Source organism: Carya illinoinensis, chromosome 8 (assembly GCF_018687715.1).
Source record: "Carya illinoinensis cultivar Pawnee chromosome 8, C.illinoinensisPawnee_v1, whole genome shotgun sequence".
Classification (NCBI taxonomy): domain Eukaryota; kingdom Viridiplantae; phylum Streptophyta; class Magnoliopsida; order Fagales; family Juglandaceae; genus Carya; species Carya illinoinensis.
In genome coordinates this window covers 37096275-37168363 of record NC_056759.1, presented here as the reverse complement: position 1 = coordinate 37168363, position 72089 = coordinate 37096275, and the positions used below count along the sequence as shown (strand labels likewise).

The 72089-nt window shown below is 33.8% G+C and overlaps 2 protein-coding genes and 2 long non-coding RNA genes across 11 annotated transcripts in view; all 4 read left to right on the top strand.

Annotated features, from left to right (window-relative positions):
- Positions 1–29835: 29835 nt before the first annotated feature.
- Positions 29836–32453, top strand: LOC122318510. Its single transcript, XR_006244853.1, has 4 exons — positions 29836–29890; positions 31501–31549; positions 31925–31981; positions 32244–32453. It is a non-coding gene; the product is annotated as an uncharacterized LOC122318510 (long non-coding RNA).
- A 12-nt stretch (positions 32454–32465) lies between these two features.
- On the top strand, positions 32466–37537 carry LOC122274705 (protein BONZAI 3-like). Its single transcript, XM_043083719.1, has 11 exons — positions 32466–32471; positions 32520–32654; positions 32758–32819; positions 32931–33024; positions 33118–33232; positions 33402–33478; positions 34004–34141; positions 34809–34973; positions 35062–35175; positions 35251–35347; positions 36698–37537. Exons 1-11 carry the CDS (start codon positions 32466–32468, stop codon positions 36892–36894), a joined length of 1200 nt encoding a protein of 399 aa, XP_042939653.1. The 3' UTR covers positions 36895–37537.
- A 15237-nt stretch (positions 37538–52774) lies between these two features.
- Positions 52775–55522, top strand: LOC122318509. Of its 3 annotated transcripts, none has more exons than XR_006244851.1 (3): positions 52775–53260; positions 54135–54381; positions 55222–55522. It is a non-coding gene; the product is annotated as an uncharacterized LOC122318509 (long non-coding RNA). The 3 variants fall into 3 exon arrangements; XR_006244852.1 differs by having other exon boundaries at positions 54118–54381; XR_006244850.1 differs by having other exon boundaries at positions 52775–54381.
- Positions 55523–60332: 4810 nt separating this feature from the next.
- Positions 60333–72089, top strand: part of LOC122318507 — a 12460-nt gene continuing 703 nt past the window's right edge. Inside the window, exons 1-8 of one of the 6 annotated variants that reach the window (XM_043135928.1) lie at positions 60333–60534; positions 60933–60944; positions 61056–61169; positions 63849–67110; positions 68592–69014; positions 69608–69769; positions 70425–70976; positions 71269–72072. In XM_043135928.1, coding sequence (XP_042991862.1) covers positions 64180–67110; positions 68592–69014; positions 69608–69769; positions 70425–70976; positions 71269–72072 — 4872 coding nt within the window. In that variant the 5' untranslated portion in view covers positions 60333–60534; positions 60933–60944; positions 61056–61169; positions 63849–64179. Of the gene's footprint in view, positions 60535–60932; positions 60945–61036; positions 61170–63816; positions 67111–68591; positions 69015–69607; positions 69770–70424; positions 70977–71268; positions 72073–72089 lie in introns of all 6 variants that reach the window. The other 5 variants (XM_043135924.1, XM_043135925.1, XM_043135922.1 and 2 more) reach the window with 5 other exon arrangements.

Below are 72089 nucleotides of genomic sequence, written 5' to 3'. Positions count from 1 at the left end.
CCATCCAAAAGAAGTCTTCTGCCTATGCGTGGTTGTCAAAAGCCATTTGCAACACATGTAACAATTACCACATGCATGCTACCCGTTTGGTATTGATTTTGGCCTTTTTTTAACGCCACTCTCTTATAGTTGGCCGCTGGTTGGCTTACTAGCATTTTTTTCCTTATTTTCTTGATTTTTTTTCTTTTATTTCAAAAACTTTGATCTTCAAATCTAGGCTCCAATTGCAGCCATGCATGCACCACCCAAATGTCTCCTCATTCAGTTTACGACTCACTCTTCTACTGTTTTGATTAATGCGCGCATGAGCCATACGTGCCATTGTCTGTACTTGCATGGTCCTCATGTACCGCCATACCGCCACAGCATACTCTCCTCTTCACAGCCCTACCTGATCTATACCAACAATTCTTTAACTTTTATCTCCTCATTGGTTTTACCAACAATTCTTTAACTTTTATCTCCTCATTGGTTTACTTCAACTATGGGACCAGACTAATTATCTTATACCAATTTTCGAGTTGTGTTTATTTTATTGTTTTATAAGTTTTTTTAGGGTGATTGAGGGGATATCACATCCCCTCAAGTTGTATTCATGTTTTCTTCACTAATGTAACAATTTCTTCCCGAAAAAGGGAGCATATATTCAAAGAAACTAGTAAGTGTATCAATATTATTCGACTGCGAGCTTTTACACCAAGTTTTTCTCTTATTACATATAATTGTACACATGGCTTTTTTATTTTGGTGGTAAGAATCCCAATCTAGAGTTCAAAGAGCTAAGCTCAAATAAAAGATTTATGATTTCTTTTTTCTTATTTTAGACGTAAGACTAGTTGATCATCAATCTACCCTAAAGTTTTTGGGAGAAAGAAAATTAGGATGTTATAAATTAAAGGTCCTAGTTTGTTAAAGTGCCTACTTGAAATTTGAATACCTATTTTCCTTTAATATATGATGATTTTGGGACTCTATTTTTGAAAGACTATAAACCTATGAGACAGCATAATCTAAATAATTAAACTATTTATCCAAAACAACATACTAAAACACATCAATCTCATCCATGTTGGAGTACGTGCATCTACAACAACAACAGAAGGTCATCTTTAATTAGCACGAGATTCAGTTCTGCTAGGTGCAAGCAATTTTGCGTGCCGAATGCACACTGAAAGATGACAAACATGGCTTCTTCAAAGATCTAAACAGGTACTTGAGGTTGATTATAATTTATCACCTTTTCAATTAGATTATACCCTTTTCTTTTCAATTACTTCTTGGATAATGATGTTGATTTGTTTTTCTTTGTATTGTGGATCAGGTCTTTGCATTGGGTATAACCTAATTGAAAAAAACACGCAAGAATTCATTAGGGGGAAAGAAACTAGATACAACTTGGAAGAGAAATTTTGAAAAAGGAAATTATATAGAAAAACGAAAATACTTGGATTGCATCTGCATCATACCCCATAATCATATCAATCAATGGGGTCATCCACGGTTTGTTATGATAAACAGCTTGTTGGTAGCCAAGCCACCATCTATATTTTGAAAGGATCAGCCTTTATTTGTAAAACAAACACTGAAAATCTTCAGAAATAGAATTTGCCTTCTGTCTGAGAACAAAAGTGAAAACTAAACTTCTTACTCTCCAAACAAAAGTGGACCATTTGTACTTCCTTCACTCCTTTTATAGTTCGCTCCATCCTCACTTCATTCTAACATAACTTTTATTTATGGATCTTTGGTGCTTGGACGTGTAGAATAGAAGAAATAACCGGATGCATGAAAAAAACACTAAGTTTTTACATGAAGATTTTAAAAATAAAGAAACCCAAAAAGGCAGATCTACAAATACAGAAATTCAGGTCTACAAACATAGAAAATTAGATCTACAAACACAGATACTCATATCTACAAATACAAAAACTCAGATATAGCCAAAGTGGGCAATGACCAACGAGAGAGGAAAGTGATATACAAACATAGAAACTCATATCTAGCCAAAGTGGACAAGAGAGAGGAAAGTGATATACAAACTGTGAGCGAGAGAGAGAGAGAGAGAGAGAGAGAGAGATAAGAAAGTGACGTTAATAGATGGCAACCACTGCTAGTTATTGGCGGTGATGAATTGATTTTAAGGATGCTAAGGTTTTGGGGAGAGAGAGAGAGAGAGAGAGAGTGAGTGATAAATCGAGTCTGAGAGGAAATTCATTTTGTTGTCTCTGACATTTGGGGAAGGGAAATTAATCCTGGAACCTCGCATCTGCCTAATTGCCTACTTAAAATTCATTTCAGTTAAAGTCGGTTATGAATATATGGGTCAATAACCAATATCCAGCGCATAGAATAATATTCTACTTGCCCGGGTCTAATCCGGGTAGATAACTGCCCAAATTTTTCGATTCCAGACCAGACCAGAAAAAGAAGAAAAAAAATGCCTATCCAGATTTGTAACCTTATCAACAACCAAGAAATTCCACTATAGGATATGTGTGAGTTTGAGGTATATATAAGCATTAGATTGAAGCTATTTGGTTCTAGATGGGAAAAAGATGTTCACGAGAGTGAAGGATCAGGAGATGGAGGGACACCATCCAGTCGCATGGGAGGAGAAAAAGAGAATGATAGAGATTTTCCGGAGAGACAACGCTTTTGTAGACAGGGGGAGGACATGGCCTAAGTAGAACAGGAATGGAGAGGGTTTTTATATCTGTATTGGCATGGCATAATATTCCAAATGAAAGAAGAACAAAACCAACCTACAAAGACTGTACGTGCGTAGCACACCCTGATCTTTGGCGACTTCGGAAATTAACAAGTCTACCCCATATTCGACTGCCAACTCTTACTCAATTTGTAGTGCAAGATAGTCTTGATTCTCAGATATTAAAAGATGTTTCATCGTTTAACTTTATATTTATTTGATTGTGGCATTGTGCAATGTCTCGATTTGCACAATCAAATTACGAACCAGTTTTGGAGTACAAGTTATGTTTTATATATATAAATAAATAAATATATATATATATATATATATATTAGGTTTGGTGGGCTTTTCGTGTTAATAAGTTGATCAAACTTGCTTACTGAAAAAATAAAATAAAAATAAAAATAAAAAAAGGTAGAGCAAAAAAATTAGAATCAATCACACGACATAAAGTTTACGTGGTTCGACAATATGCTTATATCCACATCTACGAAACTGCAAAAAATTTTATTTAGATGATAATAAAAAAAATACAGTGTAATGATTGTACAATGTTTAATATAATATATAGTAAGCCTTAATTAGTGGGTTGGATTGAATTAAGAGCCAAAAAAGGGTCAAAAATTTTTAGGTGCCTTTTTTAAGATATAAAATGTATATTTATCCCTTCAGAAACGATGAATTGATGCATATTTGAGTTTGAGTTTGGTAATTGGACACATGGTCCTTCACAACATAAAAAATTTCAAAGAAATTTGTGCATTGAGTTACTGCCTTCTTCTTGTATCACAAATCTTTCACTTGTTCTACCCTTTTCAAATTCACTACCTAAGAGAAAATTAGAAGGAAAAAAATGTAAATGGAGCTTGAATTCCTCAACCTCCACTTCAACCCAGTTGAAGCTGGATGTCGGAATCGTCTATGGTCTCCTCTATAATGCCAATGCAAGTTCCTACAGACTTTCCCATGGACATGGCCTTTGCAAGCTTAGCTCGTGCTAATTCATGGCGCCGCAAAAGTAGGACTGTATTCAATACAGACCATCTGACTTGGGAATCCGCTTTCTTCTGTGTGAAGGCCAAGCTTTTGAGTAGCATGTCCAACTTTTCCATCATTGACGATCAAGTTCAATTAATAATATGTATAATTTGCTTACTATGTCAAATAAGTAAGAACTAGTACAAACCTTGTTAATGTCAGCAAGGCCTCCCTCAACAATTCCTTATAAAAGATACTCAGCTGCCAGACCCGCCAGTGCTATACATGAGAATCTGTTCCGTGTCTGAAAAACAAAGGATTTGTTTCCAAGGAGATAAAACTCATTATTTTCAATCAAAAAGACTAAATATTTTTTAAGAGTAACATTAAGCTGTAAGAATGCTGTGACATCTTGTAGCAGACACTTTTCCTGCATTAACCTGAATGACATGGAAGGGAAGGTAACATTCAGTAACAAGAAGGCAAAACACTGTTTATGTGTTGAAATCAACCCAAGTGTGAATTGCCCAAGTGTGAATTGGTTGTGGATTTACAGCCACCAACCCCATCCACCAACCACTCACCCACCCACTCACCATTGGAGGCTCACTTGGTCAAGAAGTGTGGCTATTTGTCCCCCATGGTTCTCCTATAAAAGGAGATGAATTCTGAAGATGAAAATCATCCTCACTGAGGTGAGAGTTCGGGCAGAGGGCTGAGGGCGAAATTTGGGTTCTGGGGAAACCCAGAACGGAGGCCATTTGAGAGAGATAGAGAGATATTGTGAGTGTTTGTAAAATTGTACAAACATATTGAAAAATTGAATTTCCACTTCAGTGGACGTAGGCAAGTTGCCGAACCACTTAAATATTGTCTCTATCTATTGTGGGTGTGATTTCTGGGCGGCCGGAGACGCAACAAATGGTATCAGAGCTTCGGTTCGTGCTACCCAGAAAATTACAGTTTATCAAAATCAACTTTTGATCACACCACAATGTTCCTCTCATCAAGACGGATCCGTAGCCGCAAACGGCGTCGAAAAAGGATGTCGGAGGAGCCCATACGCGCCCCTGGAAGTCGGAGAGTGCGATGCACGCGCCTCAGTCGCACTGGAGGAAGAAGACGAAGTGGGATACACGCGCCACACGCCCCCACGCGCGGCTGGAGGAAGAAGACGCGTGGACCACACGGCCTCACGCACCCCCACGCGCGGCAGAGGTTGAAGACTCGTGCGGGGCACGCGCTCACGCGCCCCCACGCGCACTCAGAAGACTCTGGCGCGTGTTGTCCACGCGCCAGACGCGCCTGAGACGCCCTGCTGCGGCACGTGAAAGCCACGCGCCAGCTGATCTGGACCGTCCATTTTTCAGATCTTTGTTGGGCTAGATCTAAGCCATTCGGAGTCCGATTTCAACGATCAAATAGTGCTTTCCAACTATTTGGATCAATCCAGACTCATCCGTATGGTGGGAATATTGAGATTCGCCATCGGTACTATCGATCTGAACTGTCAATGTGTTGTAGATCATTTTGGGCTAGATCTACGCCAGTTGGAGTCTAATTGCAATGATCAAATGGTGATGTCAAACTATTTGGATCATTTGAGACTCATCCGTACGGTGGGAATGTCGAGATTCGCCATCGGTACTGTCGATCTGAACTGTCGATGTGTTGCAGATCATTTTGGGCTAGATCTACGCCAGTTGGAGTCTAATTGCGATGATCAAATGATGATGTCAAACTATTTGGATCATTCGGGACTCATTGGTACGGTGGGAATGTCGAGACTCGCCATCGGTACTATCGATCTGAATTGTCGATGCGTTGCAGATCATTTTGGGCTAGATCTACGCCAGTTGGAGTTCCATTATGATGATCAAATAGTGATGTCAAACTATTTGGATCATTCCGGACTCATTCGTACGGTGGGAATGTTGAGCTTCGCCATCGGTACTGTCGATCTGAACTGTCGATGTGTTGGAGATCATTTTGGGCTAGATGTACGCCAGTTGGAGTCTAATTACGATGATCAAATGGTGATGTCAAACTATTTGGATCATTCCGGACTCATCGGTACGGTGGGAATGTTGAGATTCGCCATTGGTACTTTCGATCTGAACTGTTCATAGTTGCAAATCAGTTGTGGGCTTGATCGTAGCCAGTCGGAGTCATGACGGACTCATTTGCTGTGGGCTTGATCGTAGCCAGTTGGAGTCAAGATAGACTCAGTTCGTTTGGGCTTGATTTAAGCCAGTTGGGTTCGTGAAATTTGATGGAGCAAATTTCAGATCATTGGACTATGCTGATTAACTTGTTATATCAGCAGATTTTGGCAGTCATACAACTCATGGAGCATATTGTTATTAAGAGGAGAACCGCATCGGATCTCATTGTGGATTTCTTTGAAAAGCCAGTTGCAAATAACAAAGTGCAGATGAAGCTTTGGTGTGGTAGTGTGGATATGTACAGTCTAAGAAGGTTCTGTCTAGGAGATTGGAAATTTTAAGTGTGTCCATTGTGACCCTCCAATCTTTCCTGGGAACTGACTTAGTGAGGTACTATTTATTTCTACGGTAAATTCATTAAAGCAATGTCAGGAAGTAAGGCTTCAAATCTTGTCAGATTTGAGGTGGAGAAACGGTTCAATTTCAGATAAGGCAAAAGGTACTATTGTTGCCCAATAGCATTTGGCGTTGTGGTCAAAAGGTTGGGAGGTCATGAGAATGGCTATGAGTAATTCTGCAAAGAGGTCGAAGTTGAAGTTTCTCAATGTAAGAGATCTTATCCTGGATGAGGAGGTGCGCAGAAGAGATTCTGGCAAGATCTCGAGGTGTTGGTCTTGAATGTTGATTGTAAGGACAGAGGCAAGTCAAGATCTGGACAACAGATGACTCGCTAGAAATTGTGGCAAGACAGGCCACAAGAGACTGCTAAAATCAGGAGAAAATTGAGAATGATGCTGTGAATATGGTGACTGAAGAAATACATGGCGTTGCATTTCTTGCAGTGCACAATGCTGTTAAAGACAGCTTGAAGACAGCAGTTGACTCACTCAAAAATGAGTAGCACTAATGATATCCCAAGTGCAGGAGGATGTCGTGTAATAATTAGGAATAAATTTCTAGATCGTCTCCTCAGGGAAAGTTGCTTAAAATTAAACTTGTTGAAAAAATGTGAAAAACTTCACAAAGAGAAAATAAAATGATGGTATATGCAATGGATGGAAAAGGGTACTAGTCATGGACTAGATTCATGTCTTTTGATTTTGATTATCGGATTGGAATGTAAAGGACTAATAAATTAAACTCAGAAATTAATAAAACTAAATTAAGAATTAAACTAAATTAGAAAGTAATTGACAAAACATGAACTGAAAATTGAAAATGCCCAAAACCAAGATTCTAGAATTCATCTTTGTAATTAAATCACAAATTCTCAAAATAACACATAACAATTGTAATCACTATTAATGAAAACAAGAAATGAGAAAAATAAATAACACGAAATAAGTAAACAGAAAATAAATTGACCAAACTTCTAAGTAAAAAATATCTCAAAAGTATTCTATAAACTTTAAACTGAAGTTAAATAAAATAGGGAACGAAAAGTCTAAACGAAAACTTCCTTTCACTATTCAATTGAAATTCAAAACAAAAATGAAACAACTTCTCACGTATCACTCTTGAAAATTAATCTCTAAACCTTTAATGAAAACTTTAGAACAATTCCTCTACTCCCCACGTATGATGTTTCAGAAAAATTAAAAACAAAAACAAAAGCTTAAAACCAAACCTTTCTTGCAATAAATTAAGGTAACACAATTAATTAGAACTTCTAAAACAATTCTTTATGAAACAAACTGGCACACTTGATTAAAACTTCTAAAACAATTTCTTTTTGTTACATGAAACAAACTAGTAATGAAACAAACTAGCACACTTAATATTAAGGTATTACTCTTAATGAAATAAAAGTCTAGAACAAATCTTAATACACTTAATAAAAATGCTAAAACAACAAAGTATTGAAACTAAAAGGAGAAACAAAAATCCGAATACAAGAAAGAGCCAACTCTTTCAAGAACATAACAAAGAAATAACAAAAGCAGAAAATTGTAGTTGTGTGTTGTAAGTTGTAGATGTCTAAGTTTGAGTTGGCTTAGTTGTTTTTTTTTTTGTAAGCTTCGGACTGCACCCTCTTATAGCCAAACATCTTGGCTAGTTGCATCTCCATTCAATTGGTTTCACACTTCAATCTTGCATTCACACCTTAATTCAGCCACCTTTTGCATTCACACCTTAATTGGTTTCACACTTCAATCTTGCATTCACACCTTAATTTCTGCTATTGCATTCCTCTTTAATTGCCGCCTCTTGCATTCCTCCTCTCTCATTTTATTCAATTGGTTTCTTAATTCAAACCAAACAACCAAGTCCAACACGGTTCTTCATGCCTAACTTCATGCCTAACTTGTTGAAAATTCATTCAATCTGTTTTTTTTTTTCAATTTCAGCACACAACACTCACCCACCTACTGCTCCCCTTTCTCTCTTATTTACGTACACTAATCCCAGCCGACCTCAACTCCTCTCTATCCAGCACACAATTCTCTCTAAGCATGCACCCACCGACTTTTCACATCATAAGCAGCCAACTCTCCTTAATACTTTTCACAAATCAACAACCTCAGCCGACTACTTCCCTCTACAATCAACCAAAACAAATCCCAACCAATTAAATTTCTCCAGCACTTTCTTTCACTCACCCTCTCTATGGTTCTCAGCACAAAACTCCAGCACGTCTCTTTCTATTTCTCTACAACCGACTACTTCCCCACAAAGCAAGATAAAACAAGTGACTCTCTTTTTTTTAATAAATCAAGCACAGCTCACTTCCTAAGTACCTACTGCACCGAATTCTTGCCAAAAGTTTCCCTTAAACCCAGCTGACCGACTCACCTATTAAGACTTCTCACTCAAACCTCACTCAAGTCAAACACGGCAGTGCATCTCTTCCTTCATTGCGGTGGACAGCAGTTGGTGGACAGCAGCTGCCTTTTTCTTCCTTCATTTCGGTGGATAGCAGTAGTTGGTGGACAGCAGCAGCCTTTGATGACTCTCTTCCTTCATTTCATCACATGTTCCTCACACGTCTACTTCAAATACTTCCGTATCATAACATCTTCTCACACTCTTGATACAAGGATGTTTGGGTGGTAGATAGGGGCTGCTTCCAAAGAGAGAATTTGTTCTATATTTTCACAACCAATTATGAGTAACTTTTGGAGTTGAACCAAACTACTTGCTATGGGCACTGAAGATACATGCTTTAAACTCCTGCATGCAAATAATATGAAATATTATTTTGATGCTTTTAATCAATTAAAATCACAACTTTGATTTATCCTTATTAACCATTTTTCCATTTAAAACCAATAATAATGTCATGATGAATTTAAAATACATTGGTTTTAAATAGCTAAAATGTGCAATATTTTAGCTCAATCAACAGTCATTCAGTAGTGTTTTCTCAAAGGCGTTGAAGGGCAAATCAATCCCTGAAGTCAACAGTGATACTAGCGACTGGTGAAACAGCTAGTACAAGGAGCAGTTTCGGCAAGTGGCTCCAAGTCAGTAAATGGAGATACTGGTATTGATGCTAATGTTGTGTCTCTCTCCATGAAAAAATAGACATGTATATCCTCATGGCATGCCGCTAATTCCCAGAGTTGCCATGATAGAGGATGTGTTAATGTTAGCAGGTCCACAAGTTTGCACACAGGCATTGGTTTGGCATTAATGCAGGGTGTGTGGTGGAAATTCATGTCGATGGCTGATGAACTTCCAGGAGAGCCAAACGTGGAAGTTACACCATAGTTTTCAGCAAGGTTATTTTCGACATGGGCCGAAGTGAAATGCTTGGAATTGGTTTATTCTGAGTGGATATGTTTTTATGGTGAAGCATGATAGCGGGAGCTATGAAGATCTTCATTGAGGTGGAGATTGTTGCTATTGTTGCCCAATAGCATTTGGCGTTGGAAGGTCACGAATGATTCATTGGTCTTGACTCGTGGTAATGGTCGTGTGAATTAGATGAGAAAGTAAAAGGAACCCAGTTTTACTTTTCTAAAGAAATCTCCCTAGACCACGACATGAAGTACAAGTGTGAGAGATGGGAACAAAACATCAGATGTTCCAGGGATATCTACACCTAAAGAACTACCAAGACGATCAGACCTCCATGGTGGTTACTACCTTAAAATGTATCCTGCTGAATGAAGGTAGTGAACTACGGTATGAAGAAAAAAAAAATCTTGCAAGAAGGGAGATTATGCAAGTCGGAGACTGCACACAAGATGGGCACATGCGACTGAAGATAGCAGCAGGATGAAGGGTCAGTCACCCAGATCAGAGATGGAGACCTCAGCAACAGGTTCTCTGATATGTGTCAAGGTCCGTGCGAGACCATTGATTCCCAGTGCAGTGGGAGATGTGTTGCCCTATATATAGATGTGTTGATTAAGGGCACTGTACGTGATGAACTAAAGTTATGCATCACTTTAGTTAGTCTTCTAAGTTGATGAGCTGTAAAATTGTGTAGATGATAAGGGATCATGCTGGAGATAGAGCTCGGCATGTTGAGAACCAGTCTCCAAGTTGGAGATTGGTGTGATTGTAGGATTATGGAGCCTGGTTTGAAAGCTGTAAAGGCACCAGGCAGATTGTTCGCTCGGATGTGGCTAGAGCGAAGCTCGGTTTGCTCAAGGTGTACATGAGTGCGGACTCATGGACTAGAGCAAAAGAAAGAATCCTAGAGAGTTGAGATTGTGCAGTTAGGCACTTGTAAATCTCCTCTGAAGAAAATCCCTTGCAAGCTCCGTGGATGTAGACGATGCTAATGCATTTGAAGATTCATTTGGAGAGGCATCAGGACATCCATTTGAAGACGTACCTGCAGATGCATTTGATAGCGGATCTCTCATGGCTGACAAGCATTCCAATGAATGAATGCAATCATTTGAAGAATGAATCAATTTGCAAGCAGCCTGGTATGGCACACTTGGGTGGAGGGGGTGATTGTTGAAATCAACCTAAGTGTGAATTGCCTAAGTGTGAATTGGTTGTGGATTTACAGCCACCAACCCCATCCACCAACCACTCACCCACCACTCACCATTGGAGGCTCACTTGGTCAAGAAGTGTGGCTATTTGTCCCCCATGGTTCTCCTATAAAAGGAGATGAATTCTGAAGATGAAAATCATCCTCACTGAGGTGAGAGATCGGGCAGAGGGCTGGGGGCGAAATTTGGGTTCTGGGAAAACCCAGAACGGAGGCCATTTGAGAGAGATAGAGAGATATTGTGAGTGTTTGTAAAATTGTACAAACATATTGAAAAATCGAATTTCCGCTTCAGTGGAGGTAGGCAAGTTGCCGAACCACTTAAATATTATCTCTATCTATTGTGGGTGTGATTTCTAGGCGGCCGGAGGCGCAACATTATGTTGGTAATAAAGATTTATTTTTTATATATTTTTTAAGAATATAGAGCCTATCAAGTTATAAGTCTGTATATATCAGCATTCAACTTGCTCATTAGAACTAACTGAACCCCCTCCAATGAAACCTTTTGAATTCCACTTTTAAATAGACCACTTCCCTTATCAAAGGTTAAGTTGCTATTGTTTAGACATGCTTGATTAAATCTAAGCATCACCAGGTCCTATGCATCAAGTCAATGGATCAGTCCAATCCCAAAGAATTTATTCTAGAAAAAATGCCAAAATCTCTGTATCTAAAGTTCTATTATTTATTGTTTGATCAATGATACCGTGACAGTATCCAACATACTTGTTACTTTTAGGTATACCAATTGGGTAAGGGATACAACTCCATTACCTCGATGGCTACAAGATCTTACCAACGCCCATGAATGATAAATTATATATCAAATTGCCGAAATGGAAAGACTGGATGTTATCATATAACTTTGTGTCGACAAAGTTAATGAGTTGAGTAGCAGACTTGACCTGCTGACAGTTGCCACTGGTTTAACCTGTGACAACAAAGACAATAGACAATAACTCCTCAAGTCGACTTGTGACAAGACCCAAAAGAGCTTTGAGCTCTGCTACGAAGTCAGATCCGATTCATAGCAATTGGTTCTGGATAAAAGTAGCAGAGCCATGGCATCATCAAGTGCCTTTAGTTCTAAAACAATGAATTACAATTCTATTTTCGAATCATAAATCAGACTACATCTTCGCCAATTTGCAGCTAGACTCATCCAAGATTGTAAAGGCAATTTTCCTTTATTTTGCATCAAGAAAATTCAATATTTTTCATTTGAATGTTTTATTTTTACATTTGAACGTGAAGGTTTGTGATTTGATGTTTGAATGTTTCATTTGCATGTTATTGAGTAATTGTTCGAACGTAAAAAATTAAACTTTTAGATGGTTAATATATACGTCAATGCAGAATTGGTGGATCCAATGGTTTGAAGTCGTGGGGGCAGAGGACCCTTCATTCCCATTAATGTTAGTGAAATAAAACGTAGTATAATTATGGTTGCATGTTGTATTATGTCTTCTTTACTTTCAAATCTCTCTTCTATGTATGAGAGAATGCCAAAAAAAAAAAAAAGGATTGACATTGTATTGGTCTGAATTATAATCTTCTGATTATAATTTGACCATTTGATCTCGGCCTTTTGATTATGAGTTTTATAACAGTACTGTGTTTTTCACGATTTTGGTTTGTAAAGGATATAATATAGTTTGTTGTTAAGTCTATTTCTTTTACAAACTACCTGAGGTCATGTTTGAGAAGTGAGGAGGAATTCTCCTGCCTTCACTCTTGAGTGGAAGGTGTAGTTTAGGGAGGCAATGCACCACAAACCTATGGATAGAAATAGTCCACAACCTGTTGCACTACATTGGGAAGCTTCTCCTACCTGGGTGGAGGTTAATTGGGATATGGCCATCAATGATGACTATAATACAATTGGAGTTGGAGGGGTGCTAAGGGATTGTTTAGATTCTGTTTCAGTGAGTTTGATGAAGCCTATGTGTTATTGTGTAGATCCTACAATTGCTGAAGCTAGGGGCTTAATCGCTGTTGTTTTATTTTGTCAAGATCTTGGCTTAGACTAGTTAATATTTGAAGGTGATTCTAGTCAAGTGGTCCAAGGCAGCTTCATCGATGGAAGGGGGCAGGGCAGGGAAGCTAAACTGCTTGAGCTCAGACATCAATATTCTTCTTGTTAGATTTCATTGGATAATTCAGCATGTGAAGAGGGAGTTAAATGGCGTTGCCAATCAACTAGCAAGGAAAGTTGTGCGCAATTGGAACGAGAATTGATAGACGGAGACTGTGTGGTTGATTGTATTCAATCTCGTGTAATGGCTGAAGGTCAACATTGTGATTAATATCAAGTTTACAATTTCTGGTTAAAAAAAAAATAACTTCTCAAGATTTACTTTCCGAACATCACTCAAATATAAAACACTTTTCAGTTTAAAATATTTAACTTTTTTATCTAATATTACCTAATAATTATAATTTTCACACACTTCCAAACAAAATACAAAAGACAATACAATTTGTTCAATTTTTTAAAACAAAAATAACATTAAAAAATGACTTTATAATATTTTTATTCAAAATTTTCTTTTTCCTTTTTCAAAATCTAATAAAACATCTTAATTCAAACTATTTCACTATTATTTACGAACTATTTCATTATTATTCACAAAACTTTCATATTAACTGATTACCTAAACATGCAAGTCTTTTGAAGTGTGACTTTTGGTCGTCCTCCTGCTGTATGTACAATAAATAATTTTGTTTAGAAGGTTTGTGTAAAACCAAGTGCTATTCTTACTATTAAAGATGTATTTGGGGACCTTTAGAAGTTGAAAATTAAGTGAAAATGAGTCAATGACAAATTGTATTTTCCTTTGGGATCGGATATGGCTACCAATTTTATTTTATTTTATTCTTAGTCTACCTTAACAGTTAAAATTGAATGAGATTTTATCAAAAAAAGAGAGTATAAATGGTACAATGTATCAAGAATTCATATGATACACTTTTTTAAACCTTTAAGCATCTTCAAATTCATTGTTCTAATTGAACTTATAATTTTCAAAACTTCTATTTGAAAAATACTGTAAGTTGGTTTTTCAGTTAGATTAAATGATAATTGAAAGCTAAGTAAAAAGGTCTGTTCTAATTTTCCTTATATCTTTTTTATAAATAAGAAATAGAAATGATTTATGTTGTCTTAAAATTTATAAGTCCTATGCACTCTTTTTTTAAAAAGTTTAAGAAATATATGATCCATATAAAAATTCAACTTTTTTTTTTTACATTGAATTTCACTTTTTAAAAAAAACGTGCACAAGACTTATACATCTTATAACTATATTTAGCATCATTAAAAAAATATAAACAAAAAAGTGTGTTACTAATAAAAAAAATATCAAAATATAATTTACTTGAGTTTTAAGTTTTACCTAACTCCTTTCCATGATAAATGGAAAAATTGTAAGTATATTATTATAAGTATTCTATTAACAAAAAAATAATATTTTAATAATTTAATTTTTCAAAAAAAAAAAAGAAAAGATATCATGGATATAGAGTATGGCAATATATTCATTTCATAAATAAAATAATATTGCATAAATATATATATATATAATATTAATTAACACTTCTTCTCTATCCTTAGACTCCGGAAGCTTATGGAAATATTTTTTTATTTAATAATTAAGAAAGTGGTTATTAATGAATTGATTTTTTTTCTATTTTTTAAAAATATTTATGGATGTTTAAAAAGTGGTCGAAAGAAAAACAAAAACAAGAAAAATAAAAATAAAAATGCATTTAGACTTATTGATACAATGCGGAGCACCATTCTCGATCCCCTATCATTCTCTATTGAGAAAAATTGTTTTAGAGCTTGTTTGGAAGAATAGATGGTTTCATCTCATTTCATCACAACTCATTTCATTTTATCTCATTCATTTCTTTTCCAAACATTATTTAAATACAAACATTTTTCAATTACAAATCTTTAATTTTTTTATTTAATTATTACATAATCATTATAATTTTCTCAAACTTCCAAATAAAATATAAAAAATAATTCAAATTTTTTAAATCCAAAAACAAAAATAATATTCTAACAATATTTTAACTTAATAATATTTTTATTTAACTTTTTATCTCTTCTTTCCCAAAATCCCATAAAACATTATAACTTAAACATTTTTACTACTTTTCACAAACCGTTTCACTATTATTCACAAATTTCTCATCTCATTCCATTCCTCAAGCATCTCCTTAAGAGATATTTGAAAACAATTTCTATCTCATTGCATCTCATTTTCTTTCCAAATATCATTCAAATATAAATACTTTTAGGGCCGGAGGTTTGGATAGTAAGTTGAGATGAAATGAAGTTGAATAAAATACTATTATAATATTATTTTTATTTTAAATTTTGAAAAAGTTAAATTGTTTATTGTATTTTGTTTGAAAATTTAGAAAAATTATAATGATAAGATGAGACGAGTTGAGAGGCTTCTTGTATCTAAACAAATAAACAAATTGTTACAATTTTTTCTAATTTACAAACAAAAAACAATTCAACTTTTTCAAATATTAACAAAAAAATTATATTAAAAAATTATATTCTAACAATATTTTAACATTATAATATTCTTTATTCAACTTTTTCTCTCTTTTTTTTAAAATTTAATAAATACTTAATTCAAACTATCTTATTATTATTCATAAATCATCCACTATTTACTAAAGTTCCATCCTATCGCATTCTCCAAACATTCACTTTAATCGGGCGGCGATAACCATCCCGGTCCTGCGAAAGGTGGCGCCCATTCTCAAGCTATTAAGCATTCTCATGGATTTAACACCGTTACAATTTTTTTATAGCTTTTTTTATGGACCTTTTTTTTTTTATCTAAAATCAAAACCTTTCTTTTCATTAAAAGAATCATTACACTGTTTCTCCAAAAGAATACAAGGCATAACTAGTTGAGGACCCTCTTCTATCCAAACTACCTCTTCTTCACAAGAGAGTTAATTTTGCCATTTGATGTGCAGCTCGGTTACCTTCTCTTGAGACATGTTGAATCCTCCAACTTCCTTTGCCTTGAAATGAAGCTTTAATATCCTCTATGATCTGTCCATGCCAATAGAAATCGACTTCACTTTTCTAAGGAACTGAGTGTAAGCAGCATTTTGGTACCCATAAAAAATCTTTGGTGTCACTACAACAAATACCTACAATTTCGGCAAAAACTTTTGGCGGCAATTATTGAAACTTTTGCAACAAATAACCATAAAGCCACATAAAAGTATGGCCACAGGTTTGCGGATAATAAATTGCCAATTTAGCTACTACTTTTGGCAATTTGAACGTTTGACGCAAGTATCTACTTATCTTGACAATTATATGCCGTTGACATAGGTAATTTATATTGTCAGAAATACATCATACATACCCTCTTAATCTCGAACAGGAAACTCAATTCTTAGAATGTAACCTTGCCGCTAATATGCAAAATCATCAAATTATAATTTGGCCACTGATTACTTACTACGCATATATATTGTAGGAAACATATAATATTAGAAACTCATGTCGACACGAAAATACAGCTTTGGCAACTGTTAAGGGTCACAATAACAGTTTTTCTGATGCCCTTCGAGAACTTCAGACTGACACAACTTTGCTTTTGGTAGAACTAAAAATCATGGTAATAGGGATGTATTGGCGACTATGTATTCTGGAAAATACCTTTTAGCAGCAACTTTGGCTCACACCTATATTCTCCAGATCTTGCTTTTTTGGCAATTGACCAAAGCCAAAATAAGATATTAATGGCCATTATAATCGTTGCTATAGCACAGTCTATGCAAATTGCATATACAGCTATATATATATTCCGAATATATATCCCTACAATTTTTTGGCTGAGATTGAAGTGTCCTGATGATGCATTATTGCCAGAAATGCTCATTTTACGCAAAACCCAACAATCTTTGATAAATGCATATCAAGATTCATGCATACCCCGCGCATGTGCAAGTTTAATTAGCATCTCTTTCTCGTACGTACTTTCCTATACCTTACCGTTTTTCCACTACAATATACAACAATTCCATATATCTGTAATTTATAAAATTACATTCACAACGATGATCCCCAAACCAGAATTTGATGCATAAATTAATCCTTCCTGGTATATAAAATTGATCATTGTTAATCCCATGCATGTTGCAACTGATGATAGATCAAAGTGCATATATTTAGGTTACTGCCAGGAGATTGTTCGCCCAGCAGTATAAAACCACAACTGTCAACATGCATGCATTTTGGTTTTATAGATATACATAATGCTTTCCTCCTTAATTTAAAGCTGTACCTGTCCATAATATACAATTCAAATCAATTAATGAGAAAGAAGTGATTCCCATGGCAAAACTCCCAAGCAATTAAAGTGACAGATCGATGATCATCATCTACAATATTATAACTTAGTTCTCCCTTTCACATACAATTTCCATCCAAACAAAAGCCCAGTTCAGTTAGTTAATATCGAGGCAAGTTAAACCACAAACTGCTAATGATCAGATCAACACATTTCACTTAACCATAACTCCTACACTTGCTAATTACATGATGATGCCAAAATGTACATCCTGTTCAATCTGACATTGAAGTAGGTTGTACATTTATGTCATGAAAAATGTAATTATCCAACCTCCTAAATGTTCATTTTTTACAAACTAATGGACAAATATACATGGTATCTAATTTTTGGGAGTTATTTTAACTAAATACGGACTTTGGCTGTCCAAAAGGGCATTCTATGGGAGGTGCTGTTGTTCAGACAAATCAGTCAGAGGGGAAAAAAATTACAAGTTACAGTTGCTTGAAACTATGCAACTTCAGAATTTAAGTTGGCTGATAAAGAATTAAGAGGGGTGCATTATAGTCAGGATTTATTGCCCAATAATGTAAGTGCACTGTCATTGACATATACATTACAAATCTTATATACATCCCCTATTTCGCTACAGCATGCTTATCCAATTTTGCAGTATAAAACCCCAATTACTTGTACCAACAACATGCTGGAAATGCAGTCCATCTAGACAGACCCCATTTTAGGCCACAGCCATGAATGCCACATAATGAACTTTGTTTTGAAATGTCCAGAATCATATAATCTTCTACACAAATACAATAGCTCTATGTGGTTAATATGCAAGCTAGCAAGGTAAAAATATCAACATATGTCATACTATGGGTAAACCACAATAGTATGACATAAATGTGCACTCCCACTACAAATGACCAAACAAAACCAATGGGATCAATAAGGAGAACAGGAAACAAAAAATGGAAAAGGTCACTTTGTGTGGCTCAGAAAATATTTTTTGTGAGCGTTAGGTTCTCAATCATGGTAATCTATAACTATGTCATTTGCTGGTCATCAGATACAGTTTTGCATATTGATTATAGCAACTTCCTATCTAATGCCCAGCATTATTTTTTGGCCAAATAATACAAGATAAAGCCTAAAAGGCATGCAACCTTATCTGCTAAGAAGTAGTAGCCGACAGAAAAAGATATGCATGATTGGATGGTTTCAAAAATCAATTTAAAAAGAGAGAAAAAGACTTAACTACCATTATTGAGCATCAACCAATAATTGGTGTATATATCTTATAACGTTGACCCCTAAGAAATATTAACATTGTTACAAAAGATAACATAATGTGAGTGCATTAAAAGAAGTCGCCGTAAAAAAAAAAAAAAAAACAATAAAAAAATTAGGAATCCAATACTCTGTATGTATTCATAAATAATATGAGGGTTTAGAGATATCATGCATGTTCTTTTCCTGAGATGGATAAAAAAATCATTGAGTTAAACATAATTAAGAAATACTCATCTCGAATGATATTCTTAAACATTGCCGTGTCAAGTTTTGTGAGCGTTAGGTACTGCATTGTCCAATCTATAACTATGTCATTTGCTGGTCAACAATAACAGTTTTGCATATTCAATTCAAACTTTTACAAGTTAAATTCAGTCAAGCAGTCAGATGCTTGAGTTTATTTTTTTTCAAACAGTAGGACTCCGAATATGTTAACAAATAGGCTATAGAACATGGACTTGAACCTAGGCTTTGTCAACATTGGACTACCTATCTTAAAGTGACAATAACAAAGAAATGAGCACAAGTACATCTGCATAATACCAGAAGACGGCATTATATGTTACAAATAGACTTCACGAATTAGATGCCAAAATTTCCCCCATAAATTAGTAGTGCGATTATTTAAAAAAAAATCATGGTCTATCAAACAATGGTTGACATTGTTGCCCTAAAAAGCTTATACATTTTTCCAATTATGTGGCTGTTTGAGTGGGTACCATAAAACATTTTGTAAGATTAATATTCTCCAGAAATTCAGTATATTAACCGAAAAAACATACAATTGTCACAGTCTATGCAAATAGTCCCAAAACAGATATTAAATAGCATGCACTTAATGTTTTGGCAAACAGGGCTCCCCTTTAGTGTGTATGCAGCTGTGAAACCACACACAAACAGGGCTCCCCGTGTCCTAGACTATATAATCTCACTGCATTTCTCACGTATTTCCCACTTTACATGCAAATCCTCTCGGGTGATATAAATCTACTCTTCAACAAGGCTTTATCCATTCATCTTACATCTCAACAATTTAAAGCCAAACAAACAAAAAAATATAGCATAACAGGGGCAGCAATCCACAGCAAAACGAAGGCTTGTTTATACATACCGTAGCTCCATTGCAGTCATTGTTGATAGCTCACAATAAAGGGAGCCAAAACATAGGGCAGATTTTTGTAAGTATAAATTCTGAAGGGAAGGGGCTGACCTGCGTGGTCCAGCTAGGAACCATGGACGTATGCCGATACTGCTGCCAATCGAAACCAGCAAAATCAATCAGTATTGGCTGGAAATATTGTCACCGTCGACGACGATTTGGAGGTTGCTGGTTCATCAAGAAGATGGATAACTTCGGCAACTGCATTATGGCCTCTTTAATCATCTTTGGTTCTGTGATTTTTGGAGCTAGGGCTGTGGGTTTCGCCCAAATTATGGTATGGAAATGATAGAGGGTCGGCTGGCGAGAAGAGAGGGAAAATAAGGCGCTAAGTAGGGCCCTTTTATATAAGTCAGCTATTGTGACGACTTTAGGTTGTCACAAAAGGAATCAGTTATCAACTTAATGTATACGGCCTTCAGTGACGATTCTATGTCGTTATAACAAACACTTGCTGGGCAGAATTTGACTTATTGTGACAATAATATTTTCGGTGTGCATTACTTGCCGAGAATACCCACTTTTTCTGTCAACTTCTGCGGACATTTTTGGGGACTGTATTTTTGTGAAAATACATATGTCTTTCCTGGCAATTTATCTTCTGCCAGAAAAAAAATGGTGGCAACAAGCAGATTTTGTTGTAGTGTGTTCAGAGGGGAAAAAAAAAATCAGAAATTATTTTTGCTGCCCTATAATTTTACAAGTATGATGATAATTTTTTCAGTCAATTGAAAATTATTTTTGTTGTTCAATTGTCGGGGTTTGAGGATATGAGATACCTCAATCCTGTCAAAGACTCGGAAGTGTTCTTTATTGATTTTTTTTATTATTATTTTTATGATAACAGTAACTCTTCTTTTTGATTTTTTTTTATTATTTTTATGATAACAGTAACTCTTTTTTTTTTTTATCGTTGAATTGTCAATTGCGATTACTATCAAACTTGGTCCATTGGTGTTGGAAGTGTTCGACTTACTCCTTAATTGGTCGATGTTCTTGGGCTACCAATTGCACATTGTATGACATGATCTACTCCTGAATTGTGAGGTAGAAACCTTTGCGAGTGCTTTTAACTTCGTCATATACATTTACTCGGAAGTAAAGCCCTCTTGGGCAACCAATTGGATATTCTATGGAATGAGGGAAGAAAGAAAGAATTCAAATTCAAGAGAAGAAAATTCAACCCTTTAAATATCTATTCTATTCATTTGTCACATCGAATTAAAGATAAAAGGACCATTACGTTAATGACTTGGAAGGTACATAGAGATTAGAGAGGATGAGAGTCTTGTTGATTGGTGTTACTTTTTTTTTTTTTTTTAAGTATACATTTGCAGAGGGAAAGAAACACGCACATTCATTGGTTGATTTTCTTTGACAATGAGTATCTGTTGCTTTCGTCCAAATTTTAGTGATGTTGATTCAAAGCAGGAGTTACACACAATCGTTCAACACGCAATCTGATCCAATTACATCACACCCATATACTAAAGTGAAAGTGTAAAATATCAAGATTTTGTATAATTTTTTGACACAATTGTTTATTCAATTTTGAGATATAGGAAATTGAAAGCATACTACAAGTTTTATTTAAGGAAAAAAAAAAAAAAAACTCAACAAGCTTCGTATGAATGGTGATTCAGCAATGTAATAAATATTAATTTGACTTTTTATTAGTGACATATAAGTTTGAAAATAAAATTTGTTGATTGATATGATTGTTATTTATGTGAGGAGGTAAAATACCAAGCCCAAGATCAGCCTAGCCGCTAGGCCTCCACTCGGGGACAATAAGGGGAAAAGGGAGGTAAGGTAAGGAGAGGTCTTAGAAGGCAGGAAGATGAGTCAAAAGGTAGAAAGATGGGTAAAAGTAAAAAATGGAGAGGCGATCAAACACGCAAAGCAGGCTTTGCCTTACCACTATAGGGGGCACACAGAAAAATGAATCAACTTAAAAGGGGAGGTCTAGACAACTTCTAGAGGAGCTTCTTCTTCTTCAACTTCTCCTTCAATCTTTAGAAAGGGAGCTCTAGCAAAAGTGTCTTCTCCAACAAATACATTCGATATTACCATTATACAATGAGAAATGAGAGGCTATGAGATACTATAGCTGTTAGGAGGTTGTGGTACGGGGTATAGAATTACAACTGAAGTAGAAATGAGAAAGAATAAAAGAAATAATAAGGAACTCTAATTGTAAAAGAATTTCACTTATAGCAAAAGGATTACAAGAATTTCTCTCTTGAATAAGGAGAGCACAATTGATAATACCCTCTCTTATAAAATGAGAAAACTCACTCTTTCTTATAAAAGGAGAGACAATATATAGGAGAAACCTCACTATTTTTCTCTCTAAAACTCTCTCTCTTTCTCTAAATTTTTCTTTCAAAATGGGATAGGTTTCTAAAAGCAAAAACATGTATTTATAGGAGTTAAAGGAGGTGGAAGATGGCGGAAGCAAGTGGAAGATGGCAGAAGCAAATGTGAACGCAAGCTTGATGTAGGTTGTCAACTAGCCACTATTTTTGACCCATAAAGAAGATAGCAGAAGCAAGTGGAAGATGGCGGAAGCAAGTGGAAGATGGTAGAAGCAAGTGGAAGATGGCGGAAGCAAATGTGAATGCAAGCTCAACTAGCCACCATTTTTTACCCATAAAAGTTCATAAAAGTGGCTTTACCGCTACATATCTCCCACTTAAAGTCACTTTTGTAATCCTTCTATCTTTTCTACACTTTCCATCTCTATGCCGCTTACATATCTGCTAGGCCTAAGGAGGATCGACACCAGATAAACTTGTCATTATTAATTGGCTTTGTTAATATATCTGCTAGGTTGTCTTTTGTATGGATTTTTTGTATATCCACACTTCCTTCTTCCACCTTCTCACGAACGAAGTGATACTGAACTCGTATGTGCTTTGTCCTTGAATGAAATGCTAGATTCTTTGCCAAATGCAAAGCGCTCTGACTATCACAAAATAAATCAACCTTCTCTTGTACGTGTCCGAGCTCTTCCAGTAGCATTTGCAACCATATTGCCTCTTTGCTAGCTTGTGTAGCTGTGACATATTCTGCCTCCGTTGTAGAAGTAGCCACGATAGACTACAATTTTGAAACCCAGCTTACAGCTCCTCCAGCAAGAGTAAACACATAACCTAAGGTGGACTTGCTCTTGTCAAGATCACCTGCATAATCTGAATCAACATAGCCTCTGACAGTAAAGTCTGATCCTTCATAACATAATGCGACATTTGAGGTACCCTTGACATATCTCAGGATCCTCTTTACAGCACTCCAATGCTCTTTACCAGGATTCGCCATGTATCGACTAACCACTCCCACTGACTGTGCAATGTCTGGTCTTGTACAAACCATAGCGAACATTAAGCTACCCACTGCTGATGCATACGGTACTCGAGACATTTCCATCCTCTCTGCTTCATTGCTAGGACTCATACTTGAGGATAACTTGAAATTAATAGGAAGAGGGGTAGAAATTGGCTTACAATCTTGCATGTTGAAGCGTCGCAAGATTTTCTTCAAATAATTTTTCTGAGAAAGCCATATCTTCCTATTATTTTTATCTCGGTAAATTTGCATCCCTAGAATCTTGTTTGCTGGTCCCAAGTCCTTCATTTCAAACTCCCTAGCCAACTGTGCCTTTAAGTCTGTAATACGATCTTTGTTGGGGCCTGCTACCAACATGTCGTCAACATACAACAACAGAATAATGAAATTACCATCACCAAATCTCTTGTAGTAAACACAAGGATCTGAACTATGTCTGTTGTATCCAAGGCTCATGATAAAGGAATCAAATCTCTTATACCAACATCTCGGCGCCTGTTTGAGACCGTATAGAGATTTGTTCAACCTGCAAACCAAGTTCTCTTTTTCTTTTTCTTCAAAACTTTCTGGTTGGAGCATGTAAATTTCTTCTTCAATTTCTCTATGAAGAAATGCAGTTTTCACGTCCAGTTGTTCTAAGTACAAGTCAAATGTAGCACACATCGCAAGGACTGCTCGAACCGTTGAGAGTTGAACAACAGGAGAGAATATTTCGTTGAAGTCTATGCCTTCTTTCTGAGCGAATCCTTTCACCACCAATCTAGCACGATACCGCTCCACTTGATCATTGTCATTTCGTTTGATCTTGTAAACCCATTTGTTTCCGATGGCCTTCCTTCCTTGTGGTAGTGGTACAAGATCCCATGTTTTGTTTTTATGGAGAGCTTCAATTTCTTCTTGCATTGCAACCATCCACAGAGAAGCTTCTTGACTATTTGTAGCCTCATGGAAATTTGACGGTTTTCCATCTTCTGTTAGTAGACAGTATGCGACATTTCCCTCCATGATGTACTCTGAGTGCCAAGCTGGTTCTCTTCTCTCCCGAGTTGACCGTCGAACTTGTGGAATTGCATACTCAGCTTGTTCTTGTACTTCGTGCTCTGATATTGCTTCAGAAGAATCTGGAACTTCTAATTCTTGTCTTTCTTCAACTTGAACTGTAGTAGTCTCTGGTTTCTCTTTTGAAGCGCTATCATTTTCTTTTTCTTGTACCTTATCTTCTACAAATACAACATCCCTGCTGATTAGCACCTTGCGGGCAGTGGGATCCCACAGGCGATACCCCTTGACTCCATCAGCATACCCTAAGAAAATACATTTTCTAGATTTTGGATCTAGCTTTGATGTTTCTTGGGTGTTGTACATAACATAAACAGGACTTCCAAATGTATGTAAGTGAGAATAATCAGCTAGCTTATCAGTCCACATCTCCATCGGCGTTTTCAGATCAATTGCAGTTGATGGTGACCGATTGATCACATAACAGGCAGTCTTGACTGCTTCTGCCCAAAATGACTTGGCCATTCCCGCAGTTCTCAACATCGCGCTTGTTCATTCTAACAAGGTTCTGTTCATTCGCTCTGCTACTCCATTTTGTTGTGGAGTGTATGCCACCGTGAGCTGCCTTTTGATACGTTCTTGTTGACAGAAGCTATCAAATTCAATACCAGTATATTCTCCTCCATTGTCTGTCCTTAAACACTTGATCTTCTTTTCAGATTCAAGCTCAACCCGCGCTTTGAATATTTTGAAAACTGGAAATACATCTGCTTTATTTTTTATTGGATACACCCAACATCTCCTGGAGTAATCGTCAATAAATGACACAAAGTATTTTGCTCCTCCTAGGGACAAAACTGGTGCTTGCCAAACATCAGAATGGATTAGTTCTAAGATAGCTTTACTTCTAGCAGAGGAACTACTGAATTTCAATCTGTGCTGCTTACTAGTAACACAATGCTCACAAAAGGGTAATGAAACCTTTTTGAGCCCTGGAAGAAGCTTTTGTTCAGCAAGAATCTTCAAACCTCGTTCCAACATGTGGCCAAGCTTACAGTGCCACATCATTGTTAATTCTTCTGCCGAACTTGCCAGCGCAGTGGATGCTTCTCCTTCTTGTTGTGTTTCTCCTTTAAGCATGTACAAATTTGCAGCTATCTTTTCCGCTTTCATCATTACAAGCGCGCCTTTAACTATTTTCATGATCCCATCTTGAATATGGGTTTTACACCAACTATTATCTAATTGTCCTAAAGACAATAAATTTTTCTTCAGACCTTTCACATGTCGTACCTCCTGAATGGTGCGAACTGTACCGTCACACATCTTCAATTTGATGGTACCAATACCAGCAATCTCCAAGGCATGATCATCTCCCATGAACACAGATCCTCCTGAGATAGGTTCATATTGATGGAACCATTCTCTCCGGGGAGTCATATGCCATGTTGCTCCTGAGTCAATAAGCCAGACATCAGCGAATCTTCTTCTACCTTCAGTAACTGTTGTTGCCTCACTGTATAAAATTTCACCATCATCTAAGGTGCTTGCTACACAACCCTGAGCTTTTGACAACTCAGGGCCTTTTCCTTTGGCTTCTTCGTTCTTCTTGAGATGCCAACACTCCCTTTTGTAGTGCCCTTTCTTGCCATAATGATGACACTTGACATTTTTCTTACTTCTGGATTTTGATCTACTCTGATTTTGACTCCCACTGGGGCCACGTTCCGTTGATCCCCCTCTCGTCATTACCAAAGCTTCAGCTTGCTGTGAACCTCCTGGTCTATCTTCTTTGCTTTTGCGCCGACTTTCTTCTTCAAGAACCGCAGCTGCAATATCATCGAAGACTAGAACTTCAATGTTGTTGGTTAAGTTGATGATGAGTTGATCATACAAATCAGGTAGACTTTGAAGTAGAATTTCAGCACGTTCACCCGTCTCTATGTTATGCCCCATTGCTGTGAGCTGTGAAAATAAAGTGTTGAGGGTGTTGATGTGGTCTGTCACCATAGTTGACTCCATCATCCGAAGGGTGTAGAGTTTTCTTCTCAAGAAAATTTTGTTGTGTAGTGATTTGGCCTCGTACAATTTTGTCAGAGTATCCCATATCTCTTTTGCTGTCTTTTTCTCCGTCACACTTGACAATACTCCATCAGCTAGTGCTAGGTGCAGATTAGCAATAGCATTGTCATCCATCTCGTTCCACTTGCCGTTGTCAGTGATCTCATCGGGCCTATCTCCAATTGCCGTCAAGCAATTATCTTTCCTTAAAATTGCTTTTATTCTCATTTTTCATAATGAGAAATTACTCCCATTGAACTTCTCTATTTCGTACTTCGTCGCCATTATTGAAGATGTCTCCTTTCCACTAACTGGATCTAACTGTAGCACGAAAACCGGCTATAAACCTGATGCTCTGATACCACTGTTAGGAGGTTGTGGTACGAGGCATACAATTACAACTGAAGTAGAAATGAGAAAGAATAAAAGAAATAATAAGGAACTCCAATTGTAAAAGAATTTCACTTATAGCAAAAGGATTACAAGAATTTCTCTCTTGAATAAGGAGAGCACAATTGACAATACCCTCTCTTATAAAAGGAGAAAACTCACTCTTTCTTATAAAAGGAGAGACAATATATAGGAGAAACCTCACTATTTTTCTCTCTAAAACTCTCTCTCTTTCTCTAAATTTTTCTTTCAAAATGGGATAGGTTTCTAAAAGCAAAAACATGTATTTATAGGAGTTAAAGGAGGTGGAAGATGGCGGAAGCAAATGTGAACGCAAGCTTGATGTAGGTTGTCAACTAGCCACTATTTTTGACCCATAAAGAAGATAGCGGAAGCAAGTGGAAGATGGCGGAAGCAAATGTGAATGCAAGCTCAACTAGCCACTATTTTTGACCCATAAAAGTTCATAAAAGTGGCTTTACCGCTACAATAGCCAAGAATATTATAGTGGATTTCTCCTCCTTAAATGCTCGTAGACATAGGCATTATGCTGAACCATATAAATCTTTGTATTTATCTCTCTTTAATTTCTCTATATTTCTTTTCTTTTCACTGTCATGGTTGTATGCATCGACACCATACAATTGCACCAAAACTAGACCACACTCATCGAGGCCTGAATCGTCATAATGGACTAGGAATGACTCTTTATCTCTTTTCGATCTATTGTGCAATTTTTTTAATATCAACAATTTATAACTAAGAAAGAAAGAGAAATAATACGCACATAACTAGTTTATAATTTTTTTAATAAAATAATATTTTTTAAATTCAAACACATTAAAGTCAAAACAAAAATGAATGAATTTTTATATAATAGTTTGCTCTAAAAGGTATAATAGTTGTAACTTCGCTTTTTAAGGAAGAAAACCTATGAATAGGCATTTAATATGTTAATTTTATTCTTCCCTCAACAAATCGTTAGGTCACATGTATTAAGAGAAGCTACTCTAATTATGCTGCTTATCTTTTTACTCTGAATAAAAAAATAAAAAGAAAAAAAAATTCATAAACTTGCATAGAAGATACACCCCAAAATGACGTAATAGCATTTAATTAATAAACTTTTTTTATAAATTTAAAATTATTCTATAATATATTTTCTATACCAGCTCCGAAAGTAAAATCACTCAAAACACAATATTCTGGCTAAACAAACGGCAGTAATACATGTTGCACAAACTCTCTGGTATTCGGAAAGTTCAATGCGACGTTGAATTCAACCTGCTATTGTCGGTCAAGCTACTGGCTCTGTTTAGGGATTAAAAATATTTCATCTTAGTATTACAATTTTTTATAATTTTAATAAATAAAAAATATAATAAATAATTAAATTTTTTAAATTTTAAAATAATAATAATAATATTAAAAAATAATATTTTAAAAATATTTTATCTAATTTTTAATCTTAATCTCAATTCATATTGTCTCAGTACAAACGCCTCTTATTTATTTCCTTTCATTCAACTATGTCCAGTGTTTATCCATTCGAAAAGTCTAGACGTTACCATGCATAAGAAAATCACCTTCCGGGTTCGTCAATGCCCATTTTTGCTTTCCTCTGTGTTGGTTTTGACGCGAAATTGCTTAAAGGGAAGAGGAAATCACGCGTTCGTTGATTCCTAAGAAAAGAAAACAACTGTTGTGTTCGTGAAGAAAGCACTGCTACATCGTAAAGATGCTACAATTTCGTAGGTTCTTGCACAGAAGGAAGAAAGGAAACATTTCATCGTCTACGAAGGAAAACAGCCTTTCTCCATTAATATATAGAGCAGAGCTAGACAATCCTCCGCAATCACAATCCTCAGCACACGTTTTCTCCGAAATAGGTTGCGACCAAACACGTAAAAAATCTTCCTTTTTGTATGTTTTGATACAAAGGACACGTTGAGTTTGGAGAGCTCTGAAAATTTTTTAGTGGATAAGTAAATAATTTACCCAGGGTTTTAAATAGAAAAAAAAAACAAAAAAAAAAACAAAATTGGGGTTGAGAGAGAGAGAGATAGGGAACTGCTTTTCGAATGTGCAAGGAGGAAAGCAAGCTGTGGGTGGGGTCCAACAGAGCACCACAGCTACCAACAACAACAATGGCGGCCACAACGACGCCGTTGAGTTCTTCTACAGGTCTTGGGACTCCAGCAACTCTTCACCGAAGTCGAGGTAGTGACAGCCATTCTAACGCCTGTATATATAATTTGTACAAAGAAAAATGTTAAATTTTTACTAATATTATTTCAAGTTTTAATATATATTTATATGAGCTGAGCTGCTCTCTGTTATCTACCCCACGGTGGCTCAGAATCTGTCATTTAAATGTTTGGCTTATTACTAGTTTCTCATAATCGAGAATGGATAGCATGGTCGGGGTTCCATGTGTTTTCGCGCTTAGATAAACGATGATGCTTTGCTTATACTGTGAAAGGATGGATATCTTCCCCATACATTGTACTTGATTCAAAACTATGGCCTATGGCCATGTCTGCTTGTTCTTTGTATGGTTTAGTTGCTACCATGGATCCATTTATGAGCCCACCTCACTTCCTAAGTTGCACTGCCAAATTCTCCTCTTAAGTGTAAACTTTGTAAGATTTCCATTTTGTGGATGTCAATTCAACTTTGGAGTGTCAGACGAGGCCATCGATTCCAAATTCTGTTTTTTCAATAGAAAAATGTATTTCGTTATTGCTCGTATCAGGACCACTACATGCTTTCGTTTTACTTTTCTTACTGATATAGACCACCTATTGTTCTGTTCCCTCTTTCGCTTCCCTCGTTTTTTCAGAAATAATAGTTAAAAGCCATGAAATTTAAGGTTTTGAAACTCATACTCTTCTTAAACACTACAAACCAAGCATCAAACGGGCCAAAAGTGTGAATTGACTAAATTGATACCCCACATGGTAACCAACTTCATAAATTTAAGACTGCAGTCAAAACATTTTCGTCAAGCTAAATATGTTAACGGAATATTAGTAAATTGGAGACTGATGAGGTTGTATGAAGCAACATGCTGCCTTATAGTATTGTGCAGGAGTTGAATATTTCTCATTTTTAAGTGCCAATGGTTGAAGTGCGACCTATATTCTTGAAAAGGGTTACCTGCCATTTCTTTAATCTCCAACAGATGGAAATTGTGCATTTCTGTTGCCCCTTACTAGAAAGAAATGGGGGGGAATAACGGCAAGCTCCAAAGCAGTATATTGCCTTACAAAAACTTTACATGGGATGGGATCAATTAACTGTATTATAGGAGATTGTTATTCTATCTGCGTGTGGCTCTTTTGTTTTTAGTTTGTCTTTTTATCTATTTCTGTACTGTTAACTCATTTGTTTTGCTTTTTCAAAATGTATTCATGTATATTTTAATCTGTGCTGCAGTTATCCCTATCAGCATTTAACTAGCGAGATCGTGACATCATTTCAAAGGTATCCTTCTCTAAAAATGACCATATGTTTCATAGGTGATGTTTACTGAGGGTTTATACTAGATCTTTCCTTTGCCAAATCTTTTGTTCTCTATTGTCCACCTTCATCACCTATATATTTTCTATGCTTAGCATGGACTTGAAATTATGATCCAAACCACACTTCCAATTTGTATTAATTCATGACTGTGGTATAATATTTCTCGAGTTAACATAATTCGATGAATTAATCAATTCTAAATTTTGAGAAAACTATCACAATTTCGGTTCATTATGTTGAAGTACATTTTACTGTGTGAGTTTCACTTCAAGATACAACCAAAACAGAGGGGAGATTGCATGAGAAGGCGGTTTGTCAGGGTTTAAAAGGGCACGTGAGATGATCATTACTTTATGTTAAGCTACTATTTTTATACATTCTATGTACTTGGGCTATGTCTATTTACCTATAAAATAAAATAAAATAAAAAAGGTTAAAGTTACTATTTTGACAGTATTTGTTTACATAAGATACGTGTAGTCATACTCTTGTAATGAGCTGGATTACGATGTATGTGGATCGATGACTGTCTTAGTTAGTTTGGGTAATTAAAACCTGGGTAAGAAAACTACAGTGCTTAGTGATATAATTTAGTTTGTTCTGTTTTTGGTGTTCTTAATGATATATTATGACCTAGAGGAAAGAAAATTACAGTACTGGTATCTTGTGTTTACTGATTAGGAGGATATATGTCTTCCATTAGGACTTTCTCAAACAAGAAATGGATTCTAAATTTGGAGAGTTTCTTGCTTCTTCTGTATCTCTTCAACTTAACCTTTGGATGACTAAATCCTGGACACCATCTTTGTTTGCTTAAAATTGCTAGAAATTGAGCTAACACCCCAAGTTTCTGGTGTTTTTCTTTCTTCTCAAGTTTAAGTGTGTGTTTAGGTGTTGAGAAGTGTTGAGATGTGTTGAGATATGTTGTGAATAGTAGTGAAAAAGTAATAATAAAATATTGAATAGTAGTAAAAAGTTGGTGAAAAGTAATAATAAAGTAATGAATAGTAATGAAGAGTGTTGAGAATGTATCAACATCCAAACCGGCCAAATTTGTGGTCCTGGTAGTGTTCGGTTTACATGTACCATAAGTAGTATTTACACATGTAGCGAGCTGAACTAATACTTCATGTTGACCCTTTCTGGAAAAAGGTGTTTATAGCTTTCAACGTTTGATTTTTTCAATACACAGTAGTTTGTTTATGTGCTCATATGAGATGCATTCATGTTTTGATCAGGATTGTCTTACTGTTGTTTGAGCTAAAATAGATATTGTTCTGTTCAGAGTGATCTCATGGCAGTGGTATATGTGAAGAAAATAGATGGAAAACTAGAGGAGTTAGGCCGCACTGAGGTTATACTAAATAGCTTGAATCCCACGTGGATAGAAAAAGTTACGGTTGCAGTCCAATTCGAGATTGTACAGCCATTGGTGTATGCTTTACAAATTCATTTTAAGTGCTTATATTTTTGTAGATATAGTTCTGTTTTTTTTTTTTTTTACGGGAACTCCTGTTTTGATTTGACTGCTTTTGACTCACTCGCATTTCCCTTCTTTATTTTCGCTCCAGATTTCATGTGTATGATGTTGATACCAAATATCACAATATACCTGTGAAGGTACATTATAGTTTCTGCTCTCAAGTATCTAATGTTATAGTCTTTGTAGGTTATGTTTTTCCAATTATAATTTGTACCAACTATATACAAGAAAAAGTGTACTTGATTTGCAAGTTAGAACTCTTTTACATTGGGGACTAAGAGCTGGGTACTGGTTTTTCTGAGAAAATATGTGTTAGTTAGATGACATTATACTTTCACTAGCTTGTTCGGTTGATTTTTGTTGATACATGGTTAAACACATTGAATTGGCAAAAAAAATAATTCGAGAACAATAATAAACGACTATTAGATGCCAACTATTATGTCAGCGTAAGTTATTTGGTCTATAATTTTTAGAAAATCTGTATGATCCATTTTTCTGTTGTGTTTCAGATGCTGAAATTGGAGGATCAAGATTTTCTTGGAGAGGCCACGTGTGTTCTATCAGAGGTATGCTGCCTTGGGATCAATTAGGCTCGTTGAGAATGCATATGCTTATTCACTAAGCTGGTGCAAATTGAGTATAAAATTAAATCAATTTTCAGAATTCTTATATTAAAAACTTCAATATGGAAAGACTGCTGTGAGAGCTACTTCCCTAATTAAGTGATATATATTATAATATTAAGATATTAGGTTGGAAAGCATGTTGCAATTGCTGCCATTTTTAATCTTACTGAACATCAAATCCTTCCCCCCTCTTCCATGGCAGGTACTTACCAAACAAAATCGGAGTTGAACCCTTAACCTTCATGGTAAAATTGGGCATGTGGGTTTGAGGAAGTTAGGGGTACTCACCATCCATGCAGAGGAAACAGTTGCTTCAAGGAGGGTTGTTGAGATGATACTCCATTGTTCTTACTTGGATAACAAGGACATATTTTCTAAAAGTGTAAGTATTTGCAAAGCAGATACCTCAAGCTTTATGTTATGTATGCATGTATATTCGTTGTTTCTTTCATCCTTAAAATTCATCTCTCTATTCTAGGACTGTTTTCTAAGAATACCTAGAATTGTTGAGAGTGGAAGCTCAATTCCAATATGCAAGACTGAAGTGGTGAACAACAATTTAAATCCAACATGGAAACCCCTATGCCTAAGTATGCAGCAGTTTGGAAGTAAGGTAAACTTGTCACCTTAAGATTTTATCCCATATATTATAGGATATTCTGCTGTTTGGATGACTAAGAAGATGCATGTGGTGCATGAAATTTGACTTGTTGCAGGATAACCCATTGATTATCGAGTGCTTTGATTTTAATAGCAGTGGCAAACATTCGCTTATTGGGTAAGTGGGAATTTAGTTAGTCTGTGGATTCATTTTTGCTCGTTTTCCCTTGCTATCCGAGTTTAGTCTCTGGCTCTAAAGAAGATACTGTTCTTAAATTTACCTCATCAGTAAACTTCAAAAGTCAGTGGCCGACCTGGAAAAACTTCATGAAGGTAAAAGTGGTGCAAATCTTACTATAACATCTCATCATGGTCACAAGAAGGTAATTATTAATACTTGCGGTAGAATTTATTAAAATATTTCAGTTTATTCTTTTTATTTGAATATGCATTTGTTCAATGATTCATCAATATAGGTTTTGAAGGGAGAGCTGTTTGTGGATCTATTTTGTGAGAAGGAACAATATTGCTTTCTTGATTATGTTTCTTGTGGATTTGAGCTCAACTTTATGGTTGCGGTTGACTTTGCATGTAAGTAATTTCTAGAGGACTATTTAGTATACACGTGATAATTGAATTTTTTTTTCTCTTTTTTTCTGGTTGTAAATATTTCGCCTGAATAAGACTCTTATTCATAATTTGAATTCGCCTGAATAAGACTCTTATTCATACTTTGAAAATTCAATTTTAATTTGTCCAGCCTCAAATGGAAATCCTCGAAACCCAGATTCTTTACACTACATTGATCCTTCTGGCCAGTTGAATTATTATCAGAAGGTGAGTCTGTGCATCCTCTGGTGCTTTCAACAGGGTTTTATTTTGACTCCAAAACTAGTATAGGTGTATTCTTTGGAACAGAAGATACAATATTGTTGCCAATGGTTTTTGGATAGATTGGCATGTCCTTCCTCTCCTCCATATCGAGTCACCCTATATGAGTTCATGAGTTGTATTTTCATTATGATATTGACGCTCAAATTTACCTCCCGACATATAACACTGACCTAGGAAACTAGCTGTTATCTTGATTTGGCTCATATATATCTTTTGTTATAAAGTTTGGTCCATAGACATGTTTCTAAATTGCTTTCTTTTATTGCTGTTATAACTCTTTTATTTCTGTTATAACTCAATTTGATCAAGTGGCTTGTTTTCAATATCCAATTTGCTTTCTTGAGCTTTTGAGAAAAACAAGTTTATTTGTTCTGCTTTGTTAAGGGGGCCTTCTGTTAGCATGCATTTAAAGAAATTATTGTTGATGGGCGAAGTTGTTATCTACTTGATAACTGAAATTTTTTTCAGGCTATAATGGAGGTTGGGGAGGTCATTCAGTTTTATGATTTTGATAGGAGCTTTCCTGCATGGGTTTTTGGTGGAAAAACATTTGATGGAACCATCTCACATTGCTTCAACCTGAATGGAAGCGCAGGTAGCTTTGAGGTGAGAGGAGGCCATTTTATAATTATTGCTTTGCTGCTTCGTCTCTGATGCAACATTTTGGTTTGATGTACTGGCATTTCCCGAAAACTTTGGCCATCTTGTTTACCCTCCTGCAATAATGTAGTTAATCCTTGATTTTTATTTTATATTTTGGTTTCAACCTGTGTATCTCATCATTGTTCGTTCTTAAAATTTAATATTTATTTATTTATTTGCTTTATTTGATTTTTTTCTTCCTCTACCACTTTTAGTTATGTTGGTCTTGAATAGAGTGTCATAGTCAGCATCAACCAAGTAAGAAGTTGGTAAAAGCATTAGTTGAAAAAACACCCATAACACATGCAAAACTGTTATATACAATAATTTTAGATATGCAATTAATAGGTTTTAGAAAGTCTTTATAGTCCTAAAAACCTTTAAGTAAATGAAAACGATGAAAATCAAAGGGATCGAGTTATCACCCAATACTCTTCATAATATTATGTGTTACACTCTATGGTGCTTTTTTCTTCCTTGTGCAATTGTTAAGATGATGAAAATGATACTGTTACAAGACTCACATTGAAATCAAGTGATTTGTCATTGTTGTATAGCATACGTATCATCCTTATGAAAACTACATGTTCATACTCCTTAAGTAACGCATTTAGCTTCTGATTTTCAATAGGTTGAAGGAGTCGAAGGCATCATGTCTGCTTATGCAAGTGCTCTACATAATGTTACTCTGGCTAGACCAATGTTGTTTGGCCAAGTGATTAAAACAGCTGCTCAAATTGCAAGCCAATCCGTTTCATACAATAGCAAAAAATACTTCGCTTTGCTCATTATTACGGTAAATAGAATAGTTAACTTCATAATTTGATGCCTCTTTCCACCTTCAATCCTTCGTTTGGTAATCAAATAAATTACACCTTTTCTAGGTTGGAGTCCTTACAGACCTTCAAGAAACGAAAGACGCTTTGGTGAAGGCATTTGATCTTCCACTATCAATTCTTATAGGGGGAGTGGGAGGTGCAAATTTTGGACAAATGGAGGTATGGCATTGTTTTCCTAGAACTTGAACCTCCCCTCATGATTTAATCTGTTATCTAACTTAGTTTTTGTGGCAGGTCCTTGATGCCGATAAAGGACAACGATCAGAGAGCTCTACAGATCGTGTTGCTACACATGACATTGTACAGTTTGTTCCAATGCGAGATATTCATGGTAAGTACATAATGGCACATGCACGTATGGAGCTAAAAATTGGGTCCAGATGCATGTTTCTTTACCAAACTGAGGAGGGGAAACTGTCATAAAAGGTCTTTCTTGGTGCAATTCAACTAAGAGAGTGGTCTTGTGACTGAGAGCCACGATGGTAATGATGCACATAATTAACTGCTTTGGAGTGTTGGGAGAGTCCCCATGCTCACCTCTTCCCCATTCTCAGAATAATAAGCAAGAACGAATGTTTGCTTCCAGCCAAAAAGAAGATTGTTTGTTTCTTGAAAAAGGAAGTAAACTGGCTCATGCACCAATCAGAATATTGATCTTGTGGTGGTGGATGGTAGATCGGCAAGCAGCCAAATCAAAGATAAGGCACATGGTGGTCATAAGTGGATTGACAAAAACGAATTGAGAGTAAATACTTCCAAAAAAAGGGTGCCAGGGTGCCAAAAATGAAGGTGAAAACGAAGTAAAAGTGAAATGAAATGACTGGAAAACACTTTAGGGACTTGAGGTGCAAGCAAAGGAGAGTTAACTGCCAAGAAGAGAGCAGGTGGGGGGTGGAGAATGCCACCGATGCCTGTCTTTGGTGGCGAGTGGCAGTATGTGTGGTTGTTTGGTACCTGAGGGGTGGCTGTGGGTGATCAAATGGTGGGGATCGATTCTGTATATTGTGGGCTTGTGTTGGTTGGAACTAGTCGAACAACAGTAGAAGTAACCTCCAAGACTTAACAAACTAGAGACAAAAGAAGGAAGTAGACGAGGGTGAAAATTTTTAAAACAATGGAGAAATGGAATGAGAAGATCTAGACTAGGGAGAAGAGAAAGGAATGAGGGAAAGGGGAGGGAGAAATTGGGACGTACTTCGTTCCTAGCTTTTTAGAGACAGTTTAGAGCTTTTTTGTGGGGAGAGAGAAAGCAACAAAACCACATTGTTGGTTGCAATGCCTAGTTAGATAATTATTCATTGATGGAGTGAAGAAAGGATTAAAGGGTGGGTTTGAACACCGAAATTGTATTTGACGGAGATGTTGCATGCACTGCTGTTGCCACTGTCTTGGTCCTTTATTTTGGGTGTTTTTATTTTTTTATTTCAACTCTTTATGGGTTAAAAATTGACCGAGCAAAAGTTGACCAACACCAAACAGCTTGGCTCCTTCATTTACAACCCAAAAGTCAGTTCTTCATTTGTCCGTTGACGTTTGTATCGTCTGTTTGGGCCTATCAACTTTTGTATCAACTGGCATGAACAGTTTCCTCTTACTTTTATCTTATTGCAGCTGTTCTGTTTTTGCTTGAACTCCATCATTTTACTTTGACTATAACATAGTCGTTGTGTGGCATGTGCAGGTGGGCAGATTTATGTGGTCCAAGCTCCTTTGGAAGAGCTACCAGGACAATTCTTGACGTACATGCGGTGTAGAGATATCAAGCCACGCCCTCTCCATGAGCCCAAGCGTCTGGTACTCAAGCATATGTACCAACTCCACAAAAGATCTATATATATAAATATGGACACACGTTGGATAGGGTCAAATAAGGTGTGATACTACTGATCAACAGGCTCAACTACCAAGGCTTTTTGAAGTCTGTCCCACTGATAGATTGACCTGCCTGAAAATAGGTGTTTCCTTCTTCCTTCGTGGGTGTGGGCAAGGAGTTACAGTTTTAATGCCAAGAAATAGAAGGGTATATCAGATTGTTCGACGTCCCTCTCTCCTCCTCGAAAGAAACCCCCATCGAGAGCCTTTCCCTCTCCTACTGATGCTTGTCTCTTCCTTTGCTCCAAGTTCTTTTTTAATCCGCGTGAGCCATTGAAGGCCAGATACATTTTGTTTCATCCATTCAAAAATCTCACTTGCACGCCACCAATGGAAGCTTCAGTTCTTGATCATTAGGACAGTTCATCCGGGCCGGTTTTTACCCAGCCCAACCTGGAACCCGGATAACCAGATTTCCGATTGGGGTTTTCGGCCCAGGTCAAATCCAGGCCGGTACCCGCATTCTAATAACATGTTTCATCCAGTCCAGACCCAGTTATGAAACCCGGGTTCCGTATTAACAGCCGGTACCGCCCCGGGTTGGTACATTTACATATATTCTAGCATCCGTAAGGAGTCTGGACCAACCCTCTGCCTCTCTATCTCCTTCTCTCACACACACAAATGAATCCCTAGCTGCCGTTCTCTCTCTCTCTCTCTCTATCTCTCTCTCTGCTCTTTGATGCTGTAGCCCCTCCCATAATGATTCTCTCATCTGCTCTATCTCTCTCTCTGCACTATCGATGGAAGGGCTTGAGGATGGGATCTTTTTGGGTATGTTTTGTTTCTTCTCTTCCTTTGTTTTGTTCTCTCTTTGTTGATTTTGGTTTTTGATGAGAATGTTTGAGGATTATTTTTATGGGTTAGATCTGTTTAGTTTAACAAAGGAGAAATAGACATTTTTCTAAGCACTTGCAGATTAGGTTTGTTGCTATGTGCATAAAAGGAAAAATAACTAATAGATCTGTTTAGATTTGAAGTAGTCATCATCTTTGATAGAGAAACTATATATACATTAATGTTGATGAGATTTGCATGGCCTTTCCGTTTTGCAGATAAATTCCCATTTTGTTTTGCTATTTGTTTCCCATTTTTCTTTTTATTATTTTTAATTATAATCTTCTTAGTTAATACTTAACTATGTTTCTGTGCATGAGAAATGGATGGGGTAATGGTTTGCGTTGTTTTTTAGGTACTTAGGTGTTTTAGAAGCAGATCAGTATTATCTCAAAATCTCAATAACTGTGTATTTTCAGTTTTGAGGTACTTAAGTTTCTAAGTATATTGCTTGTCTCATAAAAAAAACTTGTGTACTTTTTGTCGTTATAGTTCGTGTTAAAAAACAAATACAATTATTGAATATCAAATAGTTATCAGGAAGAAATAGAGAACCCATATCAGAGTCAATTAGTTTGTCTTTTTTAAGCCAATGTTAGTTGCAACGATCGGGTGATTAATTTGATATATCTGCTTATGAATCTATAAACAAAGACTGAAGGCAATGGTTCATTATTTGTAGTTCCAAATATTTCTATATAATATTTTTGTAGAAAATGAAAAGGGGAAGAATCTTTGGTAGATCTGGGTTTCTTTTGTTATTTTGTTAAACATGTATAAAATATATGCTGTTATTTTGATTGATCTAGGTTTCTTTTTTTTTTGTTAAACATGGGTATAAAGTATATCATCTTTAGATATATGTGATGATTTTGTAATAGAGGGGCCGAATGTTGTGTTCTTGTATATGATGTAAATGCAAATAAATCATTTGAAACACTGAACACTTGGCATGAAGAATTCCTTAAACAGATATCATGATGCCTCTCTAGCTACATTTTGTCTCTCCAAGGCGTCATGTGATTTTTAAAAAAATCAGGAGTCCTAAACTGTAAAGTTTGCTACTTGGTGGAAATATGGTAATAGGAAGCTATGAAATTCTGTGACATCAAAATAGGGCACATGCATATGCCGTGGAGAGCCAATGTTATCTGGGGTAAAGTGCATGGATTATCATTATTGGTATCATCTTTAAGCAGAAAAAGATTACATCATTAACCTCTTGTGTAATTTTCTACTACATGATGTGTTTGGAAAACAGATATTATCCAATATATGTTGTAGTTGCTCTGTCTCTGGATATCCTTCTCTTACTCTTTCCTACCAGCATACTTGATTAGGAAATGCACTGATCCTCATCTACAGCATATTGAAAAGGTAAAAATGGCAGCCTACAGGAGCTGGATTTGCTCCCTTTAAGATTCATTTCTGATAGAAAAAGGTCTAATCCCACCAGTAATATTGTTCAACATGATCATACCAATCAGTAATCTTTTTAATGTGATTTCCTTTGTGGTAGTAAATGATCTCTCTTTGCATTTTTACATTATGTGGTTATAACTTTTTAAACCTTTCTGCTAATCATATCAAAAGTGGTGGCTTGTTTATGTTTTTCTTTTGATGAACTGAGGTGGATAGCAAATCAAAATGGGACTATTTTCATGATGATAGCAAATCAAAGTCCTTCTGTGATGATGTAGTAAATTAGTTCATGTTTGTTGTTGTGTATTGAAGTTTAATTAAAGCAATGTATGTGTTTTGTATTGTTCTAAGCAAATTAGTTCAAACAATGTAATATGTAGTGGATTTTTTTTTTTTTTTTACTTGCATTTAGTTATAAAGTTCATTAGTTGTGAATAGTAGCTATTCTTAACATAAATCTAGTTTTTCATTTTGATATTTTTTTATCATTATGGACAATGATAAAAATTAGAGTTTTGTATAATAATTTTATTTTGCTTTTCAACATTATTTCTTGAAAAAGTTGTAATAAAATATTGGATTTTTTATAAACATTTTAACATACTGACTTTTGTTATAATTGAAGAGGGGAAAAAAACAAACAAACAAACAAATAGGTTCAAACCCGGGTTCATCCAGGGTCTGACCCAGGCTAACCAAGTCTAGGTTCCGGTCTGGGTAATACCCGGGTTGGAGTGTGAGCTTTTACACCAAATTATAAGTATACCCGGGTTGGACCGTGAGCTTTTACACCAAATTTTTCTCTTATAACATATAATTGTACACATGGCTTTTTTCTTTTGGCTGTAAGAATCCCAATTTAGAGTTCAAAGAGCTAAGCTCAAATCAAAGATTTATGATTCGTTCTTCTTATTTGAATACCTATTTTCCTTTAATATATGATGGTTTTGGGACTTTACTTAAACATGCTTGTAGTACTATGTCATAGGCCCTACTGTCCGATGGCATGTTAGTATTTGTTCCCTCTCTCAAGAAGGATGTTCAGGAGGGACTGAGTTTAAAAGGGAAAGGGAGAAAAAAACAAGGAAAAAAGAGAAGAAGAAGGATGTTCTGGAATCAAGTCCTCATTTCAATCTCTTTAAAAACTATAAACCTAGATATGAGACAGCATAATCTAAATTAAACTACTTATCCGAAACAAAATATTAAACACATCAATCTCATCCATGTTGGAGTATATAGATCTACAACAGGTCATCTACAGCACCAGATTTGGACAAATATAAATAATTAAATCTTCCTGTATATATTCTTTCCACACTATTTCACTGCACAAATGAGAGGAATTGATAAGGTTACAGAGGTGGTGTCCTTTTTTGAAAAAAAAAAAAAAAGTGATCATTTGCATCGTCGTTTTTGCACACATCTCCTTCTCTTCAAAACAATATGAGATGGCAGAGAAATGATAAGAAAAAACTTCAATATATAACAACATTAATAAAAATAACTCAGAGGAGAGAGGAGGCCAAAAATAAAATAAATAAGGAAAAAGAGGGAATTAGGTCCTCAAAACAAATCACTTTACAATTGATACATGAGGAGTGGATGAAAAATTAAAGGAAAAGTCTAGTTACAAGTATACTTGTGCACTAATATGTGCACCAATTTATTGTGATTGGTCAAAAAGTAGATTTTATTGAAAACAGTACTAATTTAAATTTTAAGTATGAAAGAATCAGTATTAATACGCAGATTAATACGCGACTATGCTTATATATAACAAAACTCAAAATTAAATCAATTAATGATCCGTACTGCTCATGTTCCTTGGAAAAATCAAGAACTTATAACTTATAAGAGATGCGTGTGGTTTTTCTAATGATCTAATGTTGGGCTAAGCAGTCGGGGTTGGAAGCCGCAGATAATAAAAAGGAAAATTATTCGTGCCTCACTACAGTAATATACTCGCTTTTTTCTCTCTCCCTCTTTCTATTTTTTCTTTTTGGTCAAAATGAGGGCAGCATCTCAAGTACTTTATTAATTAATCCTCACATATTTTTTATCATAATCTCAAACATATACTAAAAACATTACGATTGACTTTCTCAATTGGTTTTCATTTCGTTTAAAAAAGAAATTCTTTACTCAAATTTGGAATTTTAAATAAGAATATGATTAAATTATAATAAGGGTAATGCTATTCCTTCAGGGAAAAGTTATTGAAAGTTCGTACCAAACATGCAAATTGTTTTGAAACCTCTTAAACATTTTTAAAAGAAAATTCACAAACTTATTAAAACATACTTATTTAACTATTAAGTAAAAAATATATATAATCAATGAATATTTTCTGTGGCTTTCCTCGGTGGGAATATCATTTTCCAAGTAATAAATTTTATAGAGCAGTTTTTATTTTTTTAAATAAACATATATAGAGAGTAATTGTATCACTATCCTAACTGTTTATCCTATATTTCTTTTAAGAAATTTTCAAAACTGATTTTTCTTATGAATATCATTTCATTAAATTAAGAAGTTACTTCTCATTACGCTAAAATGTATGTACTCATGTTTTTCCATCATTCTTGACCCGAATTTAAAGAGGAATTTTAAAAATTTAGCTAAAGTCAAAATTGCCAATGTGAATAAGGAGTTTAATTTGTAAACAGTAGCAACGATATATTCCACCGATCGACACCATCCAAGTGACAAGTTTAACGTTGTGCATGCAAAATTAGCTTAGTGCTTAAGCATGAAGATGTTCTAATTTTATTTGGAGTACTTAGGAGTCAAATTTTGTGAAACGAATTGTACCATTAGGTTCGTATGATTATTTATTATTTTATGGTGTAATGTTTACTTTTGTATTTTGTGAAGTGAATAGTAACACTCGATGTGGCACCCATTTCAGTCGATTGTCAAATTGCTTTGAAGATTGTCCAAATCATAGGCACATTTGGTGAAAAGTGTAGGATACATGATACTAAGAAGAATAATGAGATAAAAATATGAAGGAATGAAAGAAAAATCAAGTAATGTAATAATGCCACCTAAGTTGAATCTAAATTTGAAGAGATATATATGCAGTGCTAGGTCCAACAAGATTACACTTTGTCGTGATCCATGTACAAGTTAAAATTAATGCATTACTTTTAGTGGGTCTCATGACGTACTAATTTTTATCGTTTGTTATTGATTTTTTCACCCATATGTACTGATTGGCTGTAAGTATGTGTTTTTTCTTCTGAAATTTTCGATCCAGCCCTTTTCAAACAGCGTTATTGTTATCTTTGATTTACTATTGTATGTACGATCAAATTTCATAATTTGTTCGACTCATTTTAATTTAGAAATGACAAACGTCTATTAAGCTCAAAATTAGTTTATATATTTTTTAATAATCTAAGCTTAAATTGACATGTACCTACCCCTTAATTAAAAAAAAAAAAAAAAAAAAAAAAAAAAAAAAAAAAAAAAAGACATATTTCTTATATAATCACAAGACACGTAACAATTTGTCCATATTAGTTTAAGAAGATTTTCCGAACTCACTTATTAAGAGGAAAACCTTTTCCTATTTAAAACAAAAACTTCTAATATAGATGAGCAACATTGAGGAATGCAATGGACAATTAAAATAAGAAAAAATATTATTTTAGCTAATTTCTTCTAAGTTCATAAATTCCGATGTGAGAACTTTGTACAAGGTAGTGATATTTGTCAAATAACACACCCACAACGATGGACATTCCGTACGAATTGTGATAATGAAAAATCAAATCAAAACGCAATTACTTTGGTGGTCCTTATAAATATTATTTAGAAAAATTATAATAATATACAGTTATTTCACGCACTCTACTGATGTGATTAATTGTGAATTAAAAAAATTGATTCAACCAATCATATCAATAGAGTGCATAACCAATTATATCAGTGGAGTGCATAAGTAATAAATAAAAATAACTATATATAATATTACTCTTTATAAAATTTGGATAATTAAAATAAGAAAGAAGAGTAATTATTTTAGTTAATTTGTAAAATATACCGGTGTATTACCAATCTTTGGATTGTTACTGTGTTATATTTTTCTATTTTTTAATCAAGAATCAAGATAGAATGACTGTAAAAGTCTTCTTCAACAGTATAAGCTAGTTAAATGCAGTACACAATAATTTATTTATCAGATTATTTAAAAATCATTTTACGCAGCTTTTTTTAATAAAAAAAATAGGTAGAAGTTATATTTTTTATTTATTTTAGAATAATTATAAGATATTCTCGTCTCAATAAATCTAATATCTTATAAATACTTAATTTATTTTAAATAAAATAAATTTTGTCTAGTAACACACCATAACGATGGACACCCATGTACGGATTGTGACAGTTAAAAATTAAATCAAAACGCGGTTTCTCAGTTTGGTGGGTCTGTTATCATTTATCATCATCATCTGCCATAATGCACAATGCTAGACACCTACGTACAGATTGTGACAGTGAAAAATTAAATCAAAACGCGGGTTTTCAGTTTGGTGGGTCCTTTATCATTTATCATCATTTATATAATGCTTCTTTTTCAGCTTTTATTTTTTTCTTTTTCGCTATGTCTTACTTTTTTGGACTTTGTTATATACAGTCGGCAAATATAGTGGTGTGCAGTCAGCTGTACGGAATAAATAAAAAAAATTATAAATTTTTTTTTTATATTCAGGGGATTTACATGAAAAAAAAAATTATAAAAATAATTTTTTTTTTCATGTAGGTCCCGTATTAATTCACTTTTTTACGACTGATTATACGCCGACTGCATCTGCCGACTGCAAAAAGTATTTCTCTACTTTTTTTCAATCGGCCGTTGTAAGGTTTGCTTTTTCTTCCATTATAAGCCAGTCGTATTTCCGACTTCTGCCGCGCTCTATTATTCATTCGACCGACAGGGATGCCATGCAGCTTACATTGAGGGCATAAGCAGTATTTTCTTTTTAGATGTCAAGAAGAATAACTTCCTGTTTAGATGTCAAAGCTGCTTACATGTTAAATTGAGGTAAATTAAATTATTTATAAATAATAATAATAAATTAAGATAATGAAGTGGGTTTTATGAAATTTATTTAAAATAAATTTAAATAAATTTAGATGTTAAAATAAATTTAAATATATTTATGAAAAGTTAAAAAAATTATGAATCTCACATCTAAAGAGGTATTGAGTTAAAAAAATTATAAATCTTACTTATAAATAGGTTTTGAGTTAAGATAAGTTTAGTAATTTTATAATTAGATATTTGGATATTTGACTCAGTTTAAAATTAGAGTGAATTAAGTTGATTTTAGTCCAGTTCAAGTTTTAAACGGATCTAATTTTTTTATATTACATATTATACATAATTCTTATTCATCATCTTTATATTACATATTATACATAATTTTTTTAATTTTTTAATTTTTACATATAGTGTAAGAATGATAAATAGAAAATTTTATTTAATTTAATAGAAATGAAACACAAAAAATTTTAAAAAGTTATAAAAAAAAATTAAAACAAAAGGACAGTATAATACTCTCGCACATAAAGATCGAGATTTTGCCAAATCAAAGTGAAGATGAAACTTCTATTGTATCTACAATAAAGAATTAGATCTTTTCTTTTCTTTACTCGGATATAAAATTTTAAATAGGTTTACTATTCTTGTATCTATTGATCGAAATTCATATTTTGTTTGACCCATTTTAATTTAAAAATTACAAAAGTCTATTAAGCACGTAATTAGTTTATATATATTTTAATAATCAAAGCTAAAATTAACATGCACCTGCCCGTTAATTTAGAAAAAAAAAGGACATGTTAATTCTTATATGATGACAAGATATGTGACAATTTGTCTATATTAGTTTTAAGAAGATTTTCCCAACCCACGTATTTAGAGGAAAACCTTTTCCTATTTAAAACAAAAACTTCAAATAAGTCCAAATCAGCAATATTGAATGGAATGCAATGGACACTTAAAATAAGAAAGAAGATTATTTTAACTAATTTCATCTAAAGTTCATATATTGCAATGTAAATATTTGTACAAGGTGGTAACATTTGTCAAATAACACACCCACAATTAGTTTGATCGGGTCCTTATAAATATCATTTTTCATCTATCCTGCTTCGTTTTAACTTTTTTTGGTCTCTGTCTTCTTCTTTTTTATTATTATTATTATTATTATTATTATTGTTATTGTTGTTATTGTTGGTTGTAAGTATTTACTTTTTTTCTCGATTATGATGAGTCAGTCACATATCTGACTTTGCAACTATATTATTAATTCGACTGACGGTGACGCTGTAAAAAGTTAAGGCGAGTGAGAACTAGCACATCTCTCTCTTTTATTTAATTAAATTTTTGAACCTCACGAAGATACAGACACAGACACCTACCACCTTTAAATATTGGACCACACGATTAAATTGTTGCCTCTCACTCTCTGTACACATACATATATATATATATATATATATATATATATATAATATCAAAAGGGTTTCCTAAGTACGGACGGAGCTTCAACCCTCTTTTATTTTCTATCCACTAGTTTCTAAGCTCAACATTGAATAAATATAATTCATCTCAAAAGAATTTTTCAATCTCGTGACAGAAGAAAAACATGAGCAAGAAGTTCCAGTTTAACCAACACCAACAAAAAAGAAATTAAAAAAAAATTATAAGATGTTTTCTCTTAATTAGAGAGATCTGAAGAACTTTTTTTTATCAAACGTATTTTGCAAGTGCTGTACTATTTTTACACACATGCATGAAAAGAAAATATACATTTAAAAATCTAGATAATTTTTCTTACCCTAACAACGAATTTTTTATGTGGCTTTGTAATTATGCCTCCACTAAATTAGAACAAATAATATCATATACAGTCGAAAACATAAGATATTTTTAGATGAGATTTAGTTTATCTAATTATCAATTAAAGACTTAGTTTCTAATATCATAGAACTACAATTATTCTTCAATTGATGGAAGCCAACGGAAGGCTTCGAATGGACGATCTCAAAGGGACAATGAAGGTTGACAAGGGTAGGGAGATAATGTTTTGAAGGGAATATTTTTTTCACACAAAGAGACAGAGGAGGAGGGCATTAGGGTTGGGAGAAGGAGAGAGAGATCATGCACTGAACTCATAAAATTAAATTGTGATATGCTGGATGTAGGTATATATTTAATGTTACTTAAAGTCATACGTTACAACTGTTTATTTGGTGGTGTAAAAGACCGCATGATACCCAAGCAGCTGTAAATCTCTCAATGACAAAAAGAAGTCTATCATGAGACCCACCGAAGTAGTCATAAAGTTTGCACATCATGACCAATATAAAATCTTGAATATAGGTTTTAGATCTGCACATGATATATCTTTTCAGAACTCATTGTAGAGTTTGCGTGGAAGACAAGAGTTTCCTGTTGTGGGCCGTGCAGAGTATTTATTTGGACGAATTGACCGCCTACCTAATTTAGATAGCCAAGAGTTGTAGACAAATAATTTAATATTTATATTCAATTTGCCAAAATGGGTTGCATATTAATTACGTATTAATTTATTTATTTATAGACTAGATCTGACAATTCATAACAACTGCATTTCTCTGCGAGAAATGTTAGAGACCATCCGAGTCATGGATTCTTAAAAATTCTTCCTTGTAAAAAATCAGCCAAAAAGCACTATATATATAAATATATCTTTATATATGAAAAATTATAAAAAATAAATTAGATATTACTTTTCTCATGTGTCTTTTTTTATGGATACGAATACATAGGGGTGCTTATTTGCAAATATGTATGTCTTTTTAGTCATTTTTATTATTCCCAACTTTTGGCTAGGGCTGGGCTCCGACTCCGTCGGAGTCGGAAAGCCCAACTCCGACCTCCGACTCCGACTAAAGTCGGAGATCAAGTTGGGCTCCGAATCAGAGTAGATTCCGACTCCGATCGGAGTTGTCGGAGTCGGAGTAGGGGGTCGGAGCTCTAATTGGAGTTGAATGGAAGAACAAAAAAAAAAAAAAAAACAGAACAAACGAAAATCTCAACAAAGAACATTCCCCAATTCACAACTTGTTTTCTCTTTTGCAACCCAATATCAAAATCTCCGAACAAAGAACATTTCACAAAGAATAGATTTTTGCATCCTAACAAATAACAAATAAACAGAAATTATAAAAAATAACATAAATTATAAAAAATAATATAAACAGATTCACAGAAGATTTTCGCATCCTAGGATTTTGGATTGCAACAGACTACAGAGGAAGACAAGCATAGTGAAACAAGTCCACCCTGGAAGCTCTTTAATGCGGTGGAGAAGAGGAGGCTACTGATGGTGAGAAGCGGCGGGAAGAGGTTAGGGATGAAACCCTAACCCACGTGTAGTGGAACTCGAACACGGTTATGAGAAAATGATGGAAGTGAGAAAACGAATTGAGTAATATTAGTTGACTAAGGGAACTTGTGAGAAAACAAAGGAGGAATTTGTGAGAAAACGAATGAGGAAGTGAGAAACATTGGCAAGAGAGAAAAGAGAAACTTTCGGTTCTGAGAAAATGATGGAAGAGGTGAGAAACGGCGTAGGGTTTCGACCTGATTCCTAAAGGCTGAAGAGATAAATATATAGGAGGCCGAAACGACGTCGTTTTGAACTTTTGAGGGTTTTTTTAAAAAAAAAACTTGGCAAAATACACCATTTGTACGTGGGGAGGCTCGAACGCGGGTCAGATTATTGGCAAAACACTGCATCGCACCATTAGGCCACTCAACTACTTGATAATTATGTTACAACATTAAATATATTAAGTCTAAGTGTCGGAATTCGGAGTCGGAGCTCAGAGCCAATATGGACTCCGGACTCCGACTCCAACTCCGACTAAGGGAGTCCGACTCCGACTCCGACTTCCGAAAATTTCGACTCCATCTGAGTCGGAGCCTTGTCGGAATTCAGCCGGAGTTCGGAGCTCGGAAATTTTGCCCACCCCTACTTTTGGCACTTGCAAAAATTTTTGAAAGAACATAATTTTTTTCCAAACTATGCTGAAAGAACAGAATTTAGAAATGATAAAAGTCTATTATATTAAGCAAGTAATAAGTATATATTTTTTTAATAATCAAAGCTAAAATTGACACGTGCCTATCCCTTGATTAAAAATAAAAAAGACATATATTTCTTATATGCTCACAAGAGACGTGACCATTTCTCCATATTAATTTAAGAAGATTTTCCCAACCAGTTGATTTAGAAATTTAATTGTTGAAATCAAAGTACTATATATGGCGGGTTGATGCCAGAACGTATATTCAATTATTATTTTTTTTTCTTTTGTAAAATAAATGGAACATTTTCTGAAGTTTCAATTATTCATCTTTCGAGGCTTCAGATTTTTTTTGGTGTCTCATTCCTTGTCACTTGCATTCAGTTAACTCCCAATTGAATACTCTGGCCGGTGGAACGAAATAAAGGGGAAGATAGATTGACTCCCAAATTAATGAGGAAAATGTTACGATATACCAATTTTTCTGTACAAAACTTCCCTAAAAGTTCTTAAAAAAAAAAAAAACACAATGTACTCATGTTATATTGATCATTATAAAAATTAATCTTATTTAAAATCATTTATAACAAATAAATTATAAATTAGTTTTTTAATCGTTCATTTTTTTTTATCATTTTTTAAATTTATATATGTAAAAAGAAATTGTTTATAAAAAGCGTCCACATCTAATTTTTGCTGCTCTCCTTCTCTTATTTTTCCATCTATCTACTTTGTCTATCAATGTAGTTCTTTTTTTTTTTTAGTTTATTTTATTTCCTTAAAGGCTTAAAAAAACAGATCTTTAATTTCTTTAGTAACTTTCGAGAGACGTGTGCAGTACAAGAAGACTACCAAGTCGCAAATCGTTCGAATGATAGTAATAGTTTTGCAAAAACCACCATGCGTAGTTCTCATGCGCCTCTCATAATTGCGCGTGATCCTCATGTGTTACCTCTTTCGATAGCTTTTCTCGTCACACGCATTAAATCATTAGAATCGCCACTAAAAAATTTTGTAGATCTAATTTTTATAGTTGAAAAGAGACAAATATATTACCTTCACGTGTCATCATAGATTCTAAAGTATATTAAAATTGGTCCAAATTGTAATTTGTTCTTAACTTTTCACACATGCAACAAATTTTAGCTTAACCCGACCTAATGCAACATTTTTTAAAGAATAATATTTTTTCCCAAACTAAGAGGATTTTCTTCTACCAATTTTAAAAAATGACAAAAGCCTATTAATCACGTGACAAAACATTTTGTTAATAATTAAAGCTAAAATAAACATGTGCATCTACGTTAAAAAATAAAAATAAACATGTATTTCTTACATTCTCAATAGGTGCAAGAAAATTTTTTCTCAATTATTTAAACAACTATATTTAAAATGAGAGGTATTTTTATAAAAACATCTTATGATAATAACATCATTATACAAAAATACTCTTATCTTACTACATTATTATGACATATGTTGTGAAAATATATTTTGTGTATATCATTACTCTTAATTTAAATAGATTTTTTTCACCCCAATTTAGAAGAAAACCTTATCTTATTTAAAACAAAAACTTCTAATTAGTCCAGATAAGCAATCCTAACCTCATAAATCCCAATGTGAATACATTGTACAAGTAAAAAAAAAAAAAAAAAGTGATTTTGTATTTGTCAAAGTGACTCTACAGCCACTGCTAGTAGTTCCTAAGAGCTATCACCAGTAGCTTTTGTATGTGCGTGTTTTTTCTTTACTTTTTTCTTACATGTATTTTGTAACATTTTTAAATATATTTTTACAAAAATCATAACATTATTTAAAAAAATACTTAATTATTAAAAAAAAAAAAAAAGTGGTAACCCAGAGCTACCTGCGGGCTCCCAACATCTTAGTACGTCAAATCAAACTGCACTAAGTTAGGTTCCTCCCTTAATATCAGTTCTCAAAACGCGGTTTTTCAGTTTGGTGGGTCCCGTTATCATTTATCATCATCGGTCATAATGCACAATGCTAGGCACCCTACGTACAGATTGTGACAGTGAAAAATTAAATCAAAACGCGGGGTTTTCAGTTTGGTGCCTGGTGGGTCCTTTATCATTTATCATCATCTGTTATAATGCAAAATTCTGAACACTTACGTACGGATTGTGATAGCGAAACATTAAATCAAGAAAAAATATAATTGTAAGTATAATTGTATATTAATCTGTGTATTAATATGATGTAATTGATAAAAAATAAATTTTATTAAAAATAATATTAATTTAAATTTTAAATATGAATAAATCAGTATTGATATATAGATTAATACGCGATTATATTTATATGTAGCAAAACTCTTAAATCAAAGAGGACCACTATTATGCCGTTAGCAGCTGGATAAATAACAATAGTGTAAAATATTTTTTATTTTTATTTAATTTATTTAATATTTTAAATATTTTTTAAAATAAAAAAATAAAAAATATTTATATATTAAAAATTAATTTTTTTAATTATTAAATTAAAAATTAAAAAAAAAATTAAAATGTTAAACAGGACACTTGAGCGGCGGCATTGTATCATTTCTCTAAATGAAAACGCGATTTTTCAGTTTGGGGTATTTTATCATTTATCATCATCTGTCATAATACATAAGGCTGGACACGTATACATACGGATTGTGCTAGTGAAAACTTAAATCAAAACGCAGTTTTTCAGTTGGTGGGTCCTTTATCATTTATCATCATCTGTCAATGCTAGACAATCCCGTACGGATTGTGGCAGTGAAAATTTAAGATTCGACAGTAAACGTGAAATATAAAATTTTTATCTTATTTTATGTTAATATATTAGTTTTTTTAAATTTTTAAATAAAATATAATAAATAATTTAATTTTTTAAAATTTTAAAATAATAATAATATTAAAAAAGATATTTTATTTAAATTTTAATTTTATCTAAAATTAAAAATTCCCATTTCCTCTCACTAAAATCAAAACGCGATTTTTCAGTTTGGTGGGTTCTTTATCGTTTAATTATCATCATCTGTCATAATATACAATGCTGGACACCTACATACGGATTTTGACAGTCATAAATTAAATCAAAATACGGTTTTTCAGTTTGGTGTATCCTTTATAATTTATTATCATCTGTCATAATCTGGACACCTACGTACGAATTGTAACAGTAAAAAATACATATTTTAAAAATAAAATAAAATATTATTAAAATGTATGTTTTAATATCATTTTTATTTTATAATTTAAAAAATTAAATTATTTATTTTATTGATTTAAAATATCAGGAGGAAATTACTGTTCTTCCCATCTTCTAGCAATCTCTTTTCTTATAGAGAAAAAGGTAGTGGTCAAAGTCATGAATTCTTAAAATATAGTCCTTGAAAAACAATCCGCCAAAAAGTAAGTTATACTTGCTTCATAAAAGTAAATGGTAAAAAGAGAGAGAAACGAATAAAATATATATATATATATATATATATATCTTTGTATATGAAAAATTATAAAAAAGAACATTTGATATTATTATATTAACTTGCTATATATAGTAGATACTGTTTATTCTATAATTATTTTTATTATTTAAATTTTATTTACTATCTAATTTTTTTTACTTTGATTTTCACCATGTAAGTAAATTCTTTTTATTGTTTATCATTTAAAACACATATATTTCATTTTCTTCTAACAAATATATTGGACATATTTTTTATCCAATTTTTTCATATTATGATATTATTTTTATTTTTTATTTGGCTTATATATTTTTATTTTGTGTGTATAGAATTGAATTATATTAAATTGTATATAAAAATATATTGCAAATATAAAAAAATCTATGAATTTTGCAAATTTATTAGTAGAAAGCAAATATTTAAAAAGAATAAAAAAATTATTTAAATAATATGAAAAAAATACATAAATTAATATATAATATATTGTAAAAGTTAGTATGTAAAATAAGTGAAGTTTAATTATATATTTAAAAAAATAAGATAAAGAAATCAATATAAATGCTCTTATTACCTTCTTGGAAGAACATAATTTTCCTCCCACTATAGATTTTCTTCAACCAATAAAATAACAAAAGTCCATTAAACACCTGAAAAGCACATATTTTTTTAATAGTCACAGTTAAAATTTACATGCACCCCTTAATTTAAAAAAAAAATGCGTGTGTTTCTAATTACATGCTAGAAGACACATAATCATTTTATTTATATTAATTCGAATAATTTTTCCTCAATCCAGTTTGAAGAAAATCTTATCCTATTTAAATCGAAATCGTAATCAGTTCATATGAACAATACTTATTAACAAAAATAAAAAATATATATATATATATATATTTAAATTAATCATGAAAAGAATAGAGATGTGAATGTATATATATTTTTTTGAAAGTGTGAATACTTCGTTCATGGTAGTAATATCTGTCAAATAGCATGACATCCACAACGATCCCACCGATGGACGCCAACGACTTGTGACAGTGAAATATCAAATCAAAACGCACTTAGTTTGGTGGGTCTTTTTCATTTAGAGTAAAGCTACAGAGAAGCCACTGTAGCAGTGCACACAATGCACTCACTACGTGGCTTCTTCCTAAAATTGTTCTTTTTAAAAAAAAAAAACGTCGTTTTGACCTCGGTTCATTTTCTCTTTCCCCATTTGAAATTTCCCCAGCAAAATACATCCTCCCTCGCCCTCGTCTCGTCACCTTCCTCTGCCCAGAGCCACCCGGCGACACCGTCTCTCTATTCAGCACCACCCCTGAAGCTCATTCGTCTGCCCAGCGCCACCCTTCCCTGCAAACTCATTCCACACAAACCAGGCTCTTCGGTACTTTCGCGAACACGAAGAAAGAAATGGATATGAGAATGGTTCTCCTGTCTCACCCTCAACTCTCTCTAACTCTTTGCCCTCGATTTCTTCGCCTCTACTTTACTTCAATACCCTAATCTCCCTTTATCCGAGTTTCTTATCTTCGTTGTTCGATCCCCAATTTTGAACTGCAATTTCAGGTATAGCGCTTTCTCGATTTCTCTCTCTAACATATTTAAATCCTTTATTTTAAATCGTATTTGATACTCCAACTCCATCTCCGTTTTCAAGTTCTCATTTTCCCTTCTTTTCTTGGCTCCCAAACACGGGTAGTTTTTCATTAAAACTTCCTGTTATTTTTCTGGAGATTCATTGGTCTCTCTAGTATATTTATGCATAACAACCTCTTTAAATGATTTGAGTTATGTACTGTTGATTTTCTTTGCTTTTGTATTTTACCGTTTGATACTTCAGTTGAGTGCTGCATAATTTGGCGCTCTTCAATAATGATAGCTTGGGGATTTTCATCCTTTTGGTTTTTTATTTTTATATTCGTTGAGATAATATGGTATTCTTTCCTTCTTGTTTATCACAATGCTTACGAAAGAAATGAGTTTAATTTGTTTTGTTTTTTTTGTGCTTTTAATCTACCATGTTATCATAGAATCCCTGTCTGTGTATTTTCTACTCACTGGCATAGATTTAGGACACCAGCTGAGACATTATTTTCCATATGGTAGTGGGAAATGTTTATAAATGCCTGGAAATGTGAGATGATCAAGTGGTTTAAAGAGCCAATTTAAGGGTTTAAAGACTCTTCTATTAATTTGTAAGCAATATGGGGCTAATGCGTGCTCTTTGGGTGTTGATGGGTTAATATAAACTGGCTAGTGCATGGGTGTTGTGGGCGAGTTCTTTGAAATTTTTTTCAATACAATTCGAGTTCTTGCATGCAAAAGCTGTGAATGTTCCATGTACTTGTGCATCTAGGAAGCTAAACGCATCTGACAATTTATCATGGCATTCACAATATTTGAGGTGCTTATAATACTTTCAGCCTGTTTTATTGATTAGCTCTTTGAAATTGGAGCTGGGGTCTGTGGCATGATGATGGTTGGTGCTTGATTGACTTGCCTGGATGTTGTTGCTTGGTTGGGTTTCTCTGGGCAATGGGAGCCGTCTATAGAAACAACAGGATGATAGAAGTAGTGGCCCTGTTCAGCTTTCTAAGGTTCTCATCAGACTGTAATACTTGTGTTTGCTGTCACAAGCTAACATGCAAATGTTAGCTTAAGAAGTGCATGACACAAATTCATTAGCGGTAACTTTTTTTTACTTGTCATCATTTCTTTTCTTTTACATTTCTTTTTTCCTTTTTTGACTTAAAGCCTTCTTTTTAGATATTTGTATTTCTCATTGATCTGACTTTATATCCTCTAACATTGTATGATTGGCAATCTACTGTAGCAGGAAAGTAGTTCTATTTTGCAAGTAACTTTAGAAGAAAAGTTTCTAGGCAAACATTAGTGAATCAAGAATGCTACAATTGTAATTGGTAAATGATATTGTGTATGTTTTGTCTTGTATAGACTTCAAATTTGAGCACTCATGTTACAAAGAACTTGGAATACTTACATTATTCTTTTACAGGTTCCTATTTATATTGTAGAAATTACACTGAAGAATGTCAGGGGAGGTTTTACATCACTTTCTCTGATAGATTTTCTTATACTAGATTTGATAATAAAGTTAACTCTGTAGGATTTCCCTGCATAACCAAAGTTCCCTCAAACTTTGGTTATTTTGCATAGGAAAGAGCAATTCTGAAAAGACTATATATATCTGGTTACCAAATTCGCGTTTTGTCTCATAGACTCATCACAAGTAGACTCATCTAGTTTATAAAATGTTTTGTGTGTTTCCATGTCTTTACTCTTTTGTTTTTTTCCTGTTCATTTTCCACTTGACAATCTAATATGCAAACATATTACTCATTTTTTAGCTTCATTTGATTTTGAATTTTTCTCAAATAATTTGCTGGGTGTTGCAGCCTTGCTTCACTTGTGCTTCATTGAGCTTTGTAAAATTGTTTGTCTGCAAAATTGTTTTTACCATGTTTTGATCAAATGCCTTACTAATGAAATGCATGTCTTTTGTGCAGACTTCCATAGGAAGTGAATCACAATACAAAGAGGCCCCTACTGATATGCATGGTGGACACAGAATAGAAGGGACTCAACCTAGTACAAACAAATTGTGATCTTTTGTGTAGTGTATGAACAAGTGAACAAGTTCTGATGCGTGTAATTCTTTGTGATGGAATGCTCTCTTGTAATAAGTATTCTGACACAATGTTATTTGTGATGGAATCTTATCTTGTAATAAGTATTCGATACAATATTATTTGTGATGAAATGCTTTCTTGTGATCCTTTCGTGTAATGCTGATGTGTAATTTTTTTTTGTGGTGGAATGAGTTTACCATTTTGAGTACTATCTTTAGTGTAATATTTTTTTTGTGATGGAATCAGTTTACCATTTCCTACAATTTTCTATAATAAATGAATGATAGGTAGTTGCTTCGTTAGTGGCTTTTTTTTAACTAAGGGCAATTCACCACGCACTTACCATTTTGATGGATACAAATCAAAACTGGACATATTCATCTAAGGAAAGATAAAAATGCCACTTTGCAAAGCTGCCACATGAAGATAAAATGCAAAATTGAAACTGATTATTCATTCTCAAGTACAGAATATTTACAACCAAGAGAGTAATGTTTACAACCAAGCATTCTCATGCCTTTACATTTATTCACCACAACTCTTGGTTCCGAATCCTATATTATGGCAGAAGGCTCTTTTGAGAAATCCCCCTTAATGTTGCCAAATAAGTTGTAAATGACTATCGTAGTCAATCTCCACACCATTTTCTGAACTTCAAACTCTCTTTTGAAGACTAAGATCCCATTCAGCTTTCAGAGAAGATATTTGTATCCATGAAATCCAATGCTCCATGTGGTCATCAGTTTTCATTTTTATCAGCCCATCCTCCCTTTTTTGAAGCTGATACTCATTTCTCAATACTTCATTCCTCCTTTTTCTGAACCTCAAACTCCCTTTTTAAGACTCTATCCTCTTTTTTCTGAATCACATCCAATTTTTTTGGAAGTTCATTTTGTCTTTTTTTTTTATAATCATCTACCCATATGAAGAAATTGCATTTGGAATGCCCCTGAAACGTAAAAAGCCTCTTAGTACAAGTCTTATGGGTAGGGTTATGATAGGTTAAAAGTACAAAATCAAGATATTCAGTAACAATGGGAAGCATGGTCTGAGGAAAAATCATTTATATCTTCTGCACAATTTCAGAAAGAGGGGGGGGGGGGGGGGGGGGGAGTTTAGGCCACACCCTTTATCTTGTTCTGGGAGAAAACAACATTTGAACTTCATTATATTCAGAATAGCAATGGATTTGTTTTTCTCCAATCTTAGTTGTCCTAACATATTACCTAGCAAGTACTAATCAAGAAAATATCTAGAGGAAACAACTCCATGCTATGTTATACTCACGCAAACGCAACATAAAAATTTTACTGAAGCATATAAACCCAAAATATGGAGATAAAACAACTTTTTATCCATCTTTTAATGTTGTCTATTTTATTTCAAGTCCAAATTAAAGCAACCCAATATTTCATATAAAAAGCTTAAATCATTCATTGCCCTGTGATTTTATCCATCTTTTAATTTGAATTTCTTTAGCAAGCATAATTATGTGAAATAGGTATAGAAGACCAAGGCTCTGCATTGACCATATATCAGACTATAAGAAAACTAATTACATGTCATAATATCATGCCTAGAGGGTAGATGTATATGAGATTCTTCAAAATGAATAAGCAATGAGTTTCACAACTACTCATATTCCAATTACCTAGGTTTCAGCAAAGACATCTTGATCAAATTGCGTTCCTCATCATTATGATACAATTTTAACTACAGAATACTTGATTAATTAATTATGAGGAAAAGCTCTATCCCTTTACGTGGGACAACTACAAAACCTTTTCTCCTCTGCAGTTTTTTTTTATTGTCGTGCACTCTGCAAACTCATCATTCTACTACCAAAACATCTACCCAATGGAACAAAATACACAATCACATACTAATAAGAACAAAAAAATTTCAAACTATTCAAATTAGAAAACTCTACGGAACTGGAATAGAAGAAAATATAATTTTTTTCTCATAGCTGTAAAAGTGAGGGACTGGGTTCCAGTCGAATATTTGAACTCGAAGAAGTGAAATCGACAAAGAGAAACAGAAGAATCACTGAAGAAGAATGCACTGAGGAATAAATTTTTTTTCTCATACCTATTCCTTTACAGATACGAATGCACCAAGGAAGAATAGACAGACACAAATCAGCTATAGAGGGCGTACTTAGACGGGAGGGAAAAAATAAACAAATGAGGGAGATAGGTCTTTGAGTTTTGGGGGGGGGGGGGGGACTGGAAGTTTCTCTGCTTGGGGATTGGGGATTGGGGGCTTCCGTTGGGCTAAGGTCGAAGACGACTGCTGTGCTTAGGGTCGGGGGTGCGGACTGGAAGTTTCACACACTTGGAGACTGATGGGGCTTTCGTTGGGCTTGAGGTTGAAGACGAGGGGGTGGGGGTGGGGGTGGGGGTGGGGGGAGAGTGCATGCGGAACGCAGGGGTGGGGATGGGGGAGAAGAGTCTATTTCGCATTTCAAATGAGTGAAATCTGATAGAGGGAATGTGCCAGCTGTTGCAGGGAGAAATTGGTCATTTTACTAGGCCATGTCACGTGTGCAATGGATGCACCGAAATAGTGGCTTCTACGAAGATTAATTCTTTCATTTATCGACTTTCATGTCTTTTTTGAGTTTTTTTTCTTTTCTCTGTCCCTGTCTTACTTTTTTTTTTTTTTAAAAAAAAAAAAAAAATTAGTTGTAAGTTTTTGCTTTTTCCTCCGTTAAGCTCGGTTTGGATTGCTAAATTATCTCGTTTTATATTATTATTATAATTTTTTTAAATTTTTATATAAAATATAATAAAAAATTTAAATTTTAAAATAAAAATATTATTAAAAAATAATATTTTATTAATATTTTATTCGACTTTTTAACTTTAATTTCAATTAATCTAATTTTTACTCACTGTACAAACTCTATAATAATAAATCTGAAAGAAATATACGTGTAGATCTTGGTCTTACGAGATTACACTTTGGTCCTGATCTATGTGTAAACTAAAACTAACGTAATATTTTTGGTGGGTCTCACGATACACTTATTTTTGTCATTTGATTACTTATTTTTTATCTTTATTGATAGGCTGTAAGTACGTGTTAATTTTTCTTCTTAGATTCTCGATTCACCCATTTCCGGGAAACATTATTGTTATCTATAATTTACTGTTCATGTGTCTATCTTGATTGAATTTTATAATTTGTTCTACCGACTTTTAATATTCCCAACTTTTGGCATATGCAAAAATTTTTGGCTTAACTCAACCTAACTCAAACATTTTTGAAAGAACATAATTTCTTTCTAATTAGGCTATGCTGGAGGTCAGATTTTCTTCTACTCGAAGTGACAAAAGTCTATTAAATTAGTAATTAGTATCTATTATTTTTAATAATTAAAGCTAAAATTTACATCTGCCTGCCCCTTAATTAAAACAAAAAAGACATATATTTCTTATATGTTCATAAGATACGTGACAATTTGTTTATAGAGCACTTCTAATGGATTTTTTTTATCATATTCTTTAAAATATATTATCAAAATTTATTTTTTCTATTTTATATACTGATTTTTTTATCATATTCTTTAAAATATATCAACTTATCTACTTTTTCGTATTATTTAAATATTATACTTTTTAATACTTTACCTCTAATAGAAAATCAACAACAAGAGAGAAACTAATTTAAAATATGGATAGTGCTACGGCTAACGCTGGGGCTCCCGTTAGGCCAAAATTTTTTTTTCTATTTTTGTGTTTTTTTTACATCATTTTTTTAATGTTTTTAAATATTTAAAAAAATATAAAAAATTCATAATAATATTAAACAATTTTTACTTAATCACTAAAAAAAAAAAAAAATGGGAACGGTAGCTCCCAGCGGGGGATCTAGCATTTTCCTTAAAATATTTACAATGATAAATAGTTCTCTTTACCTTTAATGGGTTTTTGTAACAAAATAAAAAAGTACTTTTAAGAAAATTTCTTTATATTTTTAAAAAAGTTATATTATAGAGCATCTATTGGAAATGTTATTAGTTTAAGAAAATTTTTCCAACCCGCCGATTTAGAGGAAAATCTTTTTCTATTTAAAACAAAAACTTCTATTAAAGTCCAATGAGCAATATTGAATGGAATGCTAGGGATAATTAAAGTATGAGAGAAGATTATTTTAGCTAATTTCAACTAAAGTTCATAAGTTTCAATGTGAAAACTTTCTACTAACATTTGTGAAAGGACCAATAACACGTCAGATTGTGACAGTAAAAAGTCAAATTAAAACGCAATTACTTCGGTGGTCCTTATAAATATCATTTCACGTCGTTGCTTTGTTTTAGCTTTTTCTGATCTGTCCTTTTTTTGATCGGTAGTAAGTATTTACTTTACTTTGTCCTCCCCTATGATGAGTCAGTCATATTTTTCAACTTCGCCGCTGTATTATTAATTCGACTGATGGTGATAATGTGCAAATTAGGATACTCGATGTTCTGATTAAAAAAAATGAGTAAATTATACTAAGCAATCAATTTGTGTGTCATAAATACTCATTTTAATCTATAAATTACGCCAATAGAAAAACTCTTAAAAAATGAACTTCTGAAAAAAAAGCATAATAGCCAAGAAAGTTATCCGTCGTTTATTTTTAAAGAAATTATTGAAAAGAGAATTATTATATATATAAAAAGATTATATAAAATAAATCTATAAATTGATGCTAAATTTACTTTATAATAAAAATAACAATATGATATATTATATTAATTCACATCAATTTATAAATTTACTTGTGTGTAATTCTTTCATAATTAAAATATTTTCAGATACTCTCATTCCATTAGATTTAAGATCTCATTCCATTAGTTTATCTATGAACGTTTGTTTAAATTAAAAAAAAAAAAAAATGTCAAATAACACACCCACAACTATGGCCACCCACGTACGGATTGTTTTTTCATTTAGGTGGGTCCTTTATCGTTTATCATCATCTGTCGTAATGCTTCTTTTTCAGCTTTTGTTTATCATCATCGTCTCTCTCTCCTCGCTCTCTCAGTCTCTCGACACTATCAGCTAACTCTTATAACTCACTCACTCTTCAGCTCTCTCTCTCTCTCTCTCTCACTGAGTCAGTCTCTCTCGCTCGCTCTCTGTTTTGGATTGGATCGTGGAATCTTTTTCTACAAGCACCGAACAACACTGGTTGAAGGTGAGGGACAACACTGTTGATTTTATCTGATTAAGTGGGTTGATTTTATGAGGTGCTACGTAGGGTTTGTGTGGTAGCTAGTTTTTGTATTTGGGATTTTATGAGTTATGTTCGTATTTTTATTTTTTGTGGTTGTATTTTTTGGTTCATCGGTTGTCAATATTGTTGGATGAGTTTTGTTACATACAAACACAGTCGCGTACTAATCTGTATATCAACACTGATTTATTCATACTTAAAATTTAAATTAACACTATTTTTAATAAAATATATTTTTTGACCAATCACATCATATTGGTGTACAGATTAGTGCATAATTGTGCTTGCAACTATACTTTTCCTTGTTGGATTTGTACTGGTTTTAGATTATCGATTAATTTTTTTTTTTGGGTTGGCAGGATCAGTAATAGGTGTGATTATTGGGAAAAACAATAGTACATGGAAGCTGTATTGATAATTTTGGTTGTCTGGTGTGGTGCTGCTGTTCTAATCTGAATTTTAGTTTCTACTTTTTGGCTCAGGTTCGTGGTCAAAGAAGTGGGTTGAGAACTCTTCCACGCAGTGCTGCTATAACATTAACTGTTGATTGGCACCCGACTTTACCCATTTCCGTTAGTGGATCAGCTGATAACTCGGTATGAGTAACATCTACTTTGTAAATGCTTCTCACTTCTGCACGTCTTTATGCTTGGTTACTTAGAGCGTTTAATGAAGATTTTACCTGGTCTGCATCCGAACAGGCTATGTTTTATGTTTGTTGTGAATGAATCTTGTTAGATTATAATCTGATAAGTTTTCATAGATGTTCTACTTTGAGAATTGGAATGATGATGGATGGCGTTGTGTACGCTGGTGGCTTTAGAAAAGACTAGATTATTAGGTGGATCTTCGGTCAAAACTACTAAGTTTGAACAGGGGAGGCAAATGTTGTTGGAGAGTGTGGGGGAATTTTAGGTTGTGGACCTGCCTAATCATGCTGGTCATGACCCTTGTTAACTAATTTATATAATAATCCATTCTCATCATCTCATCTTAATGTCTTGTGGGGATTGTTTTTTTAAATAATATCAATTATTTTGACTTCTCAGCATCTACAGCTAATTAATAAAGTATGGCAGAAAAATGACGGACCAAATGATAAAATTAAGTGTCATGAGACCCACAAAGTAGCAATAAAATTTGCACATGGAGAATATGGAATCTTGCAGGTAGGCAGTGGCGGAACCACGTTGTACTAAGGCCCCCCTATAACTTCTTGAAATCATAAAATATCTCCGAAATTTTATACATAATTTTATAAATATAGAAAATGTCTCTCTAAAATTTATAATCTCCATATATTTTTTAAATTTTTTTAAAATTTCAATATATCTAAAAATGTCTCTCTAATTTTTTATAGTCTCAAATTTTTATATAATTTCTATGTATAATCTATATTTTCAAGGATATGGCTTCTTCAAAATTAAAATTAAAACTAAGTTTATGATAAATAATAAACTTATTAATTTAGATTTTAAAATTTTTTGTTATACAATATTGAGTTTCTTAATATGAAATATAAAGTGAAAATATAAGAAAAATTATTTAAGATCAATTATCTTTATAAAAAATAATTAATAGTTATGATTTTATGATTTTTCAATCTCTTTTTAATTTCAGAAATGATTTGTGCAGTCGGCAAATGCAAGCGGCGTGCAGTCGCTTGCATAAAAGTGAATTAATATGAGACCTACATGAAAAAAAAATATTTTTATAACTTTTTTTTATTCATTCCGTACAACAGTTTGCATCTCGCTTGCATTTGTCGACTGCGTCTAACAAAGTCCTTTTAATTTATATAAGAGAAATGATGTATGTAGTGAATTTTCAATCTCTGCACACGATATCTCTTCAGACTTCATTATTATTTAAATTATAAATCTTAAAATAAAAGCTATATTTTGTATTGCAATTTCGAACGTGCACTTGGATAAAAGTAAAAGATCAGAACAGGCTTCAAATCAATACAACCCACGGAACAAATTATTAAGTGCATTGATTTTTCTCTCGAGTCAACAGTAGAGCTCAGTCAATTTATGATTGGACATTTGAGGTCAAAGTGATGGAGTCTTAAAATATAGTCCGCTAAAAAAAACAGCCCAAAAATACGATATATTAGCTTCATAAAAGTAAAAGGTCAAAAAAAATATAGAGACAAACGAATAACAATTTAGTGAATATAAATATATATATACACTTTATATCTTTATATATGAGAAATTATAGAAAAAATTAGATATTACTACTCGTGGTGTGTAGATATTAGAAAAAATTATAACCTTTTTTTTAGATATTAGAAAAAATTAAAAAAAAAAAGTGTAGTGTAGTGATGAGGATGATGAGTAGAAAAATTTTGTATAAGAAAAAATATCATCCTCACACACCACACTTATTTTTATTGTTTTAAATTTTTTTAAAAACATTTTGATTTTATTTTTCATAAACTAATTGAATTCTTCTATTTATCATGCATGCATAACACATTTTGTAAGAGAAAAAAATAAGAAAATAAAAAAAATTATGTATGATATGTGATGCGAGGATGATGAGTAGAATTTTTTTTTATAAAATAACATGACACTCACAAAGGCCACAACGATGCCACCGATGGACACCAACGACTTGTGACAAAGAAAAATCAAATCAAAACTCATTTTGGTCTAGTTTGAATAGTGAGTTGAAATAAAATTTGAATAAAATATTATCAAAATATTATTTTTATTTTAAAATTTAAAAAAGAAAAATTGTGTATTGAATTTTGTTTAAAAATTTAAGAAAACTATAACGATTAAATAAGATAAACTAAAATAGTTTAGTTGTCTAAATAGACCTTAATTTGGTGGGTCGTTATCATTCCAGGCTTTCATGCTTCTTTTTGAACCTTTTTTTTTGGGTTATGCTACACAACACCCCAACACCCCACATTTTTTTTAATTTTTATTATTTTATTTTTTTATCAAATATTTAATATATAAATAATAAATAAAATAATTAAATTAATTTAAAAAAAATTCAAAAAAAAAATATTAAAAAAATATTAAAAAATAAAAAAAGGGTGGGGTGTTGGGGGTGTTGGGAAGATTTTTCCTTTTTTTTTTTTTTTTTTTTTCTCTCTCTCACTGCGTCTCATTATTCTTTATTTATTGGTTGTAAAGGTTTGCTTTTTCCACCGTTATTAGTCAATCATATTTCTAATTTGGCTTTCAAAAGTTATTGTCGTGACGGCTTTTATAATCTTACCAGCTCCTAATGTGTACAAAAATTTGAATGCTCAGCACACAACGTATTGCCTGGAGGATCTGTCACCGACTTTGGGTGACCACATCATTTCTCTATTTTTCTGAAGGTGTGTTTTGCTTGCTACTAATATTCACTCATCGTCTTGTGGAATGAATAGCCTCGCCCCTCCTTAGGCTGTTTGTTGGACTCATTTCGCCTCTGAAGTACTCTGACTACCAAAGTTCTATCTATCTTCATTTTCCTATTCTCTCTTTTCTCCATCTTTGCTTTTCTTATCTCTCGTTGGTACAATAGTTATTTGGTTGCTTTTCTACCTGCACAAAAATCCAACAAACCAAAAAAACAAAAAAATCCACTGGAACAAAAATGGCGGAGAATATCGTTATTTCAATTGCAGCGAAAATAGCAGAGTACACTGTTGCACCTGTTGGACAGTGGCTATGCTATTCATGTCACTACAACAGCAACATAGAGAATTTGAAGAAACAGAAAGAGAAGCTGCAATATGCTCGTGAAAGGGTGCAAGATTCAGTTGATGCTGCAAAAAGAAATGGTGAGAAAATTTATACTGATGTTACCAACTGGTTGACAGATGTAGATCGTATTACAGAATGGGCCACCACAAAACTTCGTGAAATCGAAGAAGAAGCAGGTACAGGGAGCTTTAATGCGTCATGCCTAAACTTGAAACATCGACATCAATTAAGTCGAGAAGCAAAGAAGATTGTGGAAGCTATTGCCGAACTTCATAACAACGGAAACTTTAAAGAAGTTTCGAAGCCTGCTCTTCCTTTAGAAGAAATGGACTACAACAGAAACATGGAGAATCTGAAGAATCAGAAAGAGAAGCTGCAACATGCTCGTGAAAGGGTGCAAGATTCAGTTGATGCTGCTCTTATAAATGGTGAGAAAATTTATCCTGATGTCAGCAAGTGGTTGAAAGATGTAGATGGTCTTACAGAATTGGCCACCAGAAAACTTAGTGAAATCGAAGAAGAAGCAGGTACGGGGAGCTCTAATGCGGCATGCCTAAACTCGGAACATCGACATCAATTAAGTAGGGAAGCAAAGCAGATGGTGCGTGTTATTGACGAACTTCTTAAAAATGGAAACTTCAATGGAGTTTCCGGTCGTCCCGCTTTGCAAGAAATGGTGACTCCAAGAAACATGGATTACATGGTCATGAATTCGAGAATGGCAGTGGTGAAAGATATTATGGAGGCATTGAGAAGTGCTGATATCTACACGATCGGTGTGTGGGGGATGCCTGGAGTTGGAAAGAGTACTCTGATGAAAGAAATAGCTAGACAAGCCAGGGAAGAAGGCATATTCAATAAGGTGGTTGTGGTAGAAGTGACAAACAACCCAGTTATAAGGCAAATTCAAGGAGCGATTGCATCCACGCTAGGTCTAAATTTTGATCAAGAAACTGATGAACAGAAAGCAAGGCAAATTCAAAGAGCGATTGCATCCACGCTAGGTCTAAATTTTGATCATGAAACTAATGAACAGAAAGCAAGTCTACTGCAACAGAGGCTATCAAAGGACAAGAAGATACTTGTTATCCTGGATAATATATGGAAAGAACTTGGTTTACAGGAAATAGGAATTACTTCCGAAGGAATTAAAGTAGTAATGACATCCAGAAATCGTGATGTATTAAGTTGTGGAATGGGCATCCAAAAAGAAATTGAACTTAAAACTTTACAGAATAAGGATGCTTTGAAGTTATTTGAGATGAGGGCGGGTGAAATTCTCAGAGATCCTAAGGTGAGTGGCATAGCAACTAAGATAGTTGAAAAGTGTGCAGGTCTTCCTATTGCACTTGTAACAGTTTCAAAGGCATTAAAAAATAAGAATTTAAGTGAATGGAAGGATGCCTTGCGCCGATTAAAAAGACCGGCTCCCGAACACCTCACAGAGATGTTGAAAACCATATATTCTCCCATAGAGTGGAGTTATGATAGTCTTGAATCTCAGGAGCTAAAATCCCTCTTTTTGCTTTGTGCTCAATTGCCTTACTTCCTGGACTATCGCGACTTGTTGAAATACTCTTATGGTTATGGTTTATCTCACGGCATCTATACATTAGAAGAAGCCAGAGCCACACTAGATACACTACTTCGTAAACTAAAAGACTCTTGTCTACTGCTAGAAAGTTCCAATGGATTTTGTATGCATGATCTTGTTCGTGATGTTGCTACAATAATTGCATCAAAGAATCATAATATGTTTGTCATGAGAGATGATGGTGGGCAAAAAGCATGGCAAAATGTGGATGCACTAAATCGATGTGAGGCGCTCTCTATTCATGGTGGAGATCATATCCATAACCATCCCAATAAAATGGAATGCCCTAAATTAAGATTCTTTTATGTCCAGTGTGAAAACACTTCCTTCCAAGGGATGGACAAGGTCGAAGACATTTTCTTCCAAGGGATGGAGAAGCTCGAAGTTCTGAGTTTGAGAAGTATGCGACTTTCATCACTTTTTCCACTTACAAACCTACAAACATTGTGTCTAGATAGATGTATGTTGGGAGATATTCATGGGATTGGAGAACTCAAGACTTTAGTAATTCTTAGTCTTGCTCATTCTAACATTTCAAATCTGCCAAGAGAAATAGGGTTGTTGACTCGTTTACGGTTATTGGATTTGACCTATTGTTTCCAACTTAAAGTGATTCCTCCTAATGTCTTGTCAAGCTTGGTCAACTTAGAAGAGTTGTATATGCAAAAAATCAATGTCCAATGGGAGGTTGAAGGACCCAGCAATGAAGGAAAAAATGCTAGCCTTGCAGAGCTAAAGAAATTGACACACTTGACCTCCTTAGAGATAGATATTCTGGATGTCAACAATCTACCGAAAGATTTGGTTTCTGAAAAGCTTGAGAGATACAAGATAAGCATTGGAGCTAAATACTACGATAATAATAAGCATATCCCTGAGTTGAGGACATCGGCCTTCGAAAACTTGAAAGTTTTAAATGTGGAAAATTGTGAGAAATTAAGATTTATCTTCTCTTTATCAATAGCCAAAGGCTTTTCATTACTTGAAGAATTGAAGATAACAGGATGCAACAACGTCGTGGGGGCAATATTTGTGAAAGAAGAAGAAGACGGAATAGAAGATCAGGGAGATATGATGTTGTTCGATCGACTTCAAACCTTAGTACTAAAGAATCTTCCAAAGCTGGTGGGCTTCCTAATCACAAAAGATTCATTCATGACTGATTGTAGAGAAACCAATTCGGAGGGCAACCATGATCTTCAGTTGCCGCTTCTACATCATGATAAGGTACATTACACGAGTATGTAATTATCAGAAAAGTATTCCACACATTGCACAAGTCCATATAAATCACGTGTCAAGCATACCGCGTTATCAATCATAAGTATAATGAGTATTTGCTTCTTCTTCTTTTTTTATTTTTATTTTTATTTTTATCTAGATAAGCATCCTTGGGAGTTAAGATGAGAGTTTTACAGGTTGATTAGAACGAAAATAGGAATTACTAACTAACTACTCTTTATAATTAAGGTAAAGAGACCTATAAATTAATTAAAATCATTTTGATCATTTTAATTAAAATCATTTACATCCCAATATTATAAAATCATTTTGATCCCTCCTTAAGTTAATACATTTAATTAATTAATCTTTACAAATTATAAATTTAATTACAATATTAATCATTATTAAAGAATACTCAAATTTGATTATTCTGTATAAATTAAATGACAAAACATAAACTCGTATATATGTATTATAAGCAAAAGAATTTTGCGATTACGCCTAAGAACTTGTTTGGAAATATATTTTATCTCAAAATTCACATCCCATCTCATTTCTAAACATAATTTAAATACAAAATTTTTAAATTAATCATTACAACTTTTTCAAACTAATCATTATAACTTTACCAAATTTTCAATCTAAAAATAAAAACATTCAATTTTTTCAAATCCTCAAATAATAATAATATTATAAAAGTTTATTTTAACAATATCTTAATTTTATAATATTTTTTATTTAACTCTCTCTCTCTCTTATTTTCAAAATTTAAAAAATACATAACTCAAACGATCTCACAGTAATTCACAAACTATCATACTAATATTAATAAAATTTTTATTTCATTTCACCCCTCAAAAGAACCCCAACAAAAATAGAAAGCGATAAATATTACAACTAATTGATTAACAAAATTATAATCTTTACCGAATAAATTACAATAAATTACCTACATGGTTTTTAGTGCATATTTGTTTGAAAAACATAGTGCTTTACTATTAAGTGTTATTAGCAGATATACTGTACTATAAATCATAAACATTCCCAATGCTAGTGGCTTGCGAACCAGTTGGCATCCCCTGCCCCAAAACTATAATTGCATTCTTCTAGTGAGGTTGTGGCTAAGGACACCATATTCTTGAGTCATAAATGTTAGATTTGGAAAAAATAAGATGTGACTTTTCTAAAACAATTTTCAAATAAAAATGCTCATTGCGTACGTAAATCTGGAATTTGGCATATTTTTGTTAACTGTTATAGCATGTCAAATTGAGTATTTATAATGGCATGATATAATGACTTTGTATCCTTGGGAGCTCTGATGAGAATTTTATAGATGGATTATATTGATTTTTGACGAGACCATTATTCCCAAATTTGTGCTATTTTATACTCTCTCTAATTTAATTTTCATATTTTCAAATTTGAAGCATAGAAATATATATTTGGAGTCTTTAATTGATACAAAGAACATAATCCGACAGGTTTCCGTTCCTAGCTTGCAAACACTGCGTATGGAGGGTCTACCCAAAATAAAGCACGTATGGAGCTGTGGTCAAGAACCCAAAACAGTTTTCACATGTCTCGAGCAATTGCAAGTACTTGAGATTGAGGATTGTGGGGTGGAGGAAATTGTTGCAGTTGAAAAAGGAGGAGGAGAAGCAGTAGCAATTAGGACTTTGGTGTTCCCTCAAGTAACTAAGTTGAGTTTTAGAACTTTACGAAGACTCAAGTGGTTTTACAAAGGAGTGCATGTTTCAAAATGGCCGAAGTTGAAAGAGATGAAAATTGAAAGATGCAAGAAAGTTGAGATTTTTGCTTCAGAAATTGTGAGTTTTGGAAAAACAGGTGAAGATCAGAGGCAGTCTGAGATGTTCATTAAACAACCCCTTTTCTCAGTGGATGAGGTAATTAAAGAAATTAAATTTATTGGCTCTCTTAAGATTTTCACTTAAACATCCCAATATTATAAAATCATTTTGATCCCTCCTTAAGTTCATAAATTTAATTAATTAATCTTTAGGAACTATAAATTTAATTACAATATTAATCATTATTAAAGAATACTTAAATTTAATTGATTATTCTGTATAAATTAAATGAAAAAAACACTCGTATATAGGTTTTAATTTTAAAAAAAAAAAGAAAAAAGATTTGAATCTTTTGCCGTCAAAGTAGTCATCGGTTATTACAGTGCCAAAATGCCACTCTTTCCACCATAATCAATAATAGAATAATACATGCAGTTACATATACATTCAACATTCTAAAAGATTAAATTCTTTACTACTTTTAAGTGGGGGGATTAAATTCTTGTGTTGTTACTAAGATGAAAACTGCATGCATTCAGATATAACTTGAATTCCATGACTTGCGAACTTCAATTAATGTTAAGCCATACGTTATTCCTTAATTGGTTATAGCTGATTCTGTTATGACGTTCGGTTAATATGGGATATCATGTCTTAACTAATTACTCTTTATCCCATGAATTTTACAGCACTCATTCCCCAGCTTGGAGACACTTCGCATTTTCGAAATGGATTCGTTAGAAATTATATTTGGAAAGCTGGAGGGGCAAAATGGTAAAGAAGCACAAGTTTTAATATCCCCAGCATCAGGGACAGAAGAAAGTGGAGCAACCACACACTCTGCGTCGACCGTACGTATACACTCTATATACATAGTCGAAATATATATATACACTCTATGCCCCCAAATTATAATTGCATCCCTCTACTGAGGTTGTATTGTGAAATCATTTTGATCTCTCTCCTTATAAAGTTGATAAAATTAATTAATTAGTCTTTCAAAAATATAGATTTAATTACAGTATTAATCATTAAATAACGAAAACAGAAAGAATTTTAAGTATTAGAACTGATTTATTAACAAAATTATAATCTCTACAGAATAAATTACTTATATGATTTTTTAATGCATTAATTAAAATTTGAAATAACTTAAATTCATATTTTTATAAGAAAAAGTTTCTGTTTACGTCTCAATTTTAAAAGTTTTAAACCCACGAATTAGAGGCTCGTTGCTGGAAACATTAAATAAAGGTGTTGAAGTATTACCAACAAACAAAACATAAGAAACCTCATATTTAAGACTGGAAATTGTTTTTATCTTATTATATTTGTTTTTTACAATGTGATATTTCTTTCATTAAATTAGATGATGTATTATTAGTATGATCAAACTGCATGCAGACATATTTAATTCCACTCGAGCTGAAATATATTTCTTATAGTTTCTGTTATGTTGGATGGGGTATGTGTTAACCACTGTTGCTGTTCTAATTTATTTTATAGCTCTCGTTTCCGAGCTTGAAGAAGTTGCACATTCGGTGGATGCGTAAGTTGGAAATTATATGGCAGGATCAAGTCACCGCGACTTCTTTTCCCAATATTCAAGAATTGGACATTCATAATTGTGACAAGTTGTTGCACGTCTTTCAATCTAAGTTGCATACAACGACAACATTGATAGAAAGTCTGACTATTCTAAATATAAGCTACTGCAGTTCATTAGAAACTGTATTTGGAAATATGGAGGGGCAAAATGGTAAAGAACTACAAGTTTTAATAGCTCCCAGTTCAGGTACAGAAGACGGAATAGCCGGATATATTGAGTTCCCCATACTAACTCAATTGTCACTATTTGAATTGCCAAAACTCAAGTGGATTTTTGAAGGAGTGCATACTAATTTGGAATCATGGCCTTCATTGAAAAAATTATCCCTGGTGGAATGTGGTGAACAAGTGAACAAAATGATTTGGGCTTCAAAATTTGCAAGCAGCAGTAGTAGTCAAGAGAACCAACTCCCGACTTGCATTCAACAACCCATGTTCGTCGTTGAGGAGGTTAACAATCCTATCCTATCAACTACTCTACTCTCTCTCTCTCTCTCTCTCTCTCTCTCTCTCTCTCTCTCCAAAGTACTAAATGTTTAATTTTCATATACATAGAATTTTTCCCTTGCAATAAGTTCACACAATCTTGTTAACCTAGCAATTAGAATTTTTCGTAGCCCTTACAATATAAACTCTAGCAATTAGTTAACCTATACATGATCATGAAGGAATTGAAGAACAATACCAACTCATCTTTATGATCTCTTTAATTTGTTTAATGTACGTTTTGATTCCTTTACAGGGTACGTTCCCCAACTTGGAGTATTTGTCATTTTGCTTCCGTGAAAGAACTAAATGTCCCAGCAGATTTTCAGATTTTCCCGATCCATCTTCTCTTCTAACAGGACTGCCAAATCTGTTGAATCTTAACGTATACGATAGTGTCTGGGAGGAAATATTCCCTTATGAACTTGTTGATCGAGAAATACGATTAAGAATACTAAGGCTCTGTCGTCTATGTATGCTTACACATTTGTGGAAAGAAGACAATACCCAGCCATGCCCACTTTTTCATAATCTGGAATACCTTCATGTGTTACGATGCGGCAAATTGAGAAACATAGTGCCATCATCTGTATCTCTTCGCAATTTGACAAGATTGGAAATATCAGATTGTCACGGATTGATCAATTTATTAACATCCTCAACTGCCAAAACTTTGGTGCAACTCGAAAGAATGACTGTGATTGATTGCAAAAGGATTACAGAAATTGTAGCAATGGAGGATGGTGAAGCAAATGTGGCAATTACTTTCAACAAGTTAAGATGCTTAGAACTTCGTGGCTTACCAAACCTCACACACTTTTGCTCTGGACATTATTCCTTTGGGTTCCCATCTTTGGATGAAGTAATTGTGAGATGTTGTCCTGAGATGAAGACTTTCAGTCACGGAGTCTTAAGTACACCAAAGCTGAAAGGAGTATCTGATGATTACAGTTGGTTTTCGAAACGGAATTTGTATTGGGAGGATGACCTGAATACCACCACACGTTGTCTTTGGGAGGAGTCAAATCAATATGATACTCGATTGTTATTCAGAGAAAGGGTAAGTATATTCCCAAC

What these genes read in the sequence shown, in the direction of transcription:
- LOC122274705 (XM_043083719.1), top strand. An exon ending in GGTTGCGGTTGACTTTGCAT is followed by an intron (nt 33,233 to 33,401) that starts GTAAGTAATTTC and finishes TAATTTGTCCAG; the next exon opens with CCTCAAATGGAAATCCTCGA. An exon ending in TCGCTTTGCTCATTATTACG is followed by an intron (nt 34,974 to 35,061) that starts GTAAATAGAATA and finishes CACCTTTTCTAG; the next exon opens with GTTGGAGTCCTTACAGACCT.